This window comes from Amblyomma americanum, chromosome 1 (assembly GCF_052857255.1).
Source record: "Amblyomma americanum isolate KBUSLIRL-KWMA chromosome 1, ASM5285725v1, whole genome shotgun sequence".
Lineage (NCBI taxonomy): Eukaryota > Metazoa > Arthropoda > Arachnida > Ixodida > Ixodidae > Amblyomma > Amblyomma americanum.
The window spans coordinates 306,323,918-306,395,792 of record NC_135497.1 but is presented as its reverse complement, the minus strand read 5'-3'; the positions used below and the strand labels follow the sequence as shown (position 1 = coordinate 306,395,792).

At 50.9% G+C, this 71,875-nt stretch overlaps 2 protein-coding genes and 1 pseudogene across 2 annotated transcripts in view; 1 reads left to right on the top strand and 2 right to left on the bottom strand.

The window, feature by feature from the left end:
• LOC144098426 (uncharacterized) overlaps positions 1 to 20,340 on the top strand; it is a 23,900-nt gene extending 3,560 nt beyond the window's left edge. The window contains exon 2 of the mRNA XM_077631052.1: positions 18,586 to 20,340. Within this exon, the coding sequence (XP_077487178.1) occupies positions 18,586 to 19,064 (479 nt within the window). The 3' untranslated portion in view covers positions 19,065 to 20,340. The remainder of the gene's footprint in view (positions 1 to 18,585) is intronic.
• A 25,240-nt stretch (positions 20,341 to 45,580) lies between these two features.
• Positions 45,581 to 48,192, bottom strand: LOC144119901 (uncharacterized; annotated as a pseudogene).
• A 1,088-nt stretch (positions 48,193 to 49,280) lies between these two features.
• On the bottom strand, positions 49,281 to 50,601 carry LOC144119891 (uncharacterized). The gene is made up of 2 exons (XM_077652404.1): positions 50,588 to 50,601; positions 49,281 to 50,517 (listed from the first exon to the last, which is right to left on the bottom strand). The coding sequence occupies exons 1-2, from the start codon at positions 50,599 to 50,601 to the stop codon at positions 49,281 to 49,283; spliced, it is 1,251 nt and encodes a 416-aa protein (XP_077508530.1).
• Between the last annotated feature and the right edge of the window lie 21,274 nt (positions 50,602 to 71,875).

Below are 71,875 nucleotides of genomic sequence, written 5' to 3'. Positions count from 1 at the left end.
ACCGCTTATGTCCAGGGAGGCTAAATACAGAGGTCTGTTTTCCGCCTTAGCTATTTCTATGTGCTGGGTACACACGAACAGGCTATCATCTAAGCGCCTACCACTTCTGAACTCGTTCTGAAGTTCTCCTAGTATTCTATTACTTTCTACCCATGACTGTGTTTTCATTTTCACCGCCTGCATCGCCAGCCTGTATATAACTGATGTTATTGTAATCGGTCGGAAGGTTTTCATGTTCGTCTTATCGCCTTTACCCTTATAAATCAAATTCCTTTTACTCTGTTTCCAGCTGTGCAGAATTTGCTTATTTGTTATGACTGCCTTTATGCTTTTATCAGCATTTCCTTGCCTCTTGGGCCAAGCTCATTAATTAGCTTGATTGGAACTTCATCTATCCCTGCGGACGTACATCTTGAAATATTTGCTTCTGCCTTTTTCCAGTTAAGGTTGTTCAGTTCTACGCTGTTTTCTATTGTGCTGTCCTGTGTTGCTCCCTCATTAGGGGAGATTACCCTATCGTCTTTCTTAAATGACTCAGCTATAACTGATGAAGTGTAGTTCACAGCGTCATCCCCCTCTAAACATCTTCCCTCGGCATCATGATTCTGTACCTGCTTTCTGTGATTCGCTTTGCCCAGCCAGCTTACATGGTTCCAGAAATTTCCTGGCCCCCCTTTAGTTGCATCGCGAACTTCAGCCAGCCAGTGATCAGAGGAGTGCTTTATTTTAGCCTGGACGAGGACCTGCGCTTGCTGTTTCTTTTGTCGATAAGATACCCATTTTCGGCCTATTTCCTCTTCAGATAACTGCGCCCTCTTTGCTTCTCTGTGTTCCCGTGATGCCAACCGTCGTTGTTCGATGGCCTCCCTAAAATCCTTATTCCACCAACTTCGTGGCTTCCTCTTTCCTCTCCAGCAGTTTACTCCTTTTACTTCTTTAATTTTTGCACTAATGAGTAGTTCTAACATATAATTCCACTTTTCCATGGGATGTCTCTGTATTGCTTCCTCTGTGCGGGCTGCTATTTGAGCCATTTGCGTGCTCTTTTTGACTCCCCTTCATTTCTTTTTTGAGCAGGGCTCCTAACTGTAGACTAATACGCTTATGATCACTACCCAGGCTGTACTTCCCCTCTTCGTCTATTTCCATTATTCCCCTTCCCATTGGCCCCTTCCTTTATTATGGAAGGGGCCAAAACAATGCGCCCTTGCCAGGTTGTGGCGAAAAAAAAAAGACGAAGGGGGAACAGAATAGATGAGCGATAGGAGGGGAGATAAGTGAAAAGAAACTCGAGGGGGAACACCTATGCAAAGAAAGACAGGAGCGGGTTGCACCCCCCGCATGCCACGGAAGGCCACATTGATTAGAGCTGAGATTTAGGCGAGTTGGTAAACATTCATGGTGGGTGAACAGCGCAACAAAAGCAGGATGGCGCTTGTCTTGCCTTTGTCCCGCCTTTTTGGCACTGTTCACCCACCACGGAAGGCCACAACTTCCGGGGGGACAGGGACTGAACGTGCAGGCCGAACGAACACCCTCCTTGGTCGGCGGTGGCATTACCCCCTGAACAGCTTTCAGGCCTGCGCGTCACGTGACGCGACGCCAACGACGTCACTGCGCGCCAGCTGAGAGCCGTGAGCGATTGCCGTGCGCTCGCCTCGCGCGAACTGATGCCACAGACAGGCTCGTCGACCGCCAGGTCCGCGCGATTTATCAGGGCCAAGACAAATAATTAAGATTACGGACAGAATTATACATATTTATTTATCACAGCAGTCTCTGTCTGTATGCATATTTACAGATATTTACTACACATCGTTCGCGGCCAAAATGCATGACAGACAGAAAACGATATTGCGCTGCAATGTAGATGGATGTTGCCTTTTATACTGCGTGCTATAAAATCGTAAACAACTGACAGCCGAAACAAGTTGTTGCTCCGATAAGAGATACACACAGTTACAATACCAATCTGTATATTAAAGTAGGCCCTGTGGCACGGTACAAGTTTCAGATGAATGAGAGGAAGCAGAACATAGCACATTGCAATGCCAAGAGGCCAAGAGGTAGAAAATGAAAACCATACTCGCATCTTAACTGTAGGTTAGAAGAAAATATCATTTCATTCATTTTTCAGAGTAGGTGGCCGCCCTTCAATGGCACAAAACACAACATATTACTTTGTAGAGTCGAAGACATGCAAAGAAACCACAGTACATAAAACACAGTTGTGACTAAACTGTGGACTAGGTTATAATAAATAAGTGACACAAAGAATCACTTATTTCACTGCTGCAGGTACAGGAATGCACAACGGATCCACTGCACAAACTGCATTGCACAATAATATAGACACTAATACAATAATACATAATAGACACTGCAACAGTAGTACAATAATATACACTGCACAAGAAGAGCACATACAGACAAAAGGTGTGACAAATAAGTCATTCACCTACCACAGCAGGCACTGTCTAAGGTTCAGCTCAGTAAAAAAAAAACATTGCACTTAACTGCCAAAATACTTTACAATTTCAGATTAAAAACGAAGAACTGTCATTTAAACTCTGGGCTAGAAAGCATGCATGACGCAAACAAAAGAAGGCTCATTGCACTACAACAGGCAGAAGTTCGGCAAAGAAATCACACGAGGAAACTGCAATAAAATATCTGCAGTGCAATTTTAAGTAATTAAATGTGCGGTGTACAAGTTATGGAAAATTACTTTTCAAGAAAGATTTGGGCTTTTCTGTTTTTTGCCTTCTGTTGTTTTATAATATGAAGTTGATCATTCCTTTGTTTGCATAAGTTGTTAAGCATTATGTTTGCGGCACAGTTTGCAACAAGTGTGACAAGGAGCTCGTAGGCATGCCCATTTTCACATGCATCTATGTCCTCAAGCCTCAGTAGAGAGTTGAGCGTCAGTTGCCGAACGACATTCCTTTGGTTGGGCCCATGGAGAAATTGTGTGCAGGCACTTTGTGTCACAAGCTTTGTAACTACAACCTCCGTGTACATGACTATTGTAATCACAAGGGCAGAGGGAAACTTGAGTCCACCTCGGTCCAGTTGTGCGATTAAGGAATGGGTGTCTTCTTCCATTTCCGTCTCACTTCCGGTAACAACCAAGTTTCCTCGGCAACTTTCACACTTTACAACTTTCATTGTAGCATGTGCACAATACCCGCCAACATAACCAATAACTGGCATTCGTTCTCTGAGTGCATCAAGGTCAGCGTCTACAACTTGAACACTAAAGGAGGTTCCTACATCTCTGACACTGTCTCTCCGATGTTTCTGCAGTCATCAGTGCTCATCTTTGGCAGGGCATTTTGAAGGCGAATCCTGCCCTCTGTCTCACAAAGCTGTCGAACAGATATGTGGTACTGCCCACCAGCCATTTGCCGGTACTGTCCAAAACGACTCTCGAGAGGATCCGTTTGAACTTTCCCTAGTAGGACGTACTTAAAATGAAGTTCACTTATGCAGTACTTTGCCAATGCCAGTAAGGATTGAGCAGATAGCCTTAGGGCACTCAATGTGTCCTGAGTAAGGACCCCAGTGTCATGCCCATAAAATTCCCAGACATCAAGCCAGGTAATGAAACCATTCAGAAAAGCTACTTTTGGGTCATCTGTACTGCAAGACATGGATTCTTCGTAAACAGTACGATGATGGAAGCCTTTATTTGGCGTTTTTACGTTGACAATACTCCACCAGCGAAGAATGATTTTGACGAAATCTCCTGTTGCTGCCGCATGTTGAAAATCAGCTTCACCACTGTGAGCTGCCAGGGCTGTGGCTACGTGTGGATTAAAAACCTGCAGTACCAGCTTCACATTTTGCCGTTCCAAGTTGCTCGGATTAAGTGCCTTGGATGTCGAGCCATACCCAGACTTTTTCAGTAGAGATGGCTCCTCTTTATGTAAATCTCTCAAATTCTCAAATGAGGCAGTCATTTTGCATTCAGGACGAACATCATTGTTTGAAAGCTCGAAGCATGGGTAGAAAAAGCAAGTCCCCGCATTTTTCTGATTCAGCCAATTGTTTCTGATACACTTCAAAAGATGTACAGCATCTACCACATAAAATAATGGCCAATCTGGATCTGCCGGATGTGGATAAACATGACGAAGCATTGGCTTTGGCAGAAACATCTTCATTACTTTTCTGTTTAGAGAGTTATTGTCACAAACAACGGCTATGACCCTGTACCCAATATCTTCTAAGCGTATGATGACCTTCTTCAGTATGGCATGAAGTTGGTCGCCCTGTATGGTTTTTACCGGAAGAATGTGTGCTACCTCCTTGAATGAGCTCAGCAGACTTTGTATCATAAACACGTGTACAGATGTGGCTGCCTTGCTGGAATTCACTGCAACACCACATATCCTGACCCCTTATAATCAAAACAAGGCTTGATATGAATTTCGTCAAGCATCAACGTCACTGTCTTTTCATGTGGCTGCAGATGTGTAACTCTCTGGGAAACATACTGAAGAAAAGTTGCATCACAAGAATCAAGTTCTGGGCACATTTGTACAGATGAGCACACTTTCCTAATAGTGCTCGGATGGGGCAAGGCTAGTGTACTTGTTTTTTTCAAATACTTGTAGGCATGCGGCAATATTGTGTGGAGAATGCATGCAAACACCATTACCTGTGTGCTGTACTGAATGCGCTCTGCAGAGAGCAGTGTAAGCTGTTCCTTTAAGGGGGATGTGGGGATCGGAACAAACTTTTTCATTTTTTAACTTAGAGTGATGAAATTTGGCAGACAGGTTTGAAATAGCATCAAACAGACAGCTACAAAGTTTCACAATAATATCTTCAGTAGTTTTTATTTTATCATTATTTATATATTGCTCACATGTTGCTTGCTCGTGGAAAGCCTAGCGTGACAGCAAAATGGGTTATGGGTTTGTAAATGTTTTTAATAGTTACTAAGAAGTATAGCCTAAGTCAAGATTCTCTTGATTTCTTTTTAAAATTCTCTTCTCTTCTTCTAAACAACATAGTATGCACCTTCCCTTTATGTTTAGAATGTATCATGCTCCAATTATTGTGTAATAAAAAATGGTGAGCCTAAATGGTAAATCTGAGACTGTCTTGACATAAGGCACACTTCAGCAATTGCAACAAAACAAACAGGATTAAAATCCGTGCTCCCATTGCCGTGCTATGCTTTCCACGAGTGAGGTGATAAGCCCAAAACAAACTTTTGAGAAAACAAGCCTCAAAGTTCCATACTGGCACACACTGTCTAGAATGCTCCTGCATTGTAAAATTTGGTGTCCTTGGCAGCAGGTGACTTCTTAGCCCTCTTAGCAACTTGAACAAGCATAAACTCCTCTTCTGGAGGTGCGGGAATGGCATTTTCCTGTGAGCCAGTCAGCCCGAGCTTGCGCTCCATTGCTGAAACCGCGCGAAGCGATTTGCGAACTCTCGACGCTTGCAGTTCTGCAGTTTCCGCGAACACAAATCGTGTTTTCAGGTGAGCTTGAATAGTGTGACGTTCACTGGGTGAACAGTCAACACTGCGATGAGCGGCAAGGACGGCCGCCGGTGCATCCGCGGCAGCGAGCGTGCGCCCGCGTTGCAGCTCCGTCGAAGCGCCGGAACTCGTCAATGGCATGGGACTGCCTTCACTGGCGGTTGTTTGCTGCGGAGACATCTCGGCATTGAACGACTCACCGTGGAAGCGCGTCTCTGATGCTCTGCAGGCTGCAAGCCCACTCCGTGATCTGTGCTGGACGAACTTGCGACGGGACGCTCGCGTATGGCGGGACGCTCGCGTACGGCGAGACTCACTGGCATGTCGATCGTCACCGGTGAAGTAACACTGCGCCCGCGCTTCAACGGCGAAAGATCATGGTTCGTCTCACTATCGCTGGCTGGTGCTCGACTCGGCGCAAGATCCCACAGCACGTTGGGCGAGAGATCGCACAGCACGTTGGGCGCGTACTCCGCAGATTCTGAACGGACGCTCGGCTCGGCGGAACCACCTGCTGACATCGCCGCTTCTTCCATGCTGTGACGGGCTTGCGTTTCCGCTTCACGTTGGCATGCTTCGTCCGGTACTTCTTTTCGAACGTGCGCGGATCCATTGCACGTGGTCGAAGTCCTCGAAACACAAGAAAAGGAAAGGCCAGAAAGGCTTCCCAGCAACGGACGAAAGCAGACGCTCCTTGCCTCAGCCGCCATTATGCCGCGGCGTCGGCCAATGAGGAGACGCCTTACAACGCGCCGCGGCGCAGAGCCAATCGGGGCGCGGCAGCCACTGGCTGCTCCGTGCTCCCACCCTCCGGTTTTTATTTTTTTGTGCGCTTGCTGGCTGGCATGGGAGGAAGGGAAGGGCTGGGACAAAGAGTCAGAGTCGGGCTTTCCGATGATACCAAAATGGCGGCGCTCCGTGGCGGGAAATTCGAGCGGTCGCGCCTTGAACTTCGCGGCTTTTTCGCGATTTCGGGCGGATGTGTGGACACCGGCACCGACAAATATATTTATTTTTAGTGCTTAGAGTTTGTTTTTCGGTGAAATATTTCAGTACAAGATAGAAATGATGCTGTAGTTTCAGAAAAGTGTACTTTTCAAAAATCGATTTTTTTCGCGAAAATCGCGATCTGATCCCCGCTTCCCCCCTTAAAACTTTCACAGCCCCTTTCTTGTTTTCATTAATGCTTGCTTCCAATTTGTCCAGAAGGGAATTTACTGCAAGCGACAGGTGGCGAGAACTACAACGCTCGCCAGACTCGTCAGGCAGCATGCACAGGTTGTTCAAAATTTCCAACAAGGAGCTTACTTTGCAAACCGAGTCTGGTACAACAGCGCTACCAAGATTCTTGATCGCGGATCCTTGGTAGCAGGCTGAGACTTGAGGAGGTTTTCGAACACAGTCAATGACGCCTTCATCCAAGGTTCACGATCGTTGATGTTCAAAAACATCGTACACTTTTCTTTATGAATCACAGTCCACTGCACTTACACTGAGGCCACTTGCAGGCGCACCTTTAGTTCTTCGAGTGACGAAAATTGGCCTCTCTCCTGCTCCGCTTCATATGACGCCAGTGATCCTTTGACCGCACGGGCGAGTTGGGAAGCTTCTAGTCGGCTCCTCTTAGCATCAGGTGCTTCTCTCTTGCTGTTGTCTGGTGCTGAAAGGTACGAAGGGCAGTTGGGAAATACGGTAGGCACCGATCCACGACGCAACCGCGGTACTGGCAATCGAACTGTAAGAACATTTCCTGTTCTTGGATCCGCGTACGATGTCGTCGTCTCGATGCATGAAGCGTCGAAATGATCGGCGCAAACTTGCACAAACGTACAAACGTTTCGTAAACATCTCAGAATCCACTTATTAAAATGACTCGGTCTGTGCGCACGACGTCGTGATCTTGAACCGGAAAAGGTATGCACACGACGCGACCTTAGCGCCCTCAGCAGCTGTGGCGGCGCGTGCTCGACGAAGACTGTTCGGGTTCGGCTGCCGGCTGTCGAGCCCGTGCTCCCTACTACGGCGCCAAACATGGCTCACAGACGGTCTCGAAGACTGCTTTCTCGTCGTAGTCACGTTACTCAAATCGGCGGCCGGACGGCTCGGCGTTGTGTGCCGCTACCGCTGCCCATGCTGGCGATATATACTGATCGATCGCGGGTGCGGTCAGCGCCGTGATGCTCGCCCGCTTCCTTGTGCACATCGAATTTTCCTTTGCAAACATGTTCGGCCGCAGCAGCAGCGGACATACGAAAGCCGGATACAGGCAAATTGAGTTTGGACCCGCCCGTCACGTACAGGAGTTTCGGTTACGACTTATATGCCACACACTGCACTTTTACTTAATGGAAAGAAATAATTATTATTGCTTCTTCTGATAAATTGCCGGAAAATTGTAGTTCTGCTTTACCAATGTTTCCTCGCATGCCTATGCTTTTTTCATTGTGAACTACTAGAACTTATGTGACAGTCTTCAAAACTTATAAAGTAGCTGTGCGTACTTCACACGGTTCCACGATTCCAGGCAGGCAGCCACCTCGCCGAACAGAGAATGTAGCACTGCTAGAAAAACAGTTATAAGCTGCTGTCGTAGTCTATGACTGCAGTTAAATGTGATAAGGAGCACCAACCTAAGATCGAGTTCCGCGCGCGAGTCAGCCCGACGACGACTATGGGGTCGCGGTATATTACTGTTGTAAGGCGTGTCGGTTCTGATTCTGAGCAATACAGCACGACCACGGCGTTGCGGCGGCCGAGCCAAATATTCTTCAACAGTAAAAGGATGTCAGTTAATTCTGATTCGGGGCAATACGGCACGAGCACGGCGTTGTGCTTTTCAGCGTAACTGTCAAGAATCTCGCTGCCAGCAATCCGGGTACCTTCGTAAAAGCGGAAAAGAATTGCCACCGCACATCGCTTTATTTACAGATTGCATCGCCAGCAGCAGCTCACGACGCCGCGCCAAGCAGTAGTACGTCCGGCCGCCGATTTTAATCAAGTAGTCGCGGCGGCCGGCGACCGAGCCGAACATTCTTAGAGCGCGCGCCGCCGCCACCGCCGCTGAGGGCGCTAAGGTCGCGTCGTGTGCATACCTTTTCCGGTTCAAGATCACGACGTCGTGCGCACAGACCGAGTCTATTGAAATAGCCTAATGCTAGCCCATTTGTCTATAAGCGTGTTTGCAGCAACGCAATGTGGCCACAATCAATCTATCTGGGCTTCGGAAGTATCACAATAAACGCGCCCCGCGGCGCAGGGAGCGTGAAAGAAAGAACAGCAGGGACTAAAATCATGTCGCTGGCGATGCGGCTTCTGCAAGTGTCAGCCTGCCGGGTGTGACGTCAAAATTTTGGGCGCAGGCCTGAAAGCTGTTCAGGGGTAATGGCGGTGGCTGCCGGGGCAAAACCGGAAACTGCGTCGCCGCGAGCCCTCTTGAAGGCGTGACGTGTCGGAGCCGCCGTCACTAAGGGAGGATTACATCGTCCGTGTGAATTAAGGGAGCGCTGCATGACGCGTTGCGCGCGGATCCGGGCGAAAGCCCGGCACCGCTGGTCCCTGCGAGGCGCGGAAGCGGGAGTTTTAAGAGCGTTAGCTCTTACTAACATTTGCTCGTTTCGCGTTCGTTTCTACGTCCGCTCTCAGATTTCAAGATAACGGCTAAATCCGCGATCATAGCCGTAAAACTTCGTCAGCAAAATGTGACACGTGACCGGGCGCAGTCGTCGGGCCCGCATGGCGGCCTGATTTACACCCTGTACTGGAGTTCCGCTAGATATGTACCGTCTGAGCGGGTGCCGAGACTGGTGCCACTTGGGAGTCGCCATTGGTGACAAAATTGTGGCCCATCCGCTTTGGCGCAGAGGGTTCGGAGTGGTGGCAAACGAATTGGCACAATTAGGCGCACAAAGTTGTTTGTCGGGTTGAAGCCTGGTATGTATGTGGGATTCGTACCGACGACCTTTGTTCCTCAGACCGTAATGGGGGCGATCTTCGGAGGGCCTTGGCGGGTGAACCAGTGGTCACAGAGGGATGCAGGTGGTACTAACCGAACCGTCGTTTCGTGATGTACACGCTGGTGCCCAAATTTGTCGAAAGCGTAGGTGAAAACAACTTAGCTAATGCTCTTTATTTGATATCGCATTCGCGAATCATTCGTTTAATTTGTAAGGTAAAGAGTTTATGAACGCAATTTTTTTAAACTCTATTTAATTATCGACTCGCTTTTGGGGTCTTGTACGCAGCATGAACCCTCTGGGTATGTACTGTACATCGTGCAAGCATTTTATAGCCAACTTGAAACCGCATTTTCAGGGACCCTTTAACGGCCAACAACGCGTTTGCCTTGACAGCGATCGCGAGCATGAATACATTCTCGCAAGAGCACCTTGAGTCTCAAGGGGATGGCGCTTGGCGCCACCACGGACCCTTAGCCCCCATACCGAAGCTGTCATCCGCACCATGGTGATAGGTTTTAAGGTGAAGGGTAGAAACCATGAACGGTGGCGGTCGGGGTCATGATCAAGCTCCGGCCGAAGGGCTCCCTATCTGTTTACCGGTAGGGGGCTCCGGGACCTTCCTGTGAATAAGACTGTGAACCACAGGCGACATTTTAGTAACCATCAGCATATCAGTATCGCATGAGTAACTCTTCTAACAAAACCTGATCGGTCCCTGAAAAGGAACCGCACCGATGAAAGCATTGCCAGAATTCGACCAGACTCTCAACATTTTCCTCGTTTCCTGATCGTCCACTCTCTTGTAGACAATGAACCAATTGCTGCCATGTCTATTTTTCTCAGTGCTAGGACTCTGGATAAAGTGATAGGCAAAAACTACAATGCAAAAAAACACATCCGGTGACCTTCTTGTCGAAGTGTCAGAGACTACTCAGACACCCTACTCAAGCAAAAACAGTTCGCTCACCTCCTGGTAACCATCTCCCCCCACCGCAGCCTAAACACAGTACAAGGTGTTATATCCGAACGCGACCTTATCCATGAAACAGACTCATAGCTGCTTGAAGGCTTCCGAGGTCAAGGTGTCATTGCCCTTCGTCGCATCACCATAAGGCACGGAATGATGAAGAGGTGGTTACACCCCACGTCGTCCTGGCTTTTGAACGTTTCCTTCTACCGGATGCTGTCAAAGCAGAATTCATCCAGTGTAAAGTTCGTCCCTATATACTGCCAAAAGTATGGGCACGGATCCAAAACATGCAGCGGAAAGCTCACATGTGGGAAGTACGGTGCCCATGAGCACCCAACCGATAATTGCAATGCCGCTCAGCTAGAATGTCCAAACTGCCACGGGCCAAACGCCACGTACTCGCAGACATGTCAGACATTCAAAAATGAGAAAAAAATAATTCACTGAAAGTCACCGAAATCATCTTATTCCCAGAAGCCCGGAAGAAGCTCTCGCTTCTCTCTGGAAGATCCTACGCTGATGCAGCATGCCGGGGGCAGGGTGGCGTCTCGTCATGGTGGGCATGCAATTCAGCATTGCTGATGCGCACCCACCTCGGGCCCTTACCAAGCAGCCCCCTGCTGCACCCACATTCCATGTCCAAGAGGTCAACTTTTCACAGACCCCTGGGAAAACACAGACAAATGAAAGGGAGTCTCTCCCTATGGAAAAATCCACGTCTGCTTCCGAGTCTCCACCGGAAGCAATAAACGTGACACCGGAATCCTCAGCGTCGGAGCCGCTGAGGAAGTCCCCCAAAGAGAGGCGTAGTCTTCTAGACCACATCAAACCACAAAGACAACTTCCAGTCAAGCCGCCTGATAAAGGCGGCTACATCTAAATAACCCCCAATAGTCTTCGCTTTCTCACTAATATGTCTGTTGAGTGCATTATTCACTGGAACTGCAGAGGTCTACTTAATAATCTGGATGACATATATGAAATACTCGCACAATATCATCCAAACATACGTTGCTTACAAGAAACACACTTAAACCCAACACATACAAACTTTCTAAAAAAATATGTTGTATACAGGAAGGACAGGCAAGGCAGTGCCCACTCATCAGGTGGCGTTGCTATAGTGGCTCAGAATTCAATTCCCTGTCAATGTCTTGCACTGGCTACTGATTTAGAGGCAGTGGGAATACGAGCTCTAACTTTCGGCAGATTAATAACCTAATGTTCCCATATATCCCACCAGATCAACGCCTGTCCATTGATGAACTTGAAGAACTTATTGACCAGCTACCCGAGCCGTTCCTGTTGGTTGGCGACTTTAACGCACACAACCCATTATAGGGAGGTAATAGAACTTATTCTCAAGGTGCGCTAATTGAAAAATTCCTGTTATCATCTGCTCATGCTTATTGAATAGAAGAGAACTAACACATTTTAATGCAACACGCAGCTCATACACGGCAACAGGCCTTGCTATTGGCTCTCCATTGCTCTTGGCAGCTACTGAGTGGGCTGCTATTAATAACCTGTATGGAAGTGACCACTTCCCCATTTCTTTAAAGTACACAGAAAATATAAATCCCAGGGTAAATAATCCTATAAAGTTTGAAGAACAGATTGCTGACTGGAAGTTGCTCCGGGAACTCTTAGCATTTCCCTGTTCATCAATTACAAACATGGTATAGATTAATCACAATCCTTGGTCACATTGCATATTATAGACTCTGCACAGACATCAAGTAAAATACAAAACAAACGAAAGCCATGGTGGAATGCATAGTGCAAGAAAGCTCATCAGGACCAAAATAATGCATGGTCAAAATTCCACCGTTATCCGACTGCTGAAAACATGGTAAACTTTAAGCGAACTAAAGCAAATGGCAGGCGTACTCGGCGTATATCCAAATGGGAAAGTTGGCAATCATTTCTCTCTTCTGTAAATTCTTACACAAATACGCTTAAAGTGTACAGTAGACTAAAAGCACTTAAAGGGCATAGTTCACATTCAGTTTCTCTTGTTAGCACTGCTGGTGATACATTGGAGCACCAAACAGATGCATTAGGCAAACACTTCGAAAACGCTTTTGGCTCAGCGCATTATACAGATTCCTTCTTGAGATACAAGCTAGCTGAGGAGCGCTAACCTATTCACAATAAGAAAAGGACATCAGTTGGAGGATACAATAGCCCATTTACTTTACAATAGTTGGAAGTTGCCTTAAGCACTTGTGGCAACTCAACAGCAGCAGGCCCCGACAGGATCATATATGGAATGCTCAGGCACTTGCATGAAGAAACCCTTGAAACTGTCCTGTGCCTCTTTAATAAGATATGGGCTGCTGGACGTCTTCAAAAAGCGTGGAAAGAAGTGATTATTATCCCGGTATTAAAGCAAGGCAAAGAAGCCACTCTTGCGGCCAGTTATCGGCCAATTGCCCTAACCAGCTGTTTATGTAAACTCTGAAAAAATGGTAAATCGTCGCCTTGTGCATTTTCTTGAAATCAACGGTCTTCTTAACCAGCACCAAGCTGGATTTAGGGCTAACCGGTCAACCACTGATCAGCTCGTTGCCTTCGAATCTTACGTAAGGGTTGCCTTTGTGCATAAACAGCACTGTTTATCTGTTTTCACTGATTTAGAGAAAGCTTATGATACCACATGGCGCTATGGTATCCTGTCCGTGACCTGTCCGTCTTTGGGATATCAGGGAACATGCTGTCCACCATTCAGTTATCTGTCTGAACGAACATTCAAGGTCTGTGTAGCGAACTCGTTATCCAAGCAGTTTGTACAAGAGAATGGTGTCCCTCAAGGCTGCAATCTTAGCTGCGCTCTTTTTATAGGAAAAATGAATTCATTAAAGAATGTCCTGCCTAGATCTATGTCCTACTCCGTTTATGTCGACGATGTACAAATAAGTTGCAAGTCATGTAATTTGTCGATCTGTGAGCGGCAAATTCAACTAGGAGTAAACTAAGTAGCAAAGTGGGCAGACCAAAACGGTTTTGAAACCGAACTCATCAAAGACTGTAAGCGTACTCTTCACAAAAAAAAAGCGTGGTATTAGACCTAAACCCATCACACTTAACGGGCAGAATATTGATGTCCGAAAAGAGCACAAATTTCTCGGCGTCATAGTCGACAAAAAACTTACGTTCATCAAACACATTAAGCAGCTAAGACTTAAATGCTTGAAATCAATGAACTTTCTAACGATTCTGTCCCACCAGTCTTGGGGTACAGATCGAGACTGCCTGCTGAGTCTTCTAAATAGTGTATTTCTATCAAGTATTGACTACGGCTCAGTAGTGTACGTGTCAGCACAAAAAAGCACCTTAAAAATGCTTGATGCTGTGTACCACCTGGGTCTGCGGTTCGCTACTGGTACTTTCCGTACAAGCCAAGTAGCCAGTTTGTGCATTGAAGCGGACCGATGGTCACTTGGACAACGACGGATGCACACAAGTATAATGTACGCTATGAAGGTATTTTCTCGTGCTGACCATCCATGCAACGTGCTGTTGCGAAACCCAACCAGTAATCTGCTCTTTTCAAACCGTCCGTCTGAAACCCCACCTTTACCCTAGAGTTGCCACACTTGTCCAAGACATAAACATACCAGTCTCTAACATACTGGTAACTTCTTCTAAAGACATAATTGCTCCCTGGGAAGTGTATACAGTTGACTGCGACGCATCTTTTTGTGAGGTTGGTAAGAATGGGTCACCAATTGCCATAAAACAGCATTTCCTGTCCCTACAAGCAAAATATCAGTTCAGAGCATTCATTACACGGATGCCTCAAAGACATCCTCAGTTTCATGTGCAGTTCACAGTTCTCAATTTTCTGAAACAAAAACAATAGACACATAAGCATATTTACTGCGGAATGTCATGATATTCTTTGGGCTGTTAGATTTATTCTTGAAAAGAAAGTCCCAAGCTCTGTTATTTACTCAGATTCCTTAAGTGTGGTTATGGCCCTGTCTTCTGGGAAATCCTGTAAAAACGTAATGAATTCCCTCTTGAAATGCCTTATGTCTGCACGCACATTTAACCTTAAAATTACAGTATGCTTGGTACCAGGCCACTGTGGAATAGATGGAAATGAAGAAGCTGATAGGCTTGCAGCATCAGGTGCCGAACTGGGTATATCGATATAAAACAACTTACATACCAGGACCTCAGGCCATATATTAGGACTGCACTTCGCAAAGAGTGGCAGCAGGATTGGGATGAACAAACAGTTAAGAAACTGCACACAATAAAACCATGGATTAGGAGGTATGCCACAGAAAAACAAAATAGATTCAAAGAAGTTGCTCTCTGCAGGCTGAAGACAGGGCATACATACATCACACACTCGCATCTTTTACAGGATACTCCGGCACCACAATGCGCGAGATGTAGAGTCCACAGTTGTCCGCACATTAATCATATGCCCCAGACTGGATACACAAAAACGACAGCACTTTCCTGAACTTTAGAGATTTAAAATACTAGTGCACCCTTCATTATTTTTTGATGATCACTGCATGTTTTCATTGAATCGGGTTTTTAAATTTTAACTGATGTAGGTTTCTCACGAGAGAGTTCATATTCAAAGTAACCTCAACACCTCCTCATTGCTGAGGAGAGTGCTGAGCTTACCCATAGCTGCCAGATGTCTCGCTCTTCTTGCTCAAGCAAGGATTGTGGTTGCAGCTACCTGGCTTCGTCTTTCATATATAACTCCTCTTAAAATGAGTTTTAGACGCTATAAATCGCTTTAAGCCATTCCACCAGATACTCAGGCACCCTCTTCACACACTGTAATCATGCACATACTCACTACTCTTAGGCCCTATGCACCTCGTGTTGGTTTTATCATCTGTACATATTTTAGCCTGAGTCGACCAAAAATCTCGTGTTTGGCGTTCTTTGACCTTAGGGGCCATTGCGCCATAAAAACCTAGAATCATCATCATCATCATCATGCATGAAAACATTGTACGCAAGATGTGACTGTGACCTTTTTTTGGCCGCATGGGAAATCGAGTGTTCTGAAAAGATCGAGTGCGTGCTTTCAAAAAAGGAGAAACGACTGGAATTGGCCTTTTTCCAATAGCGCACCCCTACGGCGGCTGCGGCTACATATTTGCCCTGGGGAAAGGAGTGCAAGGGGGAGTGGCCATTATAAATCCCTTTACAAGAGCCTCTCGGGCTTACTTTGTGGCGTGTTAGGAGCAGTATTGACTTCGTCTAGCCAGAGCAGCTGTTGCGTGGCTGCCGAGCAGTACGTTGTCGGCGCCGCATTTTTTCGCTGATTAAGGACGCTCGAGAAGTAGACCGTGCGGTCGCGCTTGAGGGCGGCGCGTGCAGAGACCACGTGCGCGCGTCTCCTTGAACAGGCGAGTCGCGTCGTTGGTCGAGGAAACGTCGTTCGTCGAAGAACACGTGCGCACCGAACTTGACCATTTTGCAGGGCATGCTCTGTGAGAACGATGGCGAGGAGGCTATGCGCATGCGCAGGACGTCACTGGAAAAAAAATTGCCATTCCAAAAGTGGTTACAAGAAATCGTAGTGTCCAGATACCAGTGCAGAAATAATTATTGAAATCGGAGGATGCAAACCCCAGTGACAGGCGACATCCAAAGGATATCCGAGTGATATCTCGACAGGTATGAGGATATCCCTGGACGATCCCGAAATCATCCGGGGACATCCCGTAGGGATCACTTTCGCGAGCGTTTCTGTATCCCACGGAGGTCCGTGGTATATCCTTCGGGATCTACAGGGGACCAAATATGAATGTGAAGGTTATGGCTCATTTTGCTCTTTTACAGACATTTCGATGTGATAAAATATCTCACGACAGGGCAAAAATGTACAAAACTCTTGTGCAACTGAAACTGTATTGCTCATCTCTGAAGATCACATCTGCATGTAGCCCTGTGCAAACGACTCATCGTGTTTAAAAATATAAAGGGTTCGAAAAATTTGGCATCTCAATAATTTGAATACGCAGCCCAACATCACATCGGCTACAGGGCAAACAATGAAGTCTACAAAGAAAACTCATGATGACGTGCGTCCTGTGCTTTCTTGCCAGTTGCCGCCGGGGTAGCTCAGCGGTTATGGTGCCCTGCTGCTGACCCGAAAGACGCGGGTTCGATCCCTGCCGCGGTGGTCGAATTTCGATAGAGGCGACATTCTAGAGGTCTGTGTACTGTGCGATGTCAGTGCACGTTAAAGAGCCCCAGGTAGTCGAAATTTCCGGAGCCCTCCACTACGGCGTCCCTCAGCCTGAGTCGCTTTAGGACGTTAAACCCCCCATAAATCATAAATCTTTCTTGTCAGTCTTAGTTGTTTGCGCTAGAACGTACTATATCTCTGAATGGGGCGATCACTGTCAATCCGTTGATGAGCACCGGGGTACAAGCACGTGTTGAGACCACGATGGGGTGCACGCGCCAGGAAACCTTCCACTAAAGGTGACGAAACGTGCAAAATATAATGACGAAGTTCCAGCATTTCGTCTGGGGAGTCGACCTCGGTCTCTTGCCCAAGATACAGCGAGGCGCGATTCCGAAATGACCACCCATGGAGCGCCAAGACTGAGGAAACCTCATGCGTGCGTATAGAACAGTCGCAACTTGAGACATGTCATGGAAAGCGGCCTCGTTTGGGCGTATGCACAAGATGTGAAGAAATGCTTGCCTGTTTATGTACGCATTGTCACGCTTCTACTTTTGCTGCCCTCAACTGCATTGCTCGATGATGCAGAAATATCCGGAGACAGCATCATCGCTGCCAGTGAACTTTACGCTCGCCATTATCGGGAATAAGCGATGCTGACACCCAGCGCATGTGCGATTAAAAGGCGGGAAATGCTTCGAAGGGTGCAAACAACGCCGTGAACAACACAAGGCGACACAACGGTAGGGTAACAGCACACCGAGCAGTGTGTGCCGCGGTAGATAGAGACAACACAAACACACGCCAGTATGTAAGTGAAACTTTCTTATCCAGGAGTGAAATTATAACAAAAAATCTTCTTTTTAACTAGTTTTTGAAGCAGTCTAAATAAGGATTTAAGTTAGATTATAATAAGGATTTAAGTTAGATTATTTACTACGTGTGGAAAGCATCGGCAACTGAGTCGCGGGAATTTTGAACCCCTGGAGCGTCTATATATATATACGGGGTCAGAGCTTGGCAGCCGTAGTGGACGTAGCGGCTCGTAGTGGGCACAGTTCTCGGTAAACTGGCCATGAAGGTTGTGTGGTCGGGTCCAAAAGCGCGTCCCAAGGCCCCCTTCTCTTTTCTTTCCACCAGAGATTGTGACCATCGTTGTATAGCTTTTTGAGGAGCGTATCCTAAAGAGATGGGTGACTTGAAATTGCAACATTTTTGACTGCATAGAAGCAGATTTAAAGCCTATGTGTGCAGAGGTACAGGAAAAATGTAGGATGTTTAAGTGCCCGTAATATGACCGGACCGTATACCCGCCGGATAACCTACTGGGACATCTAGATCATCCCTAGGAAGTCCTAGTAGGGATAAGGATATGCGGCAATGATTCGGATATCCCGGGACTTGTGTTTTCACTGGGACGAAGGTTATTCCAGCGCCTGCCGTCAACTCGCTCCGTCCGTTGTCCCTGCGCTGTTTCTTTTTCAAAATAGTGTTAGGTTAAATTGCAATTCACTCACCCATTGCGGAGATTGGGCGCTACCTATCAGAAGCCCTCCTGCAGCCCTGCATTTTGACGGCGCCGTCGCTCTGCGTACATGCGTCGCAGGCAAGGGAAGTGTGACTGAAGGGTGGAACAACACGGGGCCCCTTCCCCTATACCAGTGTGTGTGTGCGCGTGCGTGCGTGCGGGTTGAAATTGACACTTAAGTTCGGCGATAAAGTGTCCATAAAGCGAGTCGTCCATAATAACGAATCGTGATGAAAAGGAATGCTCGAAAGAAATTTAGGTTCACCTAGGTCCGCTTATGTGTAGTGGTGAGCACTGCAGTTATAATTGGTAGCTTTAAGTATGTTATCCTGGTCGCCATTACCTTTAAAGCAATGTGCAGTGCTTTAATGCAATGGTCCCCACTAGGCTCTGTGCATTTTCACCCTGTCCATTGTTCACACTGCGAGCTTCGAAAATGTACTTTTTTCTACACAGGTTGGTGGCCCGGATGGCGTCGCAGAAATACGTCTAAGCCGCAGCTGCATCTGCTCTCTGAAGTGTGGCTGGCCCTGCGTGCACACCCGAAGGCACAGGGCTGCCTAGTGCGGGAAATAATGGCCGTCTGCAGATCGTTCATGGACGGCAAGTATGCGGCCTCGCGCCTTCGGAGCGGCGCTGAGCCAAAGTTTCGTCGCTTTGTGCGCTACTGGCCCCACTACTTCGACTACGACCGCGAGCAGGACACGATCGCCGTAGCCCGTCACTCGCCCAGCTCAGCCGCGGATGAGTGGGTCGTCAGGTACCTGGCGCTGCGCATCGAAGAGTCGCCGTCCGGATGTCTCGCCATAGGGGGAAGAACCCGTTGCAGCGTGGGGCACCCTTCTTCCCACCGCAATGGCACGTCACTTTGGAGTCCTGTACGCAGGCGACTTGCTTCGGTTTCTGAGGCTGCACTCCGCAGATTTCATTCTTGACGGCGACGTTGCGCGCCTGTCTGAGAGCCGTTGCCAGTGGAACGTGGCGCAACGTGTCAGGGAAGAGAGTCTCCTTTTCTTCTTCGTGGATCTGTTGCAAAAGATCGGGGCGACGGAAGACGCGCCATGTCCCATTCGTACTGTTTGCAAGTACCTTTCGTTCATTAAAAGCCAAGATAAAACGTTGCTCAACGATGGCTACAACCTCAGCCTGCGCGTGTTTTTCGTGCTTAACCATGACGTCTTCGTTACCACGGGATGGGGCGTATTTCTGAGGAACCGCGATCCGCGCTACGGTGCAGCGTTGTTTCTGAAGCAGCTGGTGAAGCGGCTGGTCCGGATTTATGGCTCACGCTCATCCGGACAGGCGCCGAAGGTGACCGTTGAGGAGCTTGCCTTAATAGCAAAGCATTCGTCATCGCCTCTAGCTCAGTACTTCGTCGATTCTGCGGAGAACCAAGTGAGGGCGATTGCCCGGCGATATCCTGCCATGTTCCACGTATCCGAGCGAGGCGACCAGCTGTGGCTGCGAGATGCGTGCCCGCCTTGGCCAGAGAACGGGTGGAATGCGGGCGCTGAATCCTCTGCAGTGGCTTACTTCACCGACGTCCTCTTGCACGTGGGTGCTACATCGCTTTCACGAGCGATATGCTTCAACAACATCGTCGGTGCGGTTAGCGCGGCGCCAGCGAGCTGTAAAACCTACCTGGAAAGCGTGTACCCTGCGCTGGAGGTGATTGATTTTTTCCATCTCCACCCCAGCGTCTTCGACTTGTCCTCGGTCAACCGGGTGTTTCTCAAGAACGTGGAGGTGATGCCGCCAGCGGCTCCTGCCGGCGCCGGAGGCCAGTCTGACGGCGCTTAGAAGCAAGCTGTTAGGTTCTACGTGGCAAAGCTGCTCAAGTAGCACGTCCGCGACTTCAGCACCGGTCTTCTGGTCTCTTGCATGGAGAGAGTGTGCGATGAAATTCGCGCTTACTGCTTGGCGCCACGTAGGCACAGCCTGCACGACGTCATCGAAAGTGGAATGGCGGCGTTAGGAGCTGAAGCCGATTCGACGCCTCCGCCAGTGACGTGTGAACCCGCGGAGGAGGAGAGTGCCAGCAAACGGGAAAAGGCTTGTTACATTCGGGCGCTCGCCCGTCTGGGTGACCCCGAAGAACGACCCCGATCCCCACCTCCAACAGGCTGCTCAAGCTGAGAGCGGGGCCTTGCCGGGCATGCTTTCTTTTTCAGCTGCTGAATTTTTTTTTCAATAAAAGCTGCTCCATCGTTTTTTGACTGGAGTATGTCCGATGTATGCTCATTCGTCATTGAGTTAAAAGTGCCTTGTAAAAAGGCCGTTGCTGTCCGGATTGCTTAGTTGCTGATTGCGGGACTAGCTGGGGACATAATGGTGCCCCATTGCAGTGGTTCCTGCACCTTAACAATTGAGTCGCGACTATGGGTATGATGACGCTAAAAGTGGCATTGCATGTCGTGCTGGGGTGCTCGGCGTGACATGGCGTATAATAATGTGTGGTGGTATATTCGGCGCGCCTACCAAGGATATACGCGCGGATATTTCAGGCGAAACTAGTAATGCTGGCTTTGTTCTGCTCTAGTTGCTTAAACTGATTTTAATGCGATAGCATTAGAGGTGTCGGGTGCATAATGCGTCATCGGAGATAAAATTCGCCCATTGGCTGGAGGGTAGTGACGTCACCAAACCGAATAACTTCCATTGGCTTGATGGAAGTGACGTCACCAGACCGGTGGTGACGTCGCTTCCGGAAAAGCTACTAGTGCTATCGCATTGCCATACAGTGTAACAATAAGTGTCCCTGTGATTTATATTGATGGCTTTGCAGCTATTATTTTTATAGTTTTCGCTTTACTTGGCGGTTCGTCGATGGAACGCTAACCAGAGTTCTTAGCTGTTTTTGACGGACCGACCCAAGAGGATGGAGGACAGAATCACTTTATTCGTACCACCAAGGTCCCGGCGGCATCGGGGCTCATTCGAGGTGGTTCATTCTTTGGAGGTCGCAGAAGCCTCGGTTCCGTCAACAGTTGGAGTCGTTTAGGGTGCAAGATACTGAGCACGCGGGCGGTCGGCCGTGACCACAGCGTACGTTGGCGCTCCCTAGGCAAATCCGTGCAGTTCAGTGTGATGACCCCCATAATGCGCAGGTCCACACGGGACGGAGAGGCAAAGAGACACCGTATGGCTCAGTTTAAACAAACAGGTATATTCAATAATTACACATGATTAAGATTATACATCAGAGGCTGGGCGTCCGAGCTTACGTGCCGATGACTTCATGGGGGCGATGGAGTGGCTCCGGAGTTGGGCTCGAGCGGTTGCTGGCAGAAGCTGCACGCCGTCGGGCTTCGGCACTGAAGGCCCTCTTGGCGAACGATGTCGTCCTCAGCTCAGACTGGACTGCACTGCATCCGTTTACATGTGCTTTTAAGCACTTGATTAACAAAGGACTAAGGGCGGTCATTTCCAGTGGCCCGCCCAAAGCATAAATTCTCCGATCAAAAATAACATGCGAGATGGGGACAACCCCTTGGGTTGGGCTTAGCCTCGAACCCAGAGTCTGTTAACAATACAAACTAAATAAACAACAAAAACGCCACCACTCTCTCTCAAGTGAGAGTATACACAGGCTCTCTCTTCGGAGCTAATCCTTGCCTCAGGCATGCATACCGCCTCCCACCATCGGTCCGCGTCGCTCGTCAACAACAGAGGAGGGGGCGAAAGGGCCCACGATGCTGCCGCGCTACCGACGGCGGGACACAGCTAATAAGCATGAATGGGTTCGTCTGTTGCTCCGGGAAACCAGACTAAGGGTCGCCCCTGTCTTCCCACATTCTTGGCGAGTCTTGCCTGTCCGCCATGACAGGTGTCCGTCACGGCCATCCTGGGAATGCGCTTTTGTTCACTAGCGCCTGTCTTTCCACATTCTTGGCGAGTACTGCCTGTCCGCCATGACAGGTGTCCGTCACGGCCCTTCTGGGAATGCGCTTTTGTTCACGAGGCACGGCGGGAAGCTGTGGGTGCCTTCCCGGCGATAGCCCACGTCGTAAGGGGAAGGAGGGGGGGCTAGGGCTTTCACTTGGGCGCACAAACATACCACCGCATCGTGGTCTCGCCCCCCCTCACGTGTTGAGTCCGAGGGAAAGAATGTTGTCTTCGCGGTAGCGCATAGCGTCGGCTGTGGTACGGCGCGCTCTGGATCGCTGACAGTTCCCTTGTCCTGGAATGTGCCCGGGAGGGCCGCCCCTGAAACCGCCACGCCAATTGGGGAGGATAAAGCCTGTTTCCCCGCGGCGGCGGCGGCGGGTCCGGTTGGGTCCGGTTGGGCTTAAACCACTTCGTTCTGGTTGTCACTCTCAACGAGCATGGCTGGGTAATTGATGATGCCTGTCCTCTGGGTCTCCGTCTACGCCGCGCCGTCGAACGTGGATCCTCGTAGCACACACAAAGAATGTACCTCGTAGCACACAAGGATTGTCACACTCGCTCACCCTCCAGAAGAATGTTCTCCGAACATTTGAGTCCACGCAGCTCCCCTTGTCTTTCTGAATCGCCTCGCACAGTGCGTCCGACAAAACACTTTTCGCTGCACTCAACACCACTGCACAACACCATATGCCTCCGCTGTCATAACTGGCGTCTCCAGGGGCAGCACTGATCTTCTTTTACAGATAAACATGAAACTCAGCACCCAAGCCTCTCCTTTCTAGTCCAAACTGGACGAAATAAATTTACCACAGTTACAAAGGAGCTCCCACTTCTAGCACGATCACGGCACAGACAAAAATATAGATAACGAAAGGAAGTAGGGCAGGTTCTGCATGCGCTCCGCATGCTCTCCTGTGAAGGTGTTACTTAATGACAGAAAGGTTTAACTACCAACTCCGATAACTTAACACATAAGCGCATAGCAATGTTATGAGCTGCGGCATTACACAATTCTAACCAGTTCACAACTCCGCTCTGTTTACGCCATTAGTCCGACTTAGCTTTCCGATTTCGCAGCGGATATCGGCCTTCATGAGTCATACTAAGTAAGTCTGTGCCCCTTTGTCTGCTTTGGGACTCGCGAGGGCTCGTGGCAGGAGCCTCTCCTGGCGTTATCTGCGCGGCAACCTCGCGCGCTTCTTCTTCTAGCAATGCGTGAAGTAAATCCGGAGGCATTCCGGCCGTCACCTCGGGCGCCTGCCGAACAAATGCAGGAGAGGGCGTTTCTTGCGAACTATCTGCGCGCTCCGCTTCACTTCTGTCCCCATCAAAATCCGCGCTTTCCCTTTCCTCATTTCGTGAATACTGAACCGGTGCCGACTTGAGGCGATTTGCGTGTATCCTTATCAAACGCCGGTTCACGTCTCGGACTCTGAAGTTTACCGAAGAAAGCTTCTCGACAACCTCGCACGGTCCTCTCCACTTCGTCTGGAACTTACGAGCTAGCCCAATCTGCCTTTGGCAGTTTTCAATGTACACGCTGTCCCCCACATCAAACGGCGCGTCTCTAGCACTGCGATCGTGCACCTCCTTCCTGCGCTTCGCCGCTTTCTTTAAGGACTCCTTTGCGATGTCCCTCGCCACTTGCAAGCGCGATTCTAGCTCAACCTTATAGTCGTCCAGTGAAGCGTATGGGACACGACGGGGGCCCTCTGGCACTTCACTAGGCTGGTCCGGGTCTCGGCCGTAGAGAAGAAAGAATGGCGATTCGCCCGTGCTCCCGTGTGCTGCGGAATTGTAGGCAAACATTGCATACGGGAGCCACAAGTCCCAGTCCCGCTGGTCGCGCGAAACAAAATGCGACAGGAACCCGGCCACGGTTTGGTTCAGTCGCTCCACCGCGCCGTTGCAAGCCGGATGGTACGGTGTTGTCTGCTTCTTAGCGATCTTAAGCAGCTCGCAAACTCTCCTCATTAGCTGCGACACGAAGTTCGTTCCCCGATCTGTCAAGAGTTGCCTCGGGGGTCCATGTCGGAGCACGATCTGTTCGACAAATGCTCTTGCAACCGTGTCTGCCTTCTGATCTGGGAGTGCTACCGCTTCCGCGTATTTTGAAAGGTGATCGACAAATACTAAAATGTACCTGTTTCCGGAAGTCGTCGTGGGCAATGGGCCCATTATGTCCATACCTGTCCGCTCGAAGGGAGCCGAAACCTCAGAGAACGGCTGAATTGGAGCTGGTCTTCGTCCCTTGGGTGTTTTTCTTTCGAGACAGGAATGACACTTCGCACAGTAGTCTCTAACATCCTGTCGCATGCCACTCCAAAAGTACAAACGCTCCACACGCCTGCGTGTCTTCGCTACGCCAAAATGACCGGCGCATGGCGCATCGTGAAACGCGCGAAGAACCCTTTCTGTCCACGACCGAGGTATGACGACTCTCTCCCAAGCGGTTTTCTCTGGTCTCCCTTTCCTGGTTGGCCTCGTGCGCCGACACAGGGTGCCGTCTTTGCCAATGAAATAACCTAGCTGTTCGGGGTGAGACGATGCGCCCTCTAAGCTTTCGATTATTCGCTTCAGGTCAGGATCTTTGCACTGCTCTGTGCGTAATTCGGCGGGGTCGACTACGGGGACAAACTCATCTATAGCTGCCACGGCAGCTGTGCGGCTGAGTGCATCAGCATTCAGATGTGTCTTTCCTGACTTGTGCTCAACTTCAAAGCAGTATTCCTGCAGGTGTAGATTCCATCTAGCGAGTCGCGAGCTAGGGTCCCTGACACTCATCACCCATTTCAGAGGATGGCAGTCTGTGACTAGCTTGAATTTGCGGCCGTAAAGGTAGCATCTGAAGTGCTTTACTGCCCAGACAACGGCGAGGCACTCCCTTTCCGTAGCTCCGTACCTTTGCTCTGTGGGGCTCAGCTGTCGGCTAGCAAAAGCAACGGGATGTTCTTTGCCCTCTATAACCTGAGATAGCACGGCACCAACTGCGAACTTTGACGCATCTGTGGCCATAACGAAGGGCAAACTAAAATCCGGGTGGCGCAACAGCGGTGCACTCATTAGCTTCCTTTTCAGGGCCCCAAAAGCATTCTCCGCGTTTTCGTCCCAGCGAAATGCGACATTTTTGGCTGTTAAGGCGGTGAGCGGCTTAGCGAGCTTGGCGAACTCCTCTATGTGCCTTCGGTAGTAACCGATCAGGCCGAGAAACTGCCGGACCTGGCGGACGCTAGTCGGGGATGGAAAATCCGAGACACACCTTAGTTTCTCAGGGTCCGGTCGCACGCCGTCAGCTGAAACAACGTGCCCGAGGTATTTCACCTCGTTTTTGAGGAATTGGCACTTAGAGGGCTTCAGCTTGAGACCCGCTGCTCTTAGTCGCACCAAAACCTGCTCAATATCGCGCAAATGGTTATCAAAACTGTCACTGTATATGATAATGTCATCCATATACACGAAGCACAGCCTCCCCAGAAGACCTGCCAGGATAACATCAGCGGTTCTCTGCCAGACAGCAGGGCTGTTGGCCAGACCCATCGGCATTCTTTTCCATTCATAGTGCCCTGAGGGCGTGTTGAATGCCGTTTTCTCGGCATCTGCCGGATCCATTGCTATCTGCCAGAATCCCGCCGCCATGTCCACTACCGTGAAGTACCTGGCAGAGCCCAGCTGAGAAAGCGTCTCCTGTATATTGGGGATGGGGTATGGATCGATGCGAGTTACGGCATTTAGTTTGCGGTAGTCCACTACCAATCGATACGAGCCATCTGGCTTTTCCACCAATAGTGCTGGTGCTCCCCAGGGTGACTTTGAGTGTCCGACAATGCCGCGATCAATCAGGTCCTGCACCTGCCGCTCCATCTCCTCACGTTGGGAGTAAGGAATCCTGTACGCACGCTGGTAAACGGGCGATGAAGTGCCGGTTTCTATCCTGTGCTTTATAACGCCACAGCAGCCCAAATCCAGGTTGGACGCGGCGAATACCTCCGAGTAGTCGTTCAGCAAACCAGCCAGAGCCTCCCTCTCCCTGGATTTTACGTGAGAAAGATCGAACGACACCTTTGGAGCAGCCGAAGGACTAGCATGCTCTACAGTTGCGAGTGCCGTATCGGTGGGCTCACGTTGCTCTATCGCAGAGGTGAAGAAAGCCAATGTTTTGTTCTTGGGAAGGCTCAGTGGCTGCTGGCTACAGTTAACCACCCGTAGGGGCACTCTGTGGGCGTCATTAACTGTCACGAGGCACGCGGCTGCCTTCAGGCCATTGCTGAGAGAGTCGACCGGCTCAAGCACTCCCACGGCGCCGCTCTCTACATCTGAAGGCACAAACGCGTACAAAATGTGCTCCGACCGAGGAAGGACGACCGCCTCCTCGACCAGCCGGACGGCAACCCGCGAATATACCTTCTCCAATGATCCCACTGTTTGACGGGTGTCAATATCGGTAATGCGAATCTCAGCCCCTCTCCTGTTCAAAAACGGAACTTTTGAGCCGCCCGCATTAACCTCTTCCTCAGAGAATGAGACCACTACCTTCCCTTTTCTCAAAAAATCCTGCCCTAATATACCTGACACTCCGTTTGGCAGAGACACCGTGTCCGGGCATACGTAGCAGGGGTGCTCCAATGCAATTCCGCCGAGAGAGAAGTGTAACCGGTAGAGTCCACTTATGCCAAGAGGATCCCCCGTTATGCCTACAAATTTGGTTGCCATACCACCAGACGCTTCCAACACCTCGCGGTCCCCCTTCCTTCGAAGCGTGTTAAAACTGCTCTCCTTAAGCAATGTCACCTTTGACCCCGTATCTATCAACAATTCCATACAACAACCATTTAACTTGCAACGCACAACAGGGCATGCCTCGTCGGCCACACAAACTACCACCACCTCATCATCTACTGCTCCCTCCCCACGCTCCTCAGGCTGGGGAGGACTAACTAGTTTTTTGACTCGGTACCTGGAGCCCCGCTGTAGGCTTGCTTAGGGCGTGTCTCGCCTGCTTCTCTTTGTGGCTCCCCACGGCGCACGTTTTGGCAGAACCTGGCGATGTGTCCGCGACCCTGGCAAGCGAAGCATACGATTTCTTCAAAATCTCGCATACCGCGCCTGTAGCTTTGTGGCGGTCTCCGGTTTCCAGCGAATGGGCGCTGTTGAGCGCGCGCTTCAACCTGGCATTCTACCTGCTGAGATAGCAGCTGTTCTAAGCGATCTAACCGCTCTGTCAAGAGAGCAACCTCAGGGTTGAGCACCGCTCTCTCCATGACGCGTACTCTCGCTGCGGCTGTCGTTAACGCCTCATTTTGTTCCTCATCCAATGCGGCCTCCACGGCTTGGTCGAAATTGCTCGGCTTGCGCGAGAGCACGAACCGGCGCACGGGGTCTTGCAGACCAGCCACGAACAAAGCGGTCATTTCCTCTTTAAGTATATCCTCCGCGTATTTCTTCTTAAGCTGGTCTCCTTCCTCCTCCCTGCTTAACGTATCGCGCGCTAAGCGCTGAAGCCGCGACGCAAACGTTCGCACGTCCTCCCCTACCATCTGTCCGGCGTCACGGAATCTCTGTACTCGCACGTGACGTGGTTCAGTGTCAAAATGCTCAAACGCGAGCTTCTTAAATTCCGCAAATGATTTTGTGGATTTTACTTTTTCGTCTCGCCATGCAAAATCATGAGCAGCTCCTGCCATCTTACACCTCGCCATTCCCAGCATTTCAGCATCGGACCATCCCCCCATTTTCCCAATCTCTTCTAGCATGGAAAAGAAATCGCAGATTGGAACCCATGTCTTATCTCCCGTAAACGTCGGAATGACGCTTCCTAATGCCAGCATGCTTGCTCCGAGCGACGGCTGTGGAGTGGGAGCTCCCTCAGATAAGGACATTTTTTTTCAAGCCCTCCGGTGCCTCAAGCCTCTCAAATGGGGTAAAAGTCCCACAATCAGTCCCGTGATTCCCTTTTGATTACAATTTTGAAGTCATGAATGTCGCAGCATTCAGAGGACATTTGCTTTTGAGACCCCACTTCTGACACCAGTGTGATGACCCCCATAATGCGCAGGTCCACACGGGACGGAGAGGCAAAGAGACACCGTATGGCTCAGTTTAAACAAACTGGTATATTCAATAATTACACATGATTAAGATTATACATCAGAGGCTGGGGCGTCCGAGCTTACGTGCCGATGACTTCATGGGGGCGATGGAGTGGCTCCGGAGTTGGGCTCGAGCGGTTGCTGGCAGAAGCTGCACGCCGTCGGGCTTCGGCACTGAAGGCCCTCTTGGCGAACGATGTCGTCCTCCGCTCAGACTGGACTGCACTGCATCCGTTTACATGTGCTTTTAAGCACTTGATTAACAAAGGACTAAGGGCGGTCATTTCCAGTGGCCCGCCCAAAGCATCAATTCTCCAATCAAAAATAACATGCGAGATGGGGACAACCCCTTGGGTTGGGCTTAGCCTCGAACCCAGAGTCTGTTAACAATACAAACTAAATAAACAACAAAAACGCCACCACTCTCTCTCAAGTGAGAGTATACACAGGCTCTCTCTTCGGAGCTAATCCTTGCCTCAGGCATGCATACCGCCTCCCACCATCGGTCCGCGTCGCTCGTCAACAACAGAGGAGGGGGCGAAAGGGCCCACGATGCTGCCGCGCTACCGACGGCGGGACACAGCTAATAAGCATGAATGGGTTCGTCTGTTGCTCCGGGAAACCAGACTAAGGGTCGCCCCTGTCTTCCCACATTCTTGGCGAGTCTTGCCTGTCCGCCATGACAGGTGTCCGTCACGGCCATCCTGGGAATGCGCTTTTGTTCACTAGCGCCTGTCTTTCCACATTCTTGGCGAGTACTGCCTGTCCGCCATGACAGGTGTCCGTCACGGCCCTTCTGGGAATGCGCTTTTGTTCACGAGGCACGGCGGGAAGCTGTGGGTGCCTTCCCGGCGATAGCCCACGTCGTAAGGGGAAGGAGGGGGGGCTAGGGCTTTCACTTGGGCGCACAAACATACCACCGCATCGTGGTCTCGCCCCCCCTCACGTGTTGAGTCCGAGGGAAAGAATGTTGTCTTCGCGGTAGCGCATAGCGTCGGCTGTGGTACGGCGCGCTCTGGATCGCTGACAGTTCCCTTGTCCTGGAATGTGCCCGGGAGGGCCGCCCCTGAAACCGCCACGCCAATTGGGGAGGATAAAGCCTGTTTCCCCGCGGCGGCGGCGGCGGGTCCGGTTGGGCTTAAACCACTTCGTTCTGGTTGTCACTCTCAACGAGCATGGCTGGGTAATTGATGATGCCTGTCCTCTGGGTCTCCGTCTACGCCGCGCCGTCGAACGTGGATCCTCGTAGCACACACAAAGAATGTACCTCGTAGCACACAAGGAATGTCACATCAGCCTCCTGTGAGGAGTGTGTCGTGGTAAGGGGATAAGTGGTGACAGCCTCTAGGGGACGTCCAGCAGACTTGCTCACTGCATGGGTACGCTCCGCAAACTTGGACACATCTGCGCTTGTGTACGTTACGTGGTGTAAAAAGTGGCGGTGTGGTATATAGTGTAAGGGGCGATATGAGCACGTAAGGACTGCCAGTAGTATTTTAGGGTCCAAAACTGTCGCTTAAAAGCTGAAAAACTGAATTGAATGTTTTCATTTTCACGCGCTTTGCTTGAACCAAGAGTCCCTGACGGCGTTGGGCTTTGGCGTAACAAAAAAAAAGTGCGACGAATCTCACGAGGTGGTCTGCCTGTCTGCTATTTTGTACGGCGTCCCTCGCGAAATGCGTCTGCGGTAGTTTTCTTGTCGGCGAGGCAAAGATAAAGGAAGCAAAGAGCGGTGGCGAACATCCTAATTCCACAGGCACTTCACCGCCATGTGAAGAAAAGGGGAAGGTGTCCCAAACTCCTCGCATCTGCGCACACTGGCCCCAAGACTGAGCTGCCCACTGTGGCCGCGGCATGTCGGTTACGGCAGTAGCTCCGCAAATGCTGCATACAGTCGGCGGAAGCTGCTTCTATACACGGATAAACAGAGGCGACGTATTGTAAACTTTATCGTATGACACCGCGAAAATCGCCGCACGGAGTTCTATGCTGTTTCCACGCACACAGAGACATGAAAAAAAGACATATTTCGCTTTACCTCCATGAAAAGAAAATATTTGCCGAAAGAAAACATTTAGTTCTGGATAAGTTAGACATGGTTTATGGCGGTTTAACGCCCCATAGCGACTGAGGCTATGAGGGACGCCGTAGTAAAGGGCGCCGGAAATTTCGACCACCTGGCGTTCTTTAACGTGCACTAAGATCGTACAGTACACGGGCCGCTAGAATTCCCCCTCTATCAAAATTCGACCGCTGCGGCCGGGATCGAACCCGCGTCCTTCGAGACAGCAGCCGAGCGCCGTAACTACTGAGCCACCACGGGGGCCCGATGGGTTGAGCGTGCGCTTTCATACGTTTTAGTGTGACGAATATGAAATATAAGAAAGGAGAGGTATTGGAGGGCTTAGTGGTACTTTATAAAAGCCTTTGTATCTTTAGCGCAGGCCCCCGTATAATTTAAGGGCTGCTTCATCAGTCTTCCGCTACCAACAAATTGAAAGTTGTAGTAATTATAAACCCAGTTAATGCGGCAACGTTTGAGGCAACGCCTGTACTCATGGCAAGCGGCTAATGGCTTACGTTAACGCCATGCCATATCGGATACATGCCGCATATACAAGTGTTTCAAAGAAGCCCGTCACTAATTTTTACAAATATGGTTTCTGAGGTAGAGTTTTTTACCGCATAGTATCACTATTGTTGGCAGACGTGAGAAAAACAAGCGAATTCTGATGAGTAAAATGATTAACTGAAGTTTAATTGTTAATGTTGCCGATAGGTGCCTGATTGCAATTAGGGGTTTCTAGGTGGCCGTTGGTAATATCCATATCAGTTTTTACAATTTCGAAAACTCGATTAGCCTCGCTACATGAGAAACCGGATGCACTTCCCGAAACAGGGCTTGGTTTCAGGGAATTGCGATGATGGTTCGATTTTAATTGTGCAAAGACATCTTTGGCCAAAGACATGGCACAAGTGTTTTCGTCCTCACAAGGTAGGTTCAAATACCGATTTCCTCAAGCATTTCACCCCGGAGTAGCCGAGTACCATGTCAGGGGAAGCTTGTACCGAATGGAAAACCGGTGAATAGCCACCCGAAGGCACTGGGGCTACGAATGAATTGTAGTCGGATCCAACTCAAGAAAGCAACGGCAATCTTCCCTCAAAGAAGGTCCTCTAGCCAATGGCGTCGATCGATTGTCATGACGTCGCGTTTAATCTGTTTGAACCTGCCAGGGTCCTGCGGTGTCTCACTAGACGGTGCAAGTTTTTTTTATATAGGAAAGTTTGCCTCTTTAATACACGTCAAAAATTTGTCCGCTCTATAGCGACGAATATATTTGATTCTTTTTCAGTCGCGTTGCTTGCGGAAAATTGCGGTTAAAAAAAATGTGACACGGCGGAAGGTCCGAGTGTATAGTGTATCTGCATTGTGACATTCCGTGTGTGCTACGAGGATCCACGTTCGACGGCGCGGCGTAGACGGAGACCCGTGACAGCGGCATCACAAATTACCCAGCCATGCTCTTTGAGTGACGACCAGAAAAACCGGACCCGCCGCCGCCCCGGGGAAACAGGCTTTATCCTCCCCAATTTCCGGTTACATTCCAGGACAAGGGAGCTGTCAGCGGGCCAGAGCGCGCCGTACCACAGCCGACGCTATGCGCTACCGCGAAGACGACATTATTTCCCTCCCCCCCCTTTGTCGTGGGCTATCGCCGGGAAGGCACCCACAGCTTCCCAGAAGGGCCGCGACGGACACCTGTCATGGCGGACAGGCAGTACTCGCCAAGAATGTGGAAAGGCAGGCGCTAGTGAATTAGCTCCGAAGAGAGAGCCTGTGTATACTCTCACTTGAGAGAGAGTGGTGGCGTTTTTGTTGTTTATTTAGTTTGTATTGTTAACAGACTCTGGGTTCGAGGCTAAGCCCAACCCAAAGGGGTGGTCCCCATCTCGCATGTTATTTTGGATTGGAGAATTGATGCTTTGGGCGGGCCACTGGAAATGACCGCCCTTAGTCCTTTGTTAATCAAGTGCTTAAAAGCACATGTAAACGGATGCAGTCCAGTCTGAGCTGGGGCTCCATGCTTAGCATGTAATGTGATGCTACTTAGGCACTAACCTGCCCGGTCGATGAGTAAAGTAGTGCAAAGTTTGTTCTTTTGTAAATTCAGTTCTGCTTTTTCCAGTTTAACTCTCTGTATATGTATGTTGTAAAATTATGCTCTGCTGTCATCATCTACAAGCTCGCCTCCTGTTCATCTTCCAAGCCGAACGACACTAGAGGAAGGGTTTGTGAACCATCCTCGAAGAAACGGACGACTATTGAAATTCTACTGCATACACGCTGAGGACGACATCGTTCGCCAAGAGAGCCTTCAGTGCCGAAGCCCGACGGCGTGCAGCTTCTGCCAGCAACCGCTCGAGCCCAACTCCGGAGCCACTCCATCGCCCCCATGAAGTCGTCGGCACGTAAGCTCGGACGCCCCAGCCTCTGATGTATAACCTTAACCATGTGTAATATTGAATATACCTGTTTGTTTAAACTGAGCCATACGGTGTCTCTTTGCCTCTCCGTCCCGTGTGGACCTGCGCATTATGGGGGTCATCACACTGGTGTCAGAAGTGGGGTCTCAAAAGCAAATGTCCTCTGAATGCTGTGACATTCATGACTTCAAAATTGTAATCAAAAGGGAATCACGGGACTGATTGTGGGACTTTTACCCCCATTTGAGAGGCTTGAGGCACTGGAGGGCTTGGAAAAAAAAATGACTGTATCTGAGGGAGCTCCCACTCCACAGCCGTCGCTCGGAGAAAGCATGCTGGCATTAGGAAGCGTCATTCCGACGTTTACGGGAGATAAGACAGGGGTTCCAATCTGCGATTTCTTTTCCATGCTAGAAGAGATTGGGAAAATGGGGGGATGGTCCGATGCTCAAATGCTGGGAATGGCGAGGTGTAAGATGGCAGGAGCTGCTCATGATTTTGCATGGCGAGACGAAAAAGTAAAATCCACAAAATCATTTGCGGAATTTAAGAAGCTCGCGTTTGAGCATTTTGACACTGAACCACGTCACGTGCGAGTACAGAGGTTCCGTGACGCCGGACAGATGGTAGGGGAGGACGTGCGAACGTTTGCGTCGCGGCTTCAGCGCTTAGCGCGCGATACGTTAAGCAGGGAGGAGGAAGGAGACCAGCTTAAGAAGAAATACGCGGAGGATATACTTAAAGAGGAAATGACCGCTTTGTTCGTGGCTGGTCTGCAAGACCCCGTGCGCCGGTTCGTGCTCTCGCGCAAGCCGAGCAATTTCGACCAAGCCGTGGAGGCCGCATTGGATGAGGAACAAAATGAGGCGTTAACGACAGCCGCAGCGAGAGTACGCGTCATAGAGAGAGCGGTGCTCAACCCTGAGGTTGCTCTCTTGACAGAGCGGTTAGATCGCTTAGAACAGCTGCTATCTCAGCAGGTAGAATGCCAGGTTGAAGCGCGCGCTCAACAGCGCCCATTCGCTGGAAACCGGAGACCGCCACAAAGCTACAGGCGCGGTATGCGAGATTTTGAAGAAATCGTATGCTTCGCTTGCCAGGGTCGCGGACACATCGCCAGGTTCTGCCAAAACGTGCGCCGTGGGGAGCCACAAAGAGAAGCAGGCGAGACACGCCCTAAGCAAGCCTACAGCGGGGCTCCAGATACCGAGTCAAAAAACTAGTTAGTCCTCCCCAGCCTGAGGAGCGTGGGGAGGGAGCAGTAGATGATGAGGTGGTGGTAGTTTGTGTGGCCGACGAGGCATGCCCTGTTGTGCGTTGCAAGTTAAATGGTTGTTGTATGGAATTGTTGATAGATACGGGGTCAAAGGTGACATTGCTTAAGGAGAGCAGTTTTAACACGCTTCGAAGGAAGGGGGACCGCGAGGTGTTGGAAGCGTCTGGTGGTATGGCAACCAAATTTGTAGGCATAACGGGGGATCCTCTTGGCATAAGTGGACTCTACCGGTTACACTTCTCTCTCGGCGGAATTGCATTGGAGCACCCCTGCTACGTATGCCCGGACACGGTGTCTCTGCCAAACGGAGTGTCAGGTATATTAGGGCAGGATTTTTTGAGAAAAGGGAAGGTAGTAGTCTCATTCTCTGAGGAAGAGGTTAATGCGGGCGGCTCAAAAGTTCCGTTTTTGAACAGGAGAGGGGCTGAGATTCGCATTACCGATATTGACACCCGTCAAACAGTGGGATCATTGGAGAAGGTATATTCGCGGGTTGCCGTCCGGCTGGTCGAGGAGGCGGTCGTCCTTCCTTGGTCGGAGCACATTTTGTACGCGTTTGTGCCTTCAGATGTACAGAGCGGCGCCGTGGGAGTGCTTGAGCCGGTCGACTCTCTCAGCAATGGCCTGAAGGCAGCCGCGTGCCTCGTGACAGTTAATGACGCCCACAGAGTGCCCCTACGGGTGGTTAACTGTAGCCAGCAGCCACTGAGCCTTCCCAAGAACAAAACATTGGCTTTCTTCACCTCTGCGATAGAGCAACGTGAGCCCACCGATACGGTACTCGCAACTGTAGAGCATGCTAGTCCTTCGGCTGCTCCAAAGGTGTCGTTCGATCTTTCTCACGTAAAATCCAGGGAGAGGGAGGCTCTGGCTGGTTTGCTGAACGACTACTCGGAGGTATTCGCCGCGTCCAACCTGGATTTGGGCTGCTGTGGCGTTATAAAGCACAGGATAGAAACCGGCACTTCATCGCCCGTTTACCAGCGTGCGTACAGGATTCCTTACTCCCAACGTGAGGAGATGGAGCGGCAGGTGCAGGACCTGATTGATCGCGGCATTGTCGAACACTCAAAGTCACCCTGGGGAGCACCAGCACTATTGGTGGAAAAGCCAGATGGCTCGTATCGATTGGTAGTGGACTACCGCAAACTAAATGCCGTAACTCGCATCGATCCATACCCCATCCCCAATATACAGGAGACGCTTTCTCAGCTGGGCTCTGCCAGGTACTTCACGGTAGTGGACATGGCGGCGGGATTCTGGCAGATAGCAATGGATCCGGCAGATGCCGAGAAAACGGCATTCAACACGCCCTCAGGGCACTATGAATGGAAAAGAATGCCGATGGGTCTGGCCAACAGCCCTGCTGTCTGGCAGAGAACCGCTGATGTTATCCTGGCAGGTCTTCTGGGGAGGCTGTGCTTCGTGTATATGGATGACATTATCATATACAGTGGCAGTTTTGATAACCATTTGCGCGATATTGAGCAGGTTTTGGTGCGACTAAGAGCAGCGGGTCTCAAGCTGAAGCCCTCTAAGTGCCAATTCCTCAAAAACGAGGTGAAATACCTCGGGCACGTTGTTTCAGCTGACGGCGTGCGACCGGACCCTGAGAAACTAAGGTGTGTCTCGGATTTTCCATCCCCGACTAGCGTCCGCCAGGTCCGGCAGTTTCTCGGCCTGATCGGTCACTACCGAAGGCACATAGAGGAGTTCGCCAAGCTCGCTAAGCCGCTCACCGCCTTAACAGCCAAAAATGTCGCCTTTCGTTGGGACGAAAACGCGGAGAATGCTTTTGGGGCCCTGAAAAGGAAGCTAATGAGTGCACCGCTGTTACGCCACCCGGATTTTAGTTTGCCCTTCGTTATGGCCACAGATGCGTCAAAGTTTGCAGTTGGTGCCGTGCTATCTCAGGTTATCGAGGGCAAAGAACATCCCGTTGCTTTTGCTAGCCGACAGTTGAGCCCCACAGAGCAAAAGTACGGAGCTACGGAAAGGGAGTGCCTCGCCGTTGTCTGGGCAGTAAAGCACTTCAGATGCTACCTTTACGGCCGCAAATTCAAGCTAGTCACAGACTGCCATCCTCTGAAATGGGTGATGAGTGTCAGGGACCCTAGCTCGCGACTCGCTAGATGGAATCTACACCTGCAGGAATACTGCTTTGAAGTTGAGCACAAGTCAGGAAAGACACATCTGAATGCTGATGCACTCAGCCGCACAGCTGCCGTGGCAGCTATAGAAGAGTTTGTCCCCGTAGTCGACCCCGCCGAATTACGCACAGAGCAGTGCAAAGATCCTGACCTGAAGCGAATAATCGAAAGCTTAGAGGGCGCACCGTCTCATCCCGAACAGCTAGGTTATTTCATTGACAAAGACGGCACCCTGTGTCGGCGCACGAGGCCAACCAGGAAAGGGAGACCAGAGAAAACCGCTTGGGAGAGAGTCGTCATACCTCGGTCGTGGACAGAAAGGGTTCTTCGCGCGTTTCACGATGCGCCATGCGCCGGTCATTTTGGCGTAGCGAAGACACGCAGGCGTGTGGAGCGTTTGTACTTTTGGAGTGGCATGCGACAGGATGTTAGAGACTACTGTGCGAAGTGTCATTCCTGTCTCGAAAGAAAAACACCCAAGGGACGAAGACCAGCTCCAATTCAGCCGTTCCCTGAGGTTTCGGCTCCCTTCGAGCGGACAGGTATGGACATAATGGGCCCATTGCCCACGACCACTTCCGGAAACAAGTACATTTTAGTATTTGTCGACCACCTTTCAAAATACGCGGAAGCGGTAGCACTCCCAGATCAGAAGGCAGACACGGTTGCAAGAGCATTTGTCGAACAGATCGTGCTCCGACATGGACCCCCGAGGCAACTCTTGACAGATCGGGGAACGAACTTCGTGTCGCAGCTAATGAGGAGAGTTTGCGAGCTGCTTAAGATCGCTAAGAAGCAGACAACACCGTACCATCCGGCTTGCAACGGCGCGGTGGAGCGACTGAACCAAACCGTGGCCGGGTTCCTGTCGCATTTTGTTTCGCGCGACCAGCGGGACTGGGACTTATGGCTCCCGTATGCAATGTTTGCCTACAATTCCGCAGCACACGAGAGCACGGGCGAATCGCCATTCTTTCTTCTCTACGGCCGAGACCCGGACCAGCCTAGTGAAGTGCCAGAGGGCCCCCGTCGTGTCCCATACGCTTCACTGGACGACTATAAGGTTGAGCTAGAATCGCGCTTGCAAGTGGCGAGGGACATCGCAAAGGAGTCCTTAAAGAAAGCGGCGAAGCGCAGGAAGGAGGTGCACGATCGCAGTGCTAGAGACGCGCCGTTTGATGTGGGGGACAGCGTGTACATTGAAAACTGCCAAAGGCAGATTGGGCTAGCTCGTAAGTTCCAGACGAAGTGGAGAGGACCGTGCGAGGTTGTCGAGAAGCTTTCTCCGGTAAACTTCAGAGTCCGAGACGTGAACCGGCGTTTGATAAGGATACACGCAAATCGCCTCAAGTCGGCACCGGTTCAGTATTCACGAAATGAGGAAAGGGAAAGCGCGGATTTTGATGGGGACAGAAGTGAAGCGGAGCGCGCAGATAGTTCGCAAGAAACGCCCTCTCCTGCATTTGTTCGGCAGGCGCCCGAGGTGACGGCCGGAATGCCACCGGATTTACTTCATGCATTGCTAGAAGAAGCGCGCGAGGTTGCCGCGCAGATAACGCCAGGAGAGGCTCCTGCCACGAGCCCTCGCGAGTCCCAAAGCAGACAAAGGGGCACAGACTTACTTAGTATGACTCATGAAGGCCGATATCCGCTGCGAAATCGGAAAGCTAAGTCGGACTAATGGCGTAAACAGAGCGGAGTTGTGAACTGGTTAGAATTGTGTAATGCCGCAGCTCATAACATTGCTATGTGCTTATGTGTTAAGTTATCGGAGTTGGTAGTTAAACCTTTCTGTCATTAAGTAACACCTGCACAGGAGAGCATGCGGAGCGCATGCAGAACCTGCCCTACTTCCTTTCGTTATCTATATTTTTGTCTGTGCCGTGATCGTGTTAGAAGTGGGAGCTCCTTTGTAACTGTGGTAAATTTATTTCGTCCAGTTTGGACTAGAAAGGAGAGGCTTGGGTGCTGAGTTTCATGTTTATCTGTAAAAGAAGATCAGTGCTGCCCCTGGAGACGCCAGTATTGACAGCGGAGGCATATGGTGTTGTGCAGTGGTGTTGAGTGCAGCGAAAAGTGTTTTGTCGGACGCACTGTGCGAGGCGATTCAGAAAGACAAGGGGAGCTGCGTGGACTCAAATGTTCGGAGAACATTCTTCTGGAGGGTGAGCGAGTGTGACATTCCGTGTGTGCTACGAGGATCCACGTTCGACGGCGCGGCGTAGACGGAGACCCGTGACAGCGGCATCATCAATTACCCAGCCATGCTCTTTGAGTGACGACCAGAAAAACCGGACCCGCCGCCGCCCCGGGGAAACAGGCTTTATCCTCCCCAATTTCCGGTTACATTCCAGGACAAGGGAGCTGTCAGCGGGCCAGAGCGCGCCGTACCACAGCCGACGCTATGCGCTACCGCGAAGACGACATTCTTTCCCTCCCCCCCCCCCCCTTTGTCGTGGGCTATCGCCGGGAAGGCACCCACAGCTTCCCAGAAGGGCCGCGACGGACACCTGTCATGGCGGACAGGCAGTACTCGCCAAGAATGTGGAAAGACAGGCGCTCGTGAATTAGCTCCGAAGAGAGAACCTGTGTATACTCTCACTTGAGAGAGAGTGGTGGCGTTTTTGTTGTTTATTTAGTTTGTATTGTTAATAGACTCTGGGTTCGAGGCTAAGCCCAACCCAAAGGGGTGGTCCCCATCTCGCATGTTATTTTGGATTGGAGAATTGATGCTTTGGGCGGGCCACTGGAAATGACCGCCCTTAGTCCTTTGTTAATCAAGTGCTTAAAAGCACATGTAAACGAATGCAGTCCAGTCTGAGCTGGGGCTCCATGCTTAGCATGTAATGTGATGCTACTTAGGCACTAACCTGCCCGGTCGATGAGTAAAGTAGTGCAAAGTTTGTTCTTTTGTAAATTCAGTTCTGCTTTTTCCAGTTTAACTCTCTGTATATGTATGTTGTAAAATTATGCTCTGCTGTCATCATCTACAAGCTCGCCTCCTGTTCATCTTCCAAGCCGAACGACACTAGAGGAAGGGTTTGTGAACCATCCTCGAAGAAACGGACGACTATTGAAATTCTACTGCATACACGCTGAGGACGACATCGTTCGCCAAGAGAGCCTTCAGTGCCGAAGCCCGACGGCGTGCAGCTTCTGCCAGCAACCGCTCGAGCCCAACTCCGGAGCCACTCCATCGCCCCCATGAAGTCGTCGGCACGTAAGCTCGGACGCCCCAGCCTCTGATGTATAACCTTAACCATGTGTAATTATTGAATATACCTGTTTGTTTAAACTGAGCCATACGGTGTCTCTTTGCCTCTCCGTCCCGTGTGGACCTGCGCATTATGGGGGTCATCACAGCATCCGATGCTGTCAGCTCGACACGTCCGACGCGTTGCATCCAGTATATCATTAAATATCACGAAGAACTTACCTCCATGACGTTTGGATATCTTACAGTCACCGTATACTCACGTGCAGCGGTAAAAAAATTCACAAAGTCTCCTGTTCGCACATAACTGTTTACATTTTTTTCACTTGCATTTTCTTTTCGACATTTGTATGGTGTAGGCAACAAGAGCAAGGGTATTTATAGCTGATCTCGTGCTCCCGGTGGGTTCTTTAGAACATCCTCCTTCATACCTTCCTGACGCTGAGGTTGAGTGAGATTGCCCAATCACTCACTCACTGTATAAACTGTTTACATATTGGTGCGATAAACTATTCTGACGGGTAAACCCTGAGCAAGATCATGCGGTGTTTGTATGCTTGCGGTGTTTGTGGGTTTGTGCCAAGTGAAAGAAATGAATTAAACAAATATCTGAGACTAGGATTCGAACCTGCGGTGATGCGAACAGATAAGCTTCGCTGGCCACTGCACGAGACGACTAGGCTATCGCCGCAATTTTTTTCCTTATTGCGTGGACTAGGCTATCACCGCAGCTGGCCACGCCTCGTGCTAAACTGCAACACTTTCTCGCGCTGTGCATTGCACATCGTCTTCTTCATCAACTATTTTTTTATGGGGGTTTAACGTCCCAAAGCGACTCAGGCTATGAGGGACGCCGTAGTGAAGGGCTCCGGAAATTTGGACCACCTGGGGTTCTTTAACCTGCACTGACATCGCACAGCACACGGGCCTCTAGAACTTCGCCTCCATCGAAATTCGACCGCCGCGGCCGGGATCGAGCCCGCGTCTTTCGGGCCAGCAGCCGAGCACCGTAACCACTCAGCCACCGCGGCGGCTCTCATCAACTAATGCTATGATCTATCAAACCAATATTCGCGCTTTGAGCTATATGGCGGTAGTGACAGATGTGTGCTGCATGCGTTGGCGTTGACAACGTTGTGGGATGCAGAACATGGCACTAGAGCAATACGCATCGACGTTGACAACGTTGCTGCAGAGACGCGGCACTGGATCATAGGCCGCCGGCGTACACTAGGTAAGTTGGCACTGACGAGGAAAAAAAATTTGGAGGACGCTTAAGCTTCGCCTTTAAGAGTGGAACGCGACAGCATGTTGCAGCACTTCCAGGGAGTCCACGGAACGCCATCGCCCGTTCGGCGCGACGCCTTGCCCATTAAACAAATCGCTCTGTTAAGTACGGTGAAACGGGCGCGCGGAGCGGCAAACCACGTAGAGGTTGTTAGAGATGAGGAGTCCTTGAGTGAGCTGACTCAGCGCCGCAGGTCCCTTCTACGAATAACGTTGTCGGACTTGGTTATGAAGGAAACTGTACAGGGGGTTTATTTACATTATTTACAAGATTTAGGAGCCCATTGGAGGGTGATGGGAGAAGGTCGGAGGATCTGAGAAGATCTGAGGATGATCGAGGATTCCTTCTCATGGCACTCGTCGTCCGGTTTTAAAAGGCTCCAGTCCCTAGGATTTCCCGGGTTCGAGGAGGTCTTCGCCAGGTTGGGCGTGGACTAAAACTTGTGCTGCCACACCCACACACACACACACACACACACACACACACACACACACACACACACACACACACACACACACGCGCACGCGCACGCGCACGCGCACGCGCGCACACGCACACGCATAGGGACACGCCCCCGTCACATGTCTCGCCGGAGAGAGAGGGTGCAGCTGGACAATCGCCCCCACCAGAGAGCTTGTCTTCGCGTCCGAACGACAGTCCTCACGCTGTCAAGCCGAACACGTCTTCCGGGAAGTCCGAATGGGCGAGGCGCCGGTGAGCCGGCACAGTTGAAGGGGTGAGCCACCCCTGCTCGGGTTGGCGGTCGCTGCCTCCATACCACACGGGTTGATCTTCCGGGAACAATGTTGTTTACAAACGGCGGCAGAGTCCTCCGTCTCGATTGCAATAACCCAAGCGGGGACAGGCCGTGGGAACGAAGATGCCTATCGCCGTGCAGGGACCCCGGCTGCAGGTGTCCCGGGCCGACTACGCCGCTAAACCAGACAGGCTGTCGCCAGAATCCTTACAAGGCGCTGCCAGGCGCCTTGCCGAAACGCGTGGGACTCAAGTTGCAGTCGTAGTTCGTTGGCACATAGTTCTCGACAAACCCGATGCCACGAACGCCAGCATAGCTTCCGCGCCGAACGAACGGGCAGCAAGCCGCAAGCTTCGTGGTGAATGCGCCTTGCATGTGCGCTGCGTCGTTCGTCGCTCACCGCGTGATTCATGCGCGCCCGCACGGCCCCACTCGCGTCCCTAGAGAGAGAGAGAGAATAAACTTTATTTTGCTCTAGTTTTGTTCGTCTGCGGTGTCAGATGACTTCGGTCATTTCTTGCACAGGGTCGTCTGCCCCTATTCCAGGGCTCCGCTGGATGCCGCCGCCAGCTTGGCCCGCCGGATTAGACCAATTTGGTCGCACCGGCGGTCGCTGGAGAGCAATCCCTCCCACTGCTCCGCACTCGGGTTTGGTATGGCTGGGACCACGGGTATTCTCGGGCATTCCCACGAAATATGATATAGCGTGGGCGTTTCGTTACACCATGGACATGTATCTTTATATTGCGTGGGGTGAATTTTGCTTAGTATATGCAGGTTACAGTAGGTACCCGTTTGCAGCTGTCTCCAAGCTACAGCCTCTTCCCTGCTAAGTGATTTGTGTAGTGGGGGGTAGCGTCCTTCCGGGGGCGCCTCAGCATTGAGAATCTCACGTCACTACGTCACGGCCCCACTACGTCAGACGCGTCTCTTCCTTTCCGTAAAATTAATTTTCATTGCATTTTCCTTTCATTACGGCGCGGTTCGGGTGTCCACAGAGATATGTGAGACAGGCCTCACTTCCTTCATTTAAAACCTATTTTCATTTCATTTTCCTTCCCTTGCGGTGCGGTCGCGAGGTTGTCCACTGAAATATGTGACAGGCGTCCCTTCCTTTCCTTGCGCTGCCGTCGCGCGCTATCTGTTGGGGCAGTGGCGTACGTAGTGAGGAGGAGGAGGGATTTTTCGCTCACGGCCGACGCCGACGACAGCGGCTTTTCTACGACACGAGCTCCTTAACGCTGTCGCGTTAAAAACGCTCGACAAAAAACGTGTATACAAAGACGTTATCAGATTCTCACGTATTCTATTCCTAGGATTTCGAAATAAAATGAAAATTGGTTTTGGGGGAAAGGAAATGGGGCAGTATGTCTCGCATATCGGCGGACACCTGAACCGCGCCGTAAGGAAAATGATAAAGGAGGGAGTGAAAGAAGACAGGAGGAAACAGGTGCCGTAGTGGTGGGTTCCGGAGTAATTTCAACCACCCGGGAATCTTTAACGTGCACTGACATCGCACAGCACACGGGCGCCTTAGCGTTCCGCCTCCATCGAAACGCAGCCGCCGTGGTCGGGTTCGAACCCGGCCGAGGCGGCTGGGTTTCGATGGAGGCGAAACGGTAAGGATTTCGAAATACAAAGTGCGTGTTGTCGCTCCCCCCTACCTCCCACTCTGAACACGTCCTGCTATTGAGGAAACTAATCAGTGGTAGCGTTCACGTGTTTCAGTGTACGGCTCCATGTCCAAACCACGATCACCGGCGGTTTGTTTTCGGAGATTTTAAAGCGAAAGATTTACTACGCCAGCCAGCGAGCCATTTCGGCTCGTCGTGCCGTATGCCGTATGCCGTGGCCCACCTTGAGCCAGCCGCCGTTGCCTAGCAGCGCCGCTCCGTCCCCGCTCGCTCCACGAGATGTGCTCCGCTGGGGTAGAAGGAGAGGAGGTGTCTGCGCTTCGCCTCAGTGTATTATACCTGATACCTGATTTAATACCTGTTACGGGCCCTTGAATATATTAAACTTATTTTTGGAATATGGCCGAGTGCTTGGCTTGAAGCACTCTGGCACGGGTCGACCAGGTATTTTACTGCCTCCGGGATCGGCCCGGGGCATATTAGCGCGCGCCTTTTCTTTCTACCTTTGCTCTCCTATCATTTAACTCCTACTTTGAACACGCGGCAGCGAGCGTTTTTCGGCTTGAGCCAGTAGGCAGGCCCATGCACTTTCCTTTTCTTTCTTCCTATCAGCAGCAACAGCAGCAGCAGTGTATTGTAATCGTTATGGAGAGCGCGAAATAGACGCAACCACGACAGAACGAAGCGAGGAGAGAGAGAGAGAATCAACTTTATTGAAATCCTGCAGTCGGTATGGCTACCCTATCATGGGTGCCGAGTTACCACGACGCGGCCTGGACGTCGTCACGTCAGCGCCTTTAAGACTGCATCCCGGTACTATCCGCGGGTAGCGTAAGGCTTGCGCCCTCCCCCGCCGAGTTCCCGGCCGCTCAAATCTCTCTACGCAAGACATATGCTCCAGCTCTCTCTCGAGAGATGCTGTGCCCCTCTACCAGAGCGGGCACAAAGGCTATTCTAGGGCTTGATTTAACTAAAGCATTTGACAGTCTCGCACAGACCTATTCTCGCTAAGCTCTCCCTACTAAATACTGGTCACCGTACCTACGAGTATACGCGCACCTTCCTCTCTGGTCGTACAGCTGAAATTAGCTTTGGCTCTCTCCACTCTGACCCTATAACCTTAGGTAGCAATGGCACCCCCCAAGGATTCGTTCTCTCCCCCTTTCTTTTCAATGTCGCCTTGCTCACGCTACCTTCAAAATTAGACGCTATCCCCCGGCTATTCCATACCTTATACGCAGACGACATTACCCTCTGGGTTTCAACGGGCAACGATGCTGAGGTTGAATCCGCACTTCAAAAAGTGGTGGATGTCATTGAGCGCCACGTAGCCGGAGCCGACCTCTCGTGCTCACCTCAGAAGTCCGAGCTGCTGCTCATTCGAGGTCAACCCGGCCTCCACGGCCATCCTCCCATCTGCATTACTGCTAGTGGCCAACCCATACGTGAAGTATCTACAATTAGGGTACTGGGGCTGGGACGACCGTCGCCGACAAGGCCCAGCTTCCGTCCCATATCCACAGCAACCTTATCGTTACCCCTCTCCCGAAAAACATGCATCCGTAGTATCATGTCGCTCGCCGCAAGGACAGGGCTAAGTCTCTGCATAAAAAGTATTTAACAGATCAGACAGCGGTCCACGTCGACGCCGCCGAATACTATGATCGCGATGCCTTTTCGCTCGCGGTTGAAAAACTACTGTGGACGGCTGTTGGTTGCGTGCTCCATTTCCGTCAGATCGTCTGAAGAGGCCGAGGAGGCGACCATAGCCTTGGCGATGGTCTCCACCTCTGCAGAAACCATCTTCAGCGACTCTAAATCTGCGATTCGTAATTTCGCCAAAGGCCGGGTCTCCCCCGTCACCCTATCTCTCCTCTGCTCCACCAAGGACCAACTCCGCCCGATCCAATTGATCTGGGTACCTGCGCACTAATCCCATCCAGGGAACGAGGCAGCCCACAATCATGCCCGAGGATTCGTCGACCGGGATGTGTTGTCGCCCGTCCTGCGGACGGCGAGAGATCGTATGGTTACATTTCATGACATAACCATGCACTACCGTTTAGGTAGACTTCTATATCCCCCCGCACATATTTCTCTCACCAAACCCCAAGAGGTTGCGTGGAGGCAACTCCAAACGAACACCTTCCCCAACCCCGCGATATATGCCCGCATATACCCTGGGGTCTACTCTCCCTCCTGTCAACTGTGTGGCCAAGATGCCACTCTATCCCACATACTCTGGGCTTGCCCTCAGGACTCCCCTCCGCGAGGTTTGCAGCTCTCGAATCCAGACCAGTGGGAGGCCGCATTGCTCAGTTCCGACTCGGGTGCGGGTTGTGACCAGGGCTCTAGAAGTCGCCGGACGCCACGGGCTCATGGCCACTTGATGGGGCTATAACCCCACACCAACTGCTACCTTGGTCGATGAAAATAGTTTTTCCGCCTCCTCTTCCGGTCGCTGTCTATCGAGGGCCGCCGCAACCTGCTGGACGGCCTGAAGTTGGGTGTCGTAGTCTCCACTCGGCGCTGCAGCTTCAAACTTCGGCGGGATCGTCGTCATCGCACTGGCCTCACACGGATGAAGTTCACAGTTCCACAGGATGTGGGCTGCTGTGGCCCGCTCCTTCGCGCATAATCTGCATACGTCACTCTTATACACATATATGCTTAGCAAGCACTGGAGTCAGTAACGAGCCGGTCTGTAATTGTCTGTAGATCACTGCCTCCGACCGGGTGAGACCCGGGTGTGCGGGGCGGCATAGTCCTCCTTCGTAAACGATACCATTTCACAACGTCGTTGTAGGTGGTCATGGGGTCCTTGCTGATATCGAAGGGCTGCCACTCCGAGGGCCCGGCACCCGTAGCCGCCGCGTGGTTCGCCAGTCCTCGCGCGACAGCGTTGGCCGTCTCGTTGTGGTTTGCGTTCCATTTACACGAAACACTGGGACCCATATAGGTCGGGAACCACTTGATGGACACTGCACCATCACGCACCCACGCCCTACGAAGGACACGCGCAGCAACGAAGCACACATTGTTCCGAGCATAGTTCATCACTGCTGTCCGAGAGTCACTTAACACCGTGCTACACTTGTGGTCCGCGATGGCCAGGGCGATGGCCACCTCTTCTGTGTGATGTGCTCTACTGGACCGGAAGCTCGCAGCAGACTTGGTGTTGCCGTCGCAGCCGCAACTACTGCGGCTATGAAGGTACCGGGTTGGTCCTGATGTTCGGCCGCGTCTACGTACACGGCACCAGTGTCGTTGGCATGAAGATCGATCAGAGCTTTCGTTCTAGCTAGCCTCCTCTCGTGATTGTGCTCGGGGTTCATATTCCGGGGGAGGGGACAGACAATCAGATGGTTGCGAACATCATCGGTATCCGATCTTTGGGCTCTCGCTTGTCTTCTGTGTATAGTAGACCTAGGTGTTGGAGAATATGACGACCCATCCGCGTACCGGATAGGCGTTCTATCTGGGCGATTCGTTGGGCTTCAGCAATCTCGTCCAAGGTGTTGTGGGCACCAAGGGCCAGGAGTTTTTCAGTACTTGTGCTCTGGAGAAGTCCCAAAGCCGTCTTGTAAGTGTTGCGATGATGGCGTCCACCTTCTTCCGCTCGCACTGTCGCCAGTTATGGAAAGCAGCCACGTATGCGATATGGCTGATGGCGAATGATTGTACGAGGCGGGTGAGACTTGCCTCTTTCATTCCTGCAAGACGTGAGGAGATATGACGGATGAGATGTACCGCCGCAGCAGCCTTCGTCGCTAACTTGCTGACCGTTGCCCCGTTGACGCGGTTGCGCTCCACCAGGAGACCCAAAACACGTATCTTGTCTCGGGAATCGACCTCCCGCCGTGCACACTGTGATGGTAGTCGGTGACTGTGTTACCCGTCGACCCTTAGGTGAAATGGTGAGTTCTGATTTCGAAGGGGAACAGGTGAGGCCCGTCCCGTCGAGTTGGTCTTCAATAACATTCACTGCTTCCTGAAGTGTATCTTCGATGTGGCCGTCGCTACGGCCCGTTACCCACAGGGTAATGTCATCGGCGTAGATGGTATGCCGGGCACCCTTCACGTGTTCACGTGTTCGAGGCGGTTGGCGACTCCAATCATGACTATGTTGAAAAGCAATGGGCATATCACAGATCCTTGTGGAGTGCCCACACTGCCGAGCTGCTTCTCTGGTAGTTGTAGATTGCCGGCGCATATCTGCGTGTAGCGACCAGTGAGAAAGTCACGGATGTAGTCGTACGTTCGTTTCCCCATGTTCAACTTGGACACTTGTGCTAGAATCGCAGTGTCACACTTTGTCAAAGGCGCTCTGGAGATCGAGGCCCAGTATCGTCTTGTTGTCTCGGGTGTTCGTGACGTCGTCGATTATTTCGTGTTTGAGAAGGAGCATTGCATCTTGTGTACTCAACTTCTCCCGGAACCCGATGATAGAGTTGGGGTAGAGTTCGGCGTCTTCTAGATAACGTTGCCAGCGATTCATTAGAACGTGCTCCAGGACTTTTCCCACACACGAAGTGAGCGAGATCGGTCGGAGTTGCTCTATGCTGGGTGGCTTGCCTGGCTTCGGAATTACGATAGTCTTAGCCGTCTTCCATTGGCTTCGGAGTCGACCCTCTTGCCAGCACTTGTAGTAATGCGTGACGGCTTCGATGGCGGGATCGTTAAGATTCTTAAGGACCTTGTTCGTTACGCGATCGGGGCCCGCCGCCGACTTGGAGTTGAGGGCTTGCAGGGCTGCTCGTACTTTCCAAACTTCAATTTCACGGTCTAGCACATCGTTGTCCGTTCCGGCGTATTCCGGGTGCCTGTCTGTGGGGGACACTGGTAGATACTTGGCGTCCAAGCACTTGCCAACTGCCCGTTCTCCCAGTTCCGTGATGGTTCTGTGTAGAGTTCGGGCAAGAGTGTTGTGGTGATAGCTCTTTGTCTTAGTCTCGTCGAGTAAGTGCCTGAGCATACCCCACGTTCCGCCCTTGTGTAGTTGCCCATCGGCCTCGCTACACACTTTGTGCCATTGCAGAGTGCATAACACCTTGCAGTGTGCCTCGATCTGCTGGTTGAGAATAGCAATCTTCTTACGGAGACGTCTGTCTGTTTGTGCGTTTTGTTTTCCAGCGCGCTTTAATGGACCGCTTGGCTTCAAGTAGGTGAGAAAGTCGACTATCCATCTGACCGATACTGTCGTCCGTCTCAATCTCCTTAGTTGCAGCTGAAGTAGCCTGTACGATGGCTTCTGCCCACTTCTCGATGTCGTCTATATCCATGCGTTCCTCCGGAAGACACCGGTGAAACTCGTTCCAGTCTGCAATACGATGTTTTCGGGTAGTGGGGATACTCTTGGGATCGATGAGTGGGACGACAACTTCGATGACGTAATGGTCGCTATCGTAATCGTCACCCGTGTTCCGCCATCGGGCCCCTCGTGAGCTTCCCTCAATCCTGATGAAGGTGAGATGTGTAGTAGTATCCCATGTAATCGATGTGCCAACGCGTGTGGGATATGCCAGATCTGTGAGCAAGTGCAACCCGGCATCTGTTGCGTCTTCTTGTAGATTGCGGCCCTTTACGGTCGTTTTCGTATATCCCCAGTCTTGGTGCGGTGCATTAAAGTCCCCGCCAATCAGTAGTGTGTTTCCTTCAGCCAGTCGGCTTGTATTGTGTATAAGTGCGCGAAATCGTTGCTGTCGATGTGCCGGACTGCTGTATACTGTGACTAGAAAGGTACTCTCCTTGTGCTTCTTGCCCGTAATAACTTCCAATGCACAGTGCTCAACCGTGTTGTTGACAATGATGTCGTGTTCCACAAATGTAATTGCTTTGCGTACGAAGATACAGACTACTCGCCCAGCTCCCGTGGCTGCGGCGCGCGCTGGGTGGACTTGTGTGCGCGCGATAGCCAGATAGCTTCGGCGTGACTTCGCTTTGTGTTTCTTGTACCATAATGACATCAGACTTGCGGGTGAGGTGCTTGAGGTGCTGTTGTAGTAGTGCTTTTTTCCTTGCGTAACCATTGCAATTCCAATGCCATACCAGATCTTTTACGGGGGAAGTCATTGTGGAAGTTGTCCGGGCACGGATTGCTAGATGACGGGCTGCATTTTCTGGGGATCTCCACTTAGTCCAAGGTGCGTCATAAGCATTTGCAGTTGTGCTTGCATCTGCATCATCATAGTTTGCACGTTCTGGCACGTCTGTTCGAGCTTCGTAAAGCGTTCGTTGGTCACCTTGCTGAAGGCTTCAGAGCGGTCTTCCAAGTTGTCAAGTCGCGCTAAGATCTTTCGGTCCTTGGTAGCCTCGAGTGCTCGTCTTTTGGGCGTCGGTTCCGTATCACTTTGGTGATCCCTGGGATCTTTTAGGGCATGGATCCCTGGGTAATGGGTTCTGCCGGCGGCTGGTCTCGGAGTTGCGGTTGTGGCGGTGCTGGTTGCGGTTGTTGCTGGAGTGCGAGGAGTTGGTCCAGCTTCGCACTGATGCTCTTGTTTGTGTGTTCGAGAGCAGCGATCTTCTGCTTGAGTTGCTCATTCTCCGCACGAAGGGCCTTGATGGCAGCGTACTCTGCGGAGGGTCGTCGCTCTGGTATCTTGGGTTCCTTGAGGGTATCTGCCCAGACAATACGTTCTCTAGTTTGTGACGGTTGTCGGTTACGACTCAAACTTCGCTCACTATTAGAACGTTGCCTGCTGCTTCCGCGTGTTTGGGACCGTCCTCTTGTGCACTCGACCGAGGTTTGCTGCAGTGGCGGGAAGTCGGCTTCTCGTTCTGGGAGACGGTGCAGCTGCTGGCTTCGCAAGTCCTCCATCTTACGATTCCATTGTCTGCGCTTGACAACATAGGACACCTTAAACTTGTTTGTGCACTCCCGGGCGCCGGTCCCGTGTTGGCCACCGCACAGCTTGCATTTAGGTTTACAATGGCGTTCGTGATCCGCGTTAGGGTTAGCTTCACCGCATGCAAGGCAAACTCTAGTATCAGGAAATGGGCACACATCGCTTCTGTGTCCGACTTTTCCACACTGTCGGCACACATCGAAATGCTTCTGATACAGTGCACACCGCAAGAGTATGGGGCCATATTTCACATAATTAGGGACCTTGGGTCCTTTAGACAGAACAATTACTGTTGTCGTATTTCCAATTCTGTGTGCCTGAATATCCAGCGGGTTGGCCGGGTTTACAATATTATGATTAATCTCGGAAGGGGAGCCTTCAATCGCTACTCCTCTTATCACTCCTTTCACTGCATCCTCTTGTGCCGCCTGATAAGTACTGACTTCATGACTCTTTCCTCCTATAAAGAGGCCTCGCATCCTAAGATACAACCCTGCGCGACGTTGTCCTGGGGTACTCACAGCGATGATATTTTGCGCTACATTGGTGCAAGTTGTGGCTTCATTGGCTTCCATTTTCGGTACACCTGCCGCCGCAATAATGGCCGACATGATGATCGAAGCTTCAGTTCTGGCTATATTGAGTCCGCCACGTGGTCTCACAATAATCTGGATGTCGTCTTTCGGCATTATTGATGGCATACGTGCTGCCTTCGTGACTGCTGCCGCAACTCCTCTGGCATAATTAACATGATCTCGCGATCTAGGTTGATGGTAAATTGAAGAGAACTCACCAACTTTCGAAGCGACGTCGACTTGATTGGCTCACTTGCCTGAGTTCGTCCATTCCGCCGTATCATTGGGAATAAGATCTTCGCCTTGGACTACAACACTCGTTCTTCCTTCAAGGCTGCCAAGTTGCAACTCCGAAATCTTGCTTTCCGTCATTGGCATACTAATCTCCATCGCTGTGGCCGTCTGGGTCATGATTCTCGTTGACTAGGCCTAACGGCTTGGCCCAGCTACCGGGGCCGAAACGCCCGGAGCCGTAAGAAGCGTTTGAGGGTAGGTAGGCTGGAAACGCCGATTGGTCGGTGGGATACGTGTCTGCGTGACGTTTTTTTCGCTTCGCCGTCGTTCTGAACCGGATGTGGGGTCGCCGCGCCTCTCTCAGCCTCTCCCTAGAGGGCCTAGGGAATCACTAGGTCCGTGTCCGCCGGGCGTGCGTAGTCCGCGGGCAGTCCCTTCGTGAGCCTAGGCAGCGGTGCGCGAGTTTCTGGAGCTGTCCAGCAGGTATGGCTTTTTTGCGTGCTGCGCTCGTCGGCGACAGCCAGCTGAAATTTCTGTACAGTTCTCGCTTCCACGACATTACGACGACCCTCATAAGGCGCTGACCTGCGAGAAATCGCCAGCCACATAAAGGTACGCATTTTATCTCAAATTTTGCTTCATGAAGTGCCGTACCGCTTACCTACACGCCTTCCGCATTCCAGGACCTCGTTTTGCTGCTGCAGGAGCACGTGGCTGGTGTCGTGCTGGTGTTCAAAGTTTTGCTACGATATTACGACGACCCACATAACGCGCTGACCCGCGAGAAGTCGCCAGCCTCATAAAGGTACACATTTTATCTCCATTTTCGCTTCATGAAGTGCTGTACCGCTTACCTACATGCTGTTAGAGGTGAGGGGTCCTTGAGTGAGCTGACTCTTTCAGCGCCGCAGGTCCCTTCTACGAATGACGTTGTCGGACTTGGTTATGAAGGAAACTGTACAGGGGGTTTATTTTACATTATTTACAAGATTTAGGAACCCATTGGAGGGTGATGGGGGAAGGTCGGAGGATCTGAGAAGATCTGAGGATGATCGAGGATTCCTTCTTATGGCACTTGTCCGGTTTTAAAAGGCTCCAGTCCCTAGGATTTCCCGGGTTCGAGGAGGTTTTCGCCAGGTTGGGCGTGGCCTAACTTGCGCTGTCGTACACACACACCACTTCACATAGGGACACGCCCCCGTAACATGCCTCGCCGGAGAGAGAGGGTGCAGCTGGACAATCGCCCCCACCAGAGAGAGCGTTGTCTTCGCGTCCGAACGACAGTCCTCACGCTGTCAAGCCGAACACGTCTTCCGGGAAGTCCGAATGGGCGAGGCACCAGCGAGCCGACACAGTTGAAGGGGTGAGCCACTCCTGCTCGGGGTCGCTAACTGCCTCAGTAGCAATGTTGTTTACAAACGGCGGCAGAGTCGTCCGTCTCGAATCCAATAACCCAAGCGGGGACAGGCCGTGGGAATGAAGATTCCTATCGCCGTGTAGGGACCCCGGCTGCAGGTGTCCCGGGCCGAATACGCAGCTGAACCAGACGGGCTGTCGCCAGAGTCCTTACAGCTCCTCCGCGGCCCAAAAATTCTCGAATGTCCAGTGTTGACGACCGCTGGGCAGGAAGAGATGAGATGGCGTCCGTGTTGGTCCCCTGCATTGCAATATCAGCGCCCCCAAGGCAGAACCCAAAGCATCACCAACAAAGGAAAGCGCAGGTGGGACGTTCCAAACCGCAAAGCACTGCCCCACCCGCAAGCGCTCGGAATTCGCCAAAGAATCACCAGGCTTCTTCCATTGACAATACACTTTTAAAAAATTGTGTTTAAATTTGGGTTAATTTTTTGCCGACTGAGCGCGAAACATCCCCTCTTGAAACTACCACAGCCGGATTACTCGGAACAAAGTAAAAAAAGACACTCACACAGGAGGAGATTCCTCTAAGTTCTCCCGCTTACATCAGTCTGCTCAAGCCATAGGCATTTCCGTGCAGTTTCCCCTTATAACGCACCGAGAAATTGTACTGTTGGAGAGCCATACTCCATCTGAGCAAGCGACCATTTTTGAGGGACATTTGTCGCAGCCACTTTAAAGGACTATGGTCAGTCTCAAATACAAACTTTGCTCCGTACAGGTAACAAGACAACTTCCGCGCTGCCCAAACTAAACACGCGCACTCTTTTTCGGGAGCGCTGTACGCTTCCTCTCTACTGGTCAGTTTGCGGCTGATGTACAGAACTGGGTGTTCTTCATGGTCGTAGCCATCTTGGCTTAAGACAGCACCCAGCCCTCTATCGCTGGCATCACACTGGGCTATAAACTCTTTCCCATAGTCAGGGGTCCTGAGCAAGGGTCGGGGCACGAGTGCTTCCTTCAGGCTTTTGAAGGCGTTTTCTTCTTGGTTATCCCAACTTACGTTAGTAGGTGCTCCCTTTCGCAAGGCGTCAGTTAAGGGACTAGCCCGCTGTGAGTAGCTAGGAATATATCGCTGGTAGTACCCAACTAATCTCAAAAAGGAGCGAATGTCCGTTTTCGTCTGTGGTTGAGGAAATGCTGCGATCGGGGCAATCTTTAACTCGGATGGGCTCCTAGTTCCCTGGCCTACAACGTGGCCCAAGTACGTCACCTGAGTGCAACCAAATCTACACTTTTCTGCCTTCAGTGTCAGTCCAGCCTGTCGTAAACTGGAAAACACGGTCTTTAGGTGTTCTAGATGCTCTTGCCAGGTTTCCGAAAAAATTGCCACATCGTCGAAATAAGGGAGTGCAAAGCACTGCATGTCCTTCAGTACGATGTCCATGAGTTTCTAGAAGCTGTAGGGGGCATTCTTCAACCCAAAACTAAGCATTAAGGGACGAAAGGTGCCCGCTGGGGAGATGAAAGCGGCATACCTGCTCGCGCTTTCTGAGAGGGGAACTTGGCAATATCCCCGTACGATGGAAATGAATTTCGCGCCGCTCACCCTTTCTATCCTTTCCTCTATGTTGAGAATCGGGTATAACTGATCCCTGGTAATTGCATTCAGCTTTCTATAATCCACGCAGGGACGAGGATCTTTCCCTGTGGCCTCAGCAAGAATTAGCGGTGAGGTATAGTCACTTTCCGCTGGCTGTACAACCCCTAACTCCCACATGCGCTGAATTTCCGCGTCCATTATTTCTTTTTGCCTCTGTGATACCCTGTAGGGATTCGACCGTACCGGCTCATCAGAGGTGAGCTCGATTTCGTGTGCCAGGAGGTGTGTCTTTCCCGGGCGACTGCTAAATAGGTCAGCGAATTCGCTCAACAACTGCTTTAGCGTGTCGACCTGGGTCCCGCTTAGGAATTCTGCATTTACGGAGAGAGCCAGAAAGTTCTCCACGTTGTCACCAGCGTCCGCACCTCCCTTCCAACCCTGACTCTCGCTGTCCAGCTCTTATGGTTCATTTAGAGTCAGATTGACGATCCCGCTGCGTTCCACGAACGGCTTCATCAGATTGCAGTGATAGATTCTCACCTGCTTTCCCCTGACTGGAACCCTTAGCGCGTAATTATTCTCCGAAAGTTTTTGCAACACTTCCACTGGACCATCCCAGTGAACTTCCAGCTTATTTTTTCTCGATGGCCGGATGATCATCACGCGATCGCCCGCGGTGAAACCTCGAAGGCGCGCGTTTTTGTCATAATAGACCTTGGCGGTTTTCGCATAATAGAATAGGCGCTCCTTTGATTTATTGATTCCCAGATGTCCTGCCCAGCCATTTCCGTGGCAGAGACTCAGAATGTCCGCTTTGTATTTTTCGGGCACGACCAGCTGATCAAATGTTTTGCCTTTTCTGTCCTGGTAGTGTCGGTATAGTAAGCCTCCCTTCTCATGCATCGTTACGTTGCGTCTCGCGATGCCCTCTTTAGCTGTAAGGTGCAGTCTTTCCAAAGTGGGATCCTGTTTTCTGTTCTTTTGTTAGGGACTCCCTGTTCACCTGCAGAAGGCGATCAAAACTACGCGATGTTGGAGATAAAACGGATCCTTCAGCGTTTTCTGATTCCTCTACCGACTTAGTGGTTGAAGTCCCTCGTCGCTCATTTGCTCGGTCAGCTGTCTGGCTTTCATTCCTCGTTGGTTCACTTCCCTCCTCATTTGATTGCAACGATATGCTGGCTGGTGCGTCTCTGGCTATCTGAGGTTCGGGAATCTTACTTAGTTGAGATGCGAGCTGACGAGTTTTCGATCTTGTCAAAGCTTGTTTCACCCCACTTCCGAGTTTCTGGCCTCTCTCGCGTAGCAATTGGTCTGATCGATTCGAGAAGAGGTATGGATATTGAAGTGGCACGGCCTTCGAAACTGCGGCCTCAGTGATTAGCTTTCCAAACGGTCCACAAATTATCACTCTAGCTATGGGAAGGCATACACTGTGTTCTTCTACTGCCTGTTTTATCCACGAGACTTTTCCCGTAAAATCGTCCACTGGCACGTAAGATGGGTGGACAACGTCCATCGTCGCGGCGCTATCACGAAGCACCCTGCACGGTTTCCCGTTAACGTGCAGCTCGTGCAGGTATGGGTTAAGGAGCTCTAGATTCTCGTCGTTATCCTCGACGCACGAGAACACCAAACGTTGCTTTGTACACATGGCTGCAAAGTGCCGGACACCATTGCAGTTGTAGCAACGAAATGGCCTACTAGCCTCAAACTCTTTTTTCGCGGCTTTGTCTGCTCCCTGTCTCTTTGCCTGTTCTTCACGCTTTTCTGGCCTACCTTCGTTGCCTCTGATTGCTCCGAACTTCTAGCACTTCGCGTCTTTCTGCTAGGCCCTTTATCTCGCATCGCGTTTCGAGCGTGTGACGCACCCTCTTCAGTGCTCAACCTTCTGCGCGAAACGTACTCCTCTGCTAGCTCAGCGGCCCTTTCAACTGTGTCGACTTTTTCCCTGTCTTGAACCCACAGTTTCACCACTTGGGGAATGCTTCGGTAAAATTGCTCAAGGCAAAAACACTCAATGATTTTGTCTCGGCTTTCTTAAACCTCGGCTCCTTTTAGCCACTCTAGCAGATTCGTCTTTAGTCCATACGCGAAATCCGGATAGCCCTCGCTATCGTTTTTCATTGCGTTCCTGAAGCGCTGTCGGAAAGCTTCGGCTGACAGCCGGTACCTTTTTAGCAGGCTGGCTTTGACTTTTTCGTAGTCAGCTGCGTCTTGTGTGCTAAGTCTCGCTATGACTTCAGCTACTTCACATGGCAAGAGTGTCAGAAGCCGTTGCGGCCATGTACTGCGAGCAAAGTTCTCCCTTTCGCAAGTTCTCTCAAAGTTTCCCAGGTACAATCCTATGTCCCTTCCACTTTCATAGGGCTGCATGAATCTGTTCATTCTATATGATTGTACATCGCTTGCTCTTTCAGGAGACCCGGCTCTCGAACTGTCGCCTTTTTTTTCGATTTTCGCTTTCAAGCTGCAATCGCTTTAGATTTCTTTCTTCTTTTTCAGCTTCCCAATTTTGCCGTTCTTTCTCTTTTTCCCATTCCGCTTCCCTTTTTCTTTTTTCTTCCTATACCAAATTCCACGTATCTACCAGCTGATCGTCATCTACGTGCTTTTCAATTGTCTTGCATATTTCAAGTTTTGTAATTTTCCCCTCTACTTCTATTGACAGTTCCTCGCATAACTACAGCAAGGCCGACTTTCACAATTTGATAAGGTCCATGACAACGCTTTCTCCACTTTGGCAATGCTATCTGCAAAATGTCGTGAGATTACTCTTTCTCAATTGACATACACTTCCCAGTGATTCTAGATTATTCTCTCAAAATCTGAAGCCTGGCGAATCCTATAGCAAAATGCCGAAACGCTTACCGGTTGAGAAAGCACGATGTCGCACGGTCCATCCCAGCTGCTGCCAACCAGTTGTTAGAGACGAGGGGTCCTTGAGTGAGCTGACTCTTTCAGCGCCGCAGGTCCCTTCTCCGAATGACGTTGTCGGACTTGGTTATGAAGGAAACAGTGCAGGGGGTTTATTTTACATTATTTACAAGATTTTGGAACCCATTGGAGGGTGATGGGGGAAGGTCGGAGGATCTGAGAAGATCTGAGGATGATCGAGGATTCCCTCCTCACGGCACTCGTCGTCCGGTTTAAAAAGGGTCCGGTCCCTAGGATTCCCCAGGTCCGAGAATGTCTTCGCCAGGTTGGGCGTGGCCTAACTTGCGCTGTCGTACACACACACACACACACACGCACACGCACACGCACACGCGCACGCGCACGCACGCACGCACGCACGCACGCACGCATGCACACACACACACACACACACACACACACACACACACACACACACACACACACACACACACACACACACACCACTTCACATAGGGACAGGGCCCCGTCACATGCCTCGCCGGAGAGAGGGTGCCGCTGGACAATTGCCCCCACCAAAGAGAGCGGTGTCTTCGCTTCCGAACGACAGTTCTCACGCTCCAGCCGGACACGTCTTCCGGGAAGTCCGAATGGGCGAGGCGCCGGCGAGCAGGCATAGTTGAAGGGGTGAGTCACCCCTGCTCGGTGCTGGCGGTCGCCAACTGCCTCCGGGCCGCACGATCTTCCGGGAACAAGGCTTACAAGCGGCAGTGGAATGCTCCGTCTCGAATCCAATAAACCTCGCGAGGACCGGCCGTGGGAACCAAAATGCCTATCGCCGTGCAGGGACCCCGGCTGTAGGTGTCCTCGCCGAATACGCCGCTGAATCAGACCACCGGCTGTCGCCAGAAACCTTACAGCGGCCTCCTGGGCAGCTTTCATATTTCGGTTTACTAATTCCCTCGTGTTGTTAAGGCGGTCCAGTAGCTTAAGCACGTACTCAACCACTGTCTGGTTCTCTCCTGTCCCTTGCCACATTTCTCTCAGCATTCGGAGGGGAGAGTCCATACACGAGTTCTGCTGGCGTAAACCCCGTAGCTTCGTGGGGGACTGTTCGTAAAGCGAAAAGTGTGGCCGGCAGACCATCCTCCCAGTCTGCTTTATGCTCATAACAAAGAGCGCGTAGCACCCGCTTCAGCACCGAATGCCATTTCTCTACACTGTTGGACTGCGGATGATACACCGAGCTGTGTAACAGTTTTATTCCGCATCTTTCTAGGAATGTGGTCGTCAAGGCGCTTCTAAAGACCGTCGCCTGATCGGCTTGGATTTCGGCCGGAAATCCTATTCTCGCCAACACTGACAAAAGGGCGTCAACTATTTCTGTGGAGCTCAAGTCCTTCAACGGAATTGCTTCGGGAAATTTTGTGGCGGGACATAGCATAGTAAGTGTCGGGCGCGCGTCCTTATCGCATCTGCGGTTATGTGTGTGTACGCACGGTCGATTCGGCGCGCCCAAGAAACAGCCGGTGCTTTGTGTTCCTATGTGTGTGCTTGCCGCTAAGCGGCGACGGACGAGAGACCCCCCCCCCCCCCCGAACAGCAGTCATCATCTGATAAGACCAAGGTCTGCGCGCCGCCTCGGTAACGACGGGAACCAGCTCAAGATGCCTTCCCACGGAGCCGACCGAAGGGAGCAGCGGGGAAGCAAGGACGAGGGAGAGCAAACTGGAGGGGAGGACCGGGAAGAGAGGAGAGACGACCAAGAAGGACTGGACGGACGGGTTGTGGATGCCGTGACGAGAGGCCGTATCCCGACGGCAGAGTGGTGTCACCGCAATAAGTGCATAGAAGTCAATAAATTCGGCACTTTATAATCTGAAGTCTTCATGTGGTCTGGCTGAATCGGGAAAAGAAGAGAAAGGAGTCAAGGGAGGAGAGGAACCTGCCTGACTGTAAGCAAGTACTTATAGCCTGATTTCGTTTTAGGCAAAGGTACTAGTTGTGATCGGAGGCCCCGACAGCGGGAACAGACGAGCCCGGCAGGCGCCATCGAACTATGCTTGACCCAAAGGTGCTGTCGTCCTGAGAAGAGGATTAGGAACGGCTCCTGGCGACGGTGAGCTGTGACGAAAGGCCTCTCATCCCGTCGGAGTATGGAATGCGGCATTGCTCCCGAACTGTGCCCTCACGTGGACCGGCAGAAAGACGCGAACAAAGGCGCCGAACCCGCCTCGCTCGCTTGCACGTGCGGCCAGACAAAGCGGAGGCAGACACGGCTGATTCATCTTACCCTCGGGAATGCCCGGGGTCGTCAGGACGCCTCTTTCCCACGGAGGGCATCACCGCCTGCTAAGCCAACGACCTTGTGCACATGATCAACCCGTCGGAAGCCACATTCCAGGACGCCTCTTTCCCACGGAGGGGGTCACCGCCTGCTAAGCCAACGAACTTATGGACCTGCTCAACCGGTCGGAAACAATTCCAGGACCTCAAGGCGCCAGGATTCCTTATCGCCTGTGCACGTGTTTTTGGGGGCGGAGCGGTCACGGGGTTAGGGAAGAGACTATGAAGAGTGTGTCTTCCTATTGGACGCTTGATCAGCCACCGGTTTCCCTAGCTAGGTGCCTAGGGAATATCCACTGTATTTAAGCCGCGATTTGGCTGGTTTCACGGCACTCCATCTCTGACTTTTGGGTCTCCCTGCTTCTCTTGTAAATATGTAAATAAACCTTCAAGTTTACCAACCCTCCTGAAGGCTTCCCTCCGTTGTCTGCAGAGTTCATCGTCATGCGGTGAAGACCTCGGTCCCGATACCCCAAGCATATCAGCCTACTGTGTCTATTACAAGCCGGCGGAAGGGTTCGGAGATCAATGGAACAATTTTAAGTGGAGCCTTCCATGTCTCTCCCGGCTTGCCCATGCGCTGGCACGCATCGCATGATTTTACGTAGCGTTCTGCATCTTTGAAACAACCCGGCCAATAATGTTCTAATAATAGCCGCTCCTTTGTTTTATTGATTCCCATATGTCCTGCCCAGCCATTTCCGTGGCAGAGACTCAGAATGTCCGCTCTGTATTTTTCGGGCACGACCAGCTGATCAAATGTTTTGCGTTTTCTGTCCTGGTAGTGTCGGTATAGTAAGCCTCCCTTCTCATGCATCGTTATGTTGCGTCTCGCAATGCCCTCTATAGCTGTAAGGTGCAGTCTTTCCAAATTGGGATCCTGCTTCTGTTCTTTTATTAGGGACTCCCTGTTCACATGCAAAATGCGATCAAAACTACGCGATGTTGTAGATAAAACGGATCCTTCAGCGTTTTCTGCCTCCTCTACCGACTTAGTGGTTGAAGTCCCTGGTCGCTCATCTGCTCGGCCAGCTGTCTGGCTTTCATTCCTGGTTGGTTCCCTTCCCTCCTCATTTGTTTGCAACGATACGCTGGCTGGTGCGTCTCTGGCTCCTTGAGGTTCTGGAATCTGACTTAGTTGAGACGCGAGCTGACGAGTTTTCGACCTTGTCAAAGTTTGTATCACCCCGCTTCTGAGCTTCTGGCCTCTCTCGCGTAGCAATTGGTCTGATCGATTCGAGAAGAGGTAAGGATATTGAAGGGACACGGCCTTCGAAACTGCGGCCTCAGTGATTAGCTCTCCAAACGGTCCACAAATTTTAACTCTAGTTATGGGAAGGCATACACTGTGTTCTTCTACTGCCTGTTTTATTCACGAGACTTCTCCCGTAAAATTGTACGTTGAAACGTAAGACGGATGGACAAAGTCCATCGTCGCGGCGCTATCACGAAGCACTCTGCACGGTTTCCCGTTAACGTGCAGCTCGTGCAGGTATGGCTTAAGGAGCTCTAGATTCTCGGCGTTATCCTCGACGCACGAGAGCACCAAACGTAGCTTTGTACACTTGGCTGCAAAGTGCCCGACACCATTGCAGTTGTAGCAAAGAAATGGCCTACTAGCCTCAAACTCTTTTTTCGCGGCTTTGTCTGCTCCCTGTCTCTTTGCCTGTTCTTCACGCTTTTCTGGCGCTACCTTCGTTGCCTCTGATTGCTCCGAACTTCTAGCACTTCGCGTCTTTCTGCTAGGCGCTTTATCTCGCATCGCGTTTCGAGCGTGTGACGCACCCTCTTCAGTGCTCAACCTTCTGCGCGAAACGTACTCCTCTGCTAGCTCAGCGGCCCTTTCAACTGTGTCGACTTTTTCCCTGTCTTGAACCCACAGTTTCACCACTTGGAGAATGCTTGGGTAAAATTGCTTAAGGCAAAAACACTCGATCATTCTGTCTCGGCTTTCATAAACCTCGGCTCCTTTTAGCCACTCTAGCAGATTCATCTTTAGGCCATACGCGAAATCCGGATAGCCCTCGCTATCGTTTTTCATTGTGTTCCTGAAGCGCTGTCGGAAAGCTTCGGCTGACAGCCGGTACCTTTTTAGCCGGCTGGCTTTAGCTTTTTCGTAGTCAGCTGCGTCTTGTGTGCTAAGTCTCGCTATGACTTCAGTTAATTCATATGGCAAGAGTGTCAGAAGCCGTTGCGGCCATGTACTGCGAGCGAAGTTCTCTCTTTCGCAAGTTCTCTCAAAGTTTCCCAGGTACAATCCCATGTCCCTTCCACTTTCTTAGGGCTGCATGAATCTGTTCATTCTATATGATTGTACATCGCTTGCTCTTTTAGGAGACCCGGCTCTCGTACTGTCGCCTTTTTTTCGATTTTTGCTTTCAAGCTGCAATCGCTTTAGATTACTTTCTTCTATTTCAGCTTCCCACTTTCGCCGTACTTTCTCTTTTTCCCATTCCGCTTCTCTTTTTCTTTTTTCTTCCTGTACCAAATTCCACGTATGTACCAGCTGATCGTCCTCTACATGTTTTTTAATTGTCTTGCATATTCCAGGTTTTGTAATTGTGCCCTGTACTTCTATTGACAGTTCCTCGCATAACTACAGCAAGGCCGACTTTCACAATTTGATAAGGTCCATGACAACGCTTTCTCCACTTTGGCAATGCTATCTGCAAAATGTCGTGAGATTACTCTTTCTCGATTGACATACACTTCCCAGTGATTCTAGATTATTCTCTCAAAATCTGAAGCTTGGCGAATCCTATAGCAAAATGCCGAAATGCTTACCGGTTGAGAAAGCACGATGTCGCACGGTCCATCCCAGCTGCTGCCAACCAGTTGTTGGAGATGAAGGGTCCTTGAGTGAGCTGACTCTTTCAGCGCCGCAGGTCCCTTCTACGAATGACGTTGACGGACTTGGTTATGAAGGAAACTGTACAGGGGGGTTATTTTACAATATTTACAAGATTTAGGAACCCATTGGAGGGTGATGGGGGAAGGTCGGAGGATCTGAGAAGATCTGAGGATGATCGAGGATTCCTTCTTATGGCACTCGTCGTCCGGTTTTAAAAGGGTCTGGTCCCTAGGATTCCCCAGGTTCGAGGAGGTCTTCGCCAGGTTGGGCGTGGCCTAACTTGCGCTGTCGTACACACACACCAATTCACATAGGTACACGCCCCCGTAACATGCCTCGCCGGAGAGAGAGGGTGCAGCTGGACAATCGCCCCCACCAGAGAGCGTTGTCTTCGCGTCCGAACGACAGTTCTCACGCTGTCAAGCCGAACACGTCTTCCGGAAAGTCCGAACGGGCGAGGCACCAGCGAGCCCACACAGTTGAAGGGGTGAGCCACTCCTGCTCGGGGTCGCTAACTGCCTCAGTAGCAATGTTGTTTACAAACGGTGGCAGAGTCGTCCGTCTCGAATCCAATAACCCAAGCGGGGACAGGCCGTGGGAACGAAGATGCCTATCGCCGTGTAGGGACCCCGGCTGCAGGTGTCCCGGGCCGAATACGCAGCTGAACCAGACGGGCTGTCACCAGAATCCTTACAATGCCTTGCTCATTCCAGGACCGCGTTTTGCTGCTGCAGGATCACGTGGCTAGTGTCGTGCTGTGTTCAAAGTTTGCCACATTACAACGACCCTCATAAAACGCTGACCCGCGAGAAATCGCCAGCCACATTAAGGTAAGCATTTTGTCTCAAATTTCGCTTCATGAAGTGCTGTACCGCTTACCTACATGCCTTGCGCATTCCAGGACCTCGTTTTGCTGCTGCAGGAGCACGCGGCTAGTGTCGTAGTGGTGTTAAAAGTTTTTCCACGACATTAAGACGACCCTCATAAAGCGCTGACCCGCGAGAAATCGCCAGCCACATAAGGGTACGCATTTTATCTCAAATTTCGCTTCATGAAGTGCTGTACCGCTTACCTACATGCCTTGCGCATTCCAAGGCCTCGTTTTGCTGCTGCAGGAGCACGTGGCTAGTGTCGTCCTGGTGTTCAAAGTTTTGCCACATTACGATGACCCTCATAAAGCGCTCACCCACGAGAAATCGCCAGCCACATAAAGGTACGCATTTTATCTCAAATTTCGCTTCATGAAGTGCTGTACAGCTTACCTACATGTCTTGCGCATTCCAAGACCTCGTTTTGCTGCTGCAAGAGCACGTGGCTAGTGTCGTGCTGGTGTTCAAAGTTTTTCCACGACATTACGATGACCCTCATAAAGCGCTGACCCGCGAGAAATCGCCAGCCACATAAAGGCACGCATTTTATCTCAAATTTCGCTTCATGAAATGCTGTACCGCTTACCTACATGCCTTGCGCATTCCAGGACCTCGTTTTGCTGCTGCAGAAGCACGTGGCTAGTGTCGTGCTGGTGTTCAAAGTTTTGCCACGACATTATGACAACCCTCATAAAGGGCTGACCCGCGAGAAATTGCCAGCCACTTAAAGGTGCGTATTCTATCTCAAATTTCGCTTCATGAAGTGCTGTACCGCTTACCTACATGCCTTGCGCATTCCACGACCTCGTTTTGCTGCTGCAGGAGCACGCGGCTAATGTCGTAGTGGTGTTCAAAGTTTTTCCACGACACTACGACGACCCTCATAAAGCGCTGACCCGCGAGAAATCGCCAGCCACATAAGGGTACGCATTTTATCTCAAATTTCGCTTCATGAAGTGCTGTACCGCTTACCTACATGCCTTGCGCATTCCAAGACCTCGTTTTGCTGCTGCAGGAGCACGTGGCTAGTGTCGTGCTGGTGTTCAAAGTTTTGCCACGACATTACGACGACCGTCATAAAGCGCCGACCCGCGATAAATCGCCAGCCACATAAAGGTACGCATTTTATCTCAAATTTCGCTTCATGAAGTGCTGTACAGCTTACCTACATGCCTTGCGCATTCCAGGACCTCCTTTTGCTGTTGCAGGAGCACGTGGCTAGTGTCGTGCTGGGGTTCAAAGTTTTTCCACGACATTACGGCGATCCACATAAGGCGCTGACCCGCGAGAAATCGCCAGCCACATAAAGGTACGCATTTTATCTCACATTTCGCTTCATGAAATGCTGTACCGCTTACCTACATGCCTTGCGCATTCCAGGACCTCCTTTTGCTGTTGCAGGAGCACCTGGCTAGAGTCGTGCTCGTGTTCAAAGTTTTGCCACGACATTACGATGACCCTTATAAATCGCTCACCCGCGAGAAATCGCCAGCCACATAAGGGTACGCATATTATCTCAAATTTCGCTTCATGAAGTGTTGTACAGCTTACCTACATGCCTTGCGCATTCCAAGACCTCGTTTTGCTGCTGCAGGAGCACGTGGCTAGTGTCGTGCTGGTGTTCACAGTTTTGCCACGACATTACGACGACCTCAAAAAGCGCTGACCCGCGAGAAATCGCCAGCCATATAAAGGTACGCATTTTATCTCAAATCGCGCTTCATGAAGTGCTGTACCGCTTACCTACATGCCTTGCGCATTCCAGGACCTCGTTTTACTGCTGCAGGAGCACGTGGCTAGTGTCGTGCTGGTGTTCAAAGTTTTTCCACGACATTACGACGACCCTCATAAAGCGCTGACCCGCGAGAAATCGCCAGCCACATAAGGGTACGCATTTTATCTCAAATTTCGCTTCATGAAGTGCTGTACAGCTTACCTACATGCCTTGCGCATTCCAAGACCTCGTTTTGCTGCTGCAGGAGCACGTGGATAGTGTCGTGCTGGTGTTCAAAGTTTTGCCACGACATTATGACAACCCTCATAAAGGGCTGACCCGCGAGAAATTGCCAGCCACTTAAAGGTGCGTATTCTATCTCAAATTTCGCTTCATGAAGTGCTGTACCGCTTACCTACATGCCTTGCGCATTCCACGACCTCGTTTTGCTGCTGCAGGAGCACGCCGCTAGTGTCGTAGTGGTGTTCAAAGTTTTTCCACGACATTACGACGACCCTCATAAAGCGCTGACCCGCGAGAAATTGCCAGCCACATAAGGGTACGCATTTTATCTCAAATTTCGCTTCATGAAGTGCTGTACCGCTTACCTACATGCCTTGCGCATTCCAAGACCTCGTTTTGCTGCTGCAGGAGCACGTGGCTAGTGTCGTGCTGGTGTTCAAAGTTTTGCCACGACATTACGACGACCCTCATAAAGCGCCGACCCGCGATAAATCGCCAGCAACATAAAGGTACGCATTTTATCTCAAATTTCGCTTCATGAAGTGCTGTACAGCTTACCTACATGCCTTGCGCATTCCAGGACCTCCTTTTGCTGTTGCAGGAGCACGTGGCTAGTGTCGTGCTGGGGTTCAAAGTTTTTCCACGACATTACGGCGATCCACATAAGGCGCTGACCCGCGAGAAATCGCCAGCCACATAAAGGTACGCATTTTATCTCAAATTTCGCTTCATGAAATGCTGTACCGCTTACCTACATGCCTTGCGCATTCCAGGACCTCCTTTTGCTGTTGCAGGAGCACCTGGCTAGTGTCGTGCTGGTGTTCAAAGTTTTTCCACGACATTACGATGACCCTTTTAAATCGCTCACCCGCGAGAAATCGCCAGCCACATAAGGGTACGCATTTTGTCTCAAATTTCGCTTCATGAAGTGCTGTACCGCTTACCTACATGCCTTGCGCATTCCAAGACCTCGTTTTGCTGCTGCAGGAGCACGTGGCTAGTGTCGTGCTGGTGTTCACAGTTTTGCCACGACATTACGACGACCTCATAAAGCGCCGACCCGCGATAAATCGCCAGCCACATAAAGGTACGCATTTTATCTCAAATTTCGCTTCATGAAGTGTTGTACAGCTTACCTACATGCCTTGCGCATTCCAAGACCTCGTTTTGCTGCTGCAGGAGCACGTGGCTAGTGTCGTGCTGGTGTTCAAAGTTTTGCCACGACATTACGACGACCGTCATAAAGCGCCGACCCGCGATAAATCGCCAGCCACATAAAGGTACGCATTTTATCTGAAATTTCGCTTCATGAAGTGCTGTACAGCTTACCTACATGCCTTGCGCATTCCAGGACCTCCTTTTGCTGTTGCAGGAGCACGTGGCTAGTGTCGTGCTGGGGTTCAAAGTTTTTCCACGACATTACGGCGATCCACATAAGGCGCTGACCCGCGAGAAATCGCCAGCCACATAAAGGTACGCATTTTATCTCACATTTCGCTTCATGAAATGCTGTACCGCTTACCTACATGCCTTGCGCATTCCAGGACCTCCTTTTGCTGTTGCAGGAGCACCTGGCTAGTGTCGTGCTCGTGTTCAAAGTTTTGCCACGACATTACGATGACCCTTATAAATCGCTCACCCGCGAGAAATCGCCAGCCACATAAGGGTACGCATATTATCTCAAATTTCGCTTCATGAAGTGCTGTACCGCTTACCTACATGCCTTGCGCATTACAAGACCTCGTTTTGCTGCTGCAGGAGCACGTGGCTAGTGTCGTGCTGGTGTTCACAGTTTTGCCACGACATTACGACGACCTCATAAAGCGCTGACCCGCGAGAAATCGCCAGCCATATAAAGGTACGCATTTTATCTCAAATCGCGCTTCATGAAGTGCTGTACCGCTTACCTACATGCCTTGCGCATTCCAGGACCTCGTTTTACTGCTGCAGGAGCACGTGGCTAGTGTCGTGCTGGTATTCAAAGTTTTTCCACGACATTACAACGACCCTCATAAAGCGCTGACCCGCGAGAAATCGCCAGCCACATAAAGGTACGCATTTTATCTCAAATCGCGCTTCATGAAGTGCTGTACCGCTTAGCTACATGCCTTGCGCATTCCAGGACCTCGTTTTACTGCTGCAGGAGCACGTGGCTAGTGTCGTGCTGGTCAAAGTTTTTCCACGACATTACGACGACCCTCATAAAGCGCTGACCCGCGAGAAATCGCCAGCCACATAAGGGTACGCATTTTATCTCAAATTTCGCTTCATGAAGTGCTGTACCGCTTACCTACATGCCTTGCGCATTCCAAGACCTCGTTTTGCTGCTGCAGGAGCACGTGGCTAGTGTCGTGCTGGTGTTCAAAGTTTTGCCACGACATTACGTCGACCCTCATAAAGCGCCGACCCGCGATAAATCGCCAGCAACATAAAGGTACGCATTTTATCTCAAATTTCGCTTCATGAAGTGCTGTACAGCTTACCTACATGCCTTGCGCATTCCAGGACCTCCTTTTGCTGTTGCAGGAGCACGTGGCTAGTGTCGTGCTGGGGTTCAAAGTTTTTCCACGACATTACGGCGATCCACATAAGGCGCTGACCCGCGAGAAATCGCCAGCCACATAAAGGTACGCATTTTATCTCAAATTTCGCTTCATGAAATGCTGTACCGCTTACCTACATGCCTTGCGCATTCCAGGACCTCCTTTTGCTGTTGCAGGAGCACCTGGCTAGTGTCGTGCTGGTGTTCAAAGTTTTGCCACGACATTACGATGACCCTTATAAATCGCTCACCCGCGAGAAATCGCCAGCCACATAAGGGTACGCATTTTGTCTCAAATTTCGCTTCATGAAGTGCTGTACCGCTTACCTACATGCCTTGCGCATTCCAAGACCTCGTTTTGCTGCTGCAGGAGCACGTGGCTAGTGTCGTGCTGGTGTTCACAGTTTTGCCACGACATTACGACGACCTCATAAAGCGCCGACCCGCGATAAATCGCCAGCCACATAAAGGTACGCATTTTATCTCAAATTTCGCTTCATGAAGTGTTGTACAGCTTACCTACATGCCTTGCGCATTCCAAGACCTCGTTTTGCTGCTGCAGGAGCACGTGGCTAGTGTCGTGCTGGTGTTCAAAGTTTTGCCACGACATTACGACGACCGTCATAAAGCGCCGACCCGCGATAAATCGCCAGCCACATAAAGGTACGCATTTTATCTCAAATTTCGCTTCATGAAGTGCTGTACAGCTTACCTACATGCCTTGCGCATTCCAGGACCTCCTTTTGCTGTGGCAGGAGCACGTGGCTAGTGTCGTGCTCGTGTTCACAGTTTTGCCACGACATTACGATGACCCTTATAAATCGCTCACCCGCGAAAAATCGCCAGCCACATAAGGGTACGCATATTATCTCAAATTTCGCTTCATGAAGTGCTGTACCGCTTACCTACATGCCTTGCGCATTACAAGACCTCGTTTTGCTGCTGCAGGAGCACGTGGCTAGTGTCGTGCTGGTGTTCACAGTTTTGCCACGACATTACGACGACCTCATAAAGCGCTGACCCGCGAGAAATCGCCAGCCATATAAAGGTACGCATTTTATCTCAAATCGCGCTTCATAAGTGCTGTACCGCTTACCTACATGCCTTGCGCATTCCAGGACCTCGTTTTACTGCTGCAGGAGCACGTGGCTAGTGTCGTGCTGGTGTTCAAAGTTTTTCCACGACATTACAACGACCCTCATAAAGCGCTGACCCGCGAGAAATCGCCAGCCACATAAAGGTACGCATTTTATCTCAAATTTCGCTTCATGAAGTGCTGTACCGCTTACCTACATGCCTTGCGCATTCCAAGACCTCCTTTTGCTGTTGCAGGAGCACGTGGCTAGTGTCGTGCTGGGGTTCAAAGTTTTTCCACGACATTACGGCGATCCACATAAGGCGCTGACCCGCGAGAAATCGCCAGCCACATAAAGGTACGCATTTTATCTCAAATTTCGCTTCATGAAATGCTGTACCGCTTACCTACATGCCTTGCGCATTCCAGGACCTCGTTTTGCTGTTGCAGGAGCACCTGGCTAGTGTCGTGCTGGTGTTCAAAGTTTTGCCACGACATTACGATGACCCTTATAAATCGCTCACCCCCGAGAAATCGCCAGCCACATAAGGGTACGCATTTTATCTCAAATTTCGCTTCATGAAGTGCTGTACCGCTTACCTACATGCCTTGCGCATTCCAAGACCTCGTTTTGCTGCTGCAGGAGCACGTGGCTAGTGTCGTGCTGGTGTTCACAGTTTTGCCACGACATTACGACGACCCTCATAAAGCGCTGACCCGCGAGAAATCGCCAGCCACATAAGGGTACGCATTTTATCTCAAATTTCGCTTCATGAAGTGCTGTACCGCTTACCTACATGCCTTGCGCATTCCAAGACCTCGTTTTGCTGCTGCAGGAGCACGTGGCTTGTGTCGTGCTGGTGTTCACAGTTTTGCCACGACATTACGACGACCTCATAAAGCGCTGACCCGCGAGAAATCGCCAGCCATATAAAGGTACGCATTTTATCTCAAATCGCGCTTCATGAAGTGCTGTACCGCTTACCTACATGCCTTGCGCATTCCAGGACCTCGTTTTACTGCTGCAGGAGCACGTGGCTAGTGTCGTGCTGGTGTTCAAAGTTTTTCCACGACATTACGATGACCCTTATAAATCGCTCACCCGCGAGAAATCGCCAGCCACATAAGGGTACGCATTTTATCTCAAATTTCGCTTCATGAAGTGCTGTACCGCTTACCTACATGCCTTGCGCATTCCAAGACCTCGTTTTGCTGCTGCAGGAGGACGTGGCTTGTGTCGTGCTGGTGTTCACAGTTTTGCCACGACATTACGACGACCTCATAAAGCGCTGACCCGCGAGAAATCGCCAGCCATATAAAGGTACGCATTTTATCTCAAATCGCGCTTCATGAAGTGCTGTACCGCTTACCTACATGCCTTGCGCATTCCAGGACCTCGTTTTACTGCTGCAGGAGCACGTGGCTAGTGTCGTGCTGGTGTTCAAAGTTTTTCCACGACATTACGATGACCCTCATAAAGCGCTGACCCGCGAGAAATCGCCAGCCACATAAGGGTACGCATTTTATCTCAAATTTCGCTTCATGAAGTGCTGTACCGCTTACCTACATGCCTTGCGCATTCCAAGGCCTCGTTTTGCTGCTGCAGGAGCACGTGGATAGTGTCGTGCTGGTGTTCAAAGTTTTGCCACATTACGATGACCCTCATAAAGCGCTCACCCACGAGAAATCGCCAGCCACATAAAGGTACGCATTTTATCTCAAATTTCGCTTCATGAAGTGCTGTACAGCTTACCTACATGCCTTGCGCATTCCAAGACCTCGTTTTGCTGCTGCAAGAGCACGTGGCTAGTGTCGTGCTGGTGTTCAAAGTTTTGCCACGACATTATGACAACCCTCATAAAGGGCTGACCCGCGAGAAATTGCCAGCCACTTAAAGGTGCGTATTCTATCTCAAATTTCGCTTCAAGAAGTGCTGTACCGCTTACCTACATGCCTTGCGCATTCCACGACCTCGTTTTGCTGCTGCAGGAGCACGCGGCTAGTGTCGTAGTGGTGTTCAAAGTTTTTCCACGACATTACGACGACCCTCATAAAGCGCTGACCCGCGAGAAATCGCCAGCCACATAAGGGTACGCATTTTATCTCAAATTTCGCTTCATGAAGTGCTGTACCGCTTACCTACATGCCTTGCGCATTCCAAGACCTCGTTTTGCTGCTGCAGGAGCACGTGGCTAGTGTCGTGCTGGTGTTCAAAGTTTTGCCACGACATTACGACGACCCTCATAAAGCGCCGACCCGCGCTAAATCGCCAGCAACATAAAGGTACGCATTTTATCTCAAATTTCGCTTCATGAAGTGCTGTACAGCTTACCTACATGCCTTGCGCATTCCAGGACCTCCTTTTGCTGTTGCAGGAGCACGTGGCTAGTGTCGTGCTGGGGTTCAAAGTTTTTCCACGACATTACGGCGATCCACATAAGGCGCTGACCCGCGAGAAATCGCCAGCCACATAAAGGTACGCATTTTATCTCAAATTTCGCTTCATGAAATGCTGTACCGCTTACCTACATGCCTTGCGCATTCCAAGGCCTCGTTTTGCTGCTGCAAGAGCACGTGGCTAGTGTCGTGCTGGTGTTCAAAGTTTTGCCACGACATTATGACAACCCTCATAAAGGGCTGACCCGCGAGAAATTGCCAGCCACTTAAAGGTGCGTATTCTATCTCAAATTTCGCTTCATGAAGTGCTGTACCGCTTACCTACATGCCTTGCGCATTCCACGACCTCGTTTTGCTGCTGCAGGAGCACGTGGCTAGTGTCGTGCTGGTGTTCACAGTTTTGCCACGACATTACGACGACCTCATAAAGCGCTGACCCGCGAGAAATCGCCAGCCATATAAAGGTACGCATTTTATCTCAAATCGCGCTTCATAAGTGCTGTACCGCTTACCTACATGCCTTGCGCATTCCAGGACCTCGTTTTACTGCTGCAGGAGCACGTGGCTAGTGTCGTGCTGGTATTCAAAGTTTTTCCACGACATTACAACGACCCTCATAAAGCGCTGACCCGCGAGAAATCGCCAGCCACATAAAGGTACGCATTTTATCTCAAATCGCGCTTCATGAAGTGCTGTACCGCTTAGCTACATGCCTTGCGCATTCCAGGACCTCGTTTTACTGCTGCAGGAGCACGTGGCTAGTGTCGTGCTGGTCAAAGTTTTTCCACGACATTACGACGACCCTCATAAAGCGCTGACCCGCGAGAAATCGCCAGCCACATAAGGGTACGCATTTTATCTCAAATTTCGCTTCATGAAGTGCTGTACAGCTTACCTACATGCCTTGCGCATTCCAAGACCTCGTTTTGCTGCTGCAAGAGCACGTGGCTAGTGTCGTGCTGGTGATCAAAGTTTTGCCACGACATTATGACAACCCTCATAAAGGGCTGACCCGCGATAAATTGCCAGCCACTTAAAGGTGCGTATTCTATCTCAAATTTCGCTTCATGAAGTGCTGTACCGCTTACCTACATGCCTTGCGCATTCCACGACCTCGTTTTGCTGCTGCAGGAGCACGCAGCTAGTGTCGTAGTGGTGTTCAAAGTTTTTCCACGACATTACGACGACCCTCATAAAGCGCTGACCCGCGAGAAATCGCCAGCCACATAAGGGTACGCATTTTATCTCAAATTTCGCTTCATGAAGTGCTGTACCGCTTACCTACATGCCTTGCGCATTCCAAGACCTCGTTTTGCTGCTGCAGGAGCACGTGGCTAGTGTCGTGCTGGTGTTCAAAGTTTTGCCACGACATTACGACGACCCTCATAAAGCGCCGACCCGCGATAAATCGCCAGCAACATAAAGGTACGCATTTTAT